Below are 60,295 nucleotides of genomic sequence, written 5' to 3'. Positions count from 1 at the left end.
TGGTTTCAATCGCACTATTGTTTGCAAAACAAGCAAATGGAGCATTTCTTGTTTTGCATCGGTTTGTTAAATATAAATTAAACATTTGTTTGTAGTACCTCAAAGGGCTTACGCATGTGTATAGCCCTTCTGTCACGGCACTGCTTGATAAGAGCCTCCCTGTGCTTCGCTAGCCATGAGGGTTGTTTAACCATACTTCACTATGCCAGTGAGTGCGGGTTTGTGAAAGCGAGGAGCATAGACATGGGCAGGGGTGGAGCCACGGGGGGGGGGGGGGGGGGGCTGGGGGGGAGGCTCAGCCCCCCCTGAAATTTTGGGAATATCGGTAATCGGGATAACCGGATATCCGGCTACTTCAAAATGCTGCAGGCTGCCACCTTGTGCTGCCCTGCAGGCTGCCACCTCGTGCTGCCCTGCAGGCTGCCACCTTGTGCTGCCCTGCAGGCTGCCACCTTGTGCTGCCCTGCATGCTGCCACCTTGTGCTGCCCTGCAGGCTGCCACCTTGTGCTGCCCTGCATGCTGCCACCTTGTGCTGCCCTGCAGGCTGCCACCTTGTGCTGCCCTGCAGGCTGCCACCTTGTGCTGCCACCTTGTGCTGCCCTGCAGGCTGCCACCTTGTGCTGCCCTGCAGGCTGCCACCTTGTGCTGCCACCTTGTGCTGCCCTGCAGGCTGCCACCTTGTGCTGCCCTGCAGGCTGCCACCTCGTGCTGCCCTGCAGGCTGCCACCTTGTGCTGCCCTACAGGCTGCCACCTTGTGTGCTGCCCTGCAGGCTGCCACCTTGTGCTGCCCTACAGGCTGCCACCTTGTGTGCTGCCCTGCAGGCTGCCACCTTGTGCTGCCCTGCAGGCTGCCACCTTGTGCTGCCCTGCAGGCTGCCACCTCGTGCTGCCCTGCAGGCTGCCACCTCGTGCTGCCCTGCAGGCTGCCACCTTGTGTGCTGCCCTGCAGGCTGCTTGAGCGGCAGCCTTTCGAACTTATCGAACTTATTAGTCACATCAGCGGCTCCGACCTATTAATAAACTCCGCGTTAAAATCCAATAAAATTTGTTTTATACATTTGTGGCGCCCATTGGAAAACATAAACTGGATATCTCAGAATATTGAAGTCATCCCCCCCCCAAAGTCAAAATCCTGGCTCCGCCCCTGGACATGGGAGCATGGAATAATGCGTTTTGATGCTCTGTCCTCTGTTGGATTTCTGTTTGTACCTCAGTCGCGGTTGGTTTCAATGTTTCCATGCATTTGCACCAGAGGATTTGGTTTTCCAGGCAAACACGTTAAAAGTAAAGATCACTCCCCCCAACCAGGCTTGGTGGATATATCTACAAACACTCCCTATCCTCCATGTCCATGGTGTGGGCACAGGGTTTGAGTTTTCAATCGTTTTAAACAATATTTCATTGTTTAAAACGTTTTTAAACAATTTTTGGATGCACGACGGACGGACACAATAATCCCCTGTGGGCTGGTGTAACCAGGAGGTTCCTACCAGTATAATCTATTTTTATAAGTAGGCACTTAGAAAGCAATACGTGGGGCTGTGAGTTGATTTCATGCATCTCAGGCTGAAAATGGAAAGTAAAAGAGGAATTTAATTTCCAAAGTACGGGGGTGTGTGGAGCCATAGTTCAAGTGTGCAAAGCCACCGTGTAAGTTAGCTCTACTCTCTGTCCATGGTGTATGTTGCTGCATTACTACGCGTGATTAATCCAAGTGATGTTTATAACACAATAATGACGATAGTGAGTCCATTGCATCACATTGACATCTGGAAAGACAGTGAAATGATTCTGCACATAGAAGTCAATGACTTCGTTTTTTTTTCTGAAGACTTCATTACCCATTGAAATTATAATTCTGATTCTTTCGAACACTGATAATGTGTATGAGAATAGTGAAACTTCTTCACTTCTATTTTGCCTACAATCATAATATTAATTTCTCTCCTCAAAATCCTCGTTTATTTTTATTCTGAAATCTTCTTCTGCTTAATTCTTTCTTCATAACTAAAACTTTAAACCCTTCTTCCGTATTTGCCAGCAATGACTTGTCATCAAATCTGTAAATGATGAGAAAACCCATCGTGACAGAAAAATTGTGCAGGCCGGAAAACTATGGTTCACATCACACACAGGAACGTTAACAAAAAGCTAAGAATGGTTTGTAAAAATGTATGTTGGTATGGAAGGGGTTAATGCGAGTTTAAGCATGTGGGAGGGAGACCACAGACTTTGGAAATATCTTCTTTCCTATTGTGGGGAGTCGATCAGCAACGTGTTCATGTCGAATTTGGGAGCCAGTAAATGGCTTTAGGAGTAGCCTGATGATGACCTGAAATGCTGCCAGTGAATTAATGAAGTGGGCAGTGGTATTCTGTTTGGTCTAATGGTTTAAGATTAGTGAGCTACATTGCGAGCTATTCTTAATTGTCAATTGGTGTAAGAGCTGCATCTGTCGTGCGATGTTTTGACCGTTCAATACACACCAGTGTTCGCTATCGCAGTTACATTAAAATTACCATTCTCGCCATAAGCCAACTTACATCATTCAAATTGCCAGTTTTGCTGGGCGATTCCTGCAGGAATCCTATCAAAATATTACGATTCCACCAAGAACAAATTTGTGCAGGAATTAAAATTCCTTTATGGGTAATTCCCATGGAGTCTGGAACAGGCTGCCCAACCATGTTGTGGAAGCAGATTCACTGGGACTCTTTTAAAAAAACGCCTTGATGAAATTCTAGAGTCGATCTGCGACTCACAACCGAACGAGCTAGATGGACCGAATGACCCCCTCTCGTTTGTAATCTTTCGAATGTTCTTTTGTTAAAATCTCGATTAAGTAGAAAAGCATTTTTTCAGGGATTCTGCTGCAGAAAGAAATGTGCATAATACCATTCATTTGAATGGCGATGCAGGCATTGTTTTTCAAATTAATGGGGATTATTTGAGCTTAGGAATGATCTACTAGAATCCACCTTAATTTAAAATGAGATTCCTGAACCCCAATTCAAATAAATGGGAGGGGCGGGGGGATTCTTTGAGAGCCTTGGAATTGTCCAGTAGCACCCCCGTACTTTTTTAATGGAGATTCCACTTGGTCGGTCAGGCCCCATGAGCCCTTCCTTGTTGCCTGAAAGTCATGCTGGAATCAGCGATGGAAGTGGGCCATTTTCATTCACTAGGCATCGGCCATACGTTGAAATGGAAATTCCACACAGCTGGCCAAGGGGCCGTCCATAAATGACGTCACGCGATTTTAGACGATTTTTGACCCCCCTCGCCACACGGCGTCACAAAAAGTCAGACCTCCCCCTAAAATATGACGTCACAAAGCTCTGCCGCCCCCTCCCCCCCAAAATAAAACATGCTTCAAATCGCTTTAAACTATTGTCATTGTAGTGCGTATTTAATGTGGCGCTACACTCTGATGTTGTAGGAGAAAAACTTTATTTAAAAAAAGTATATTTAATTAAGTAGAACGTGTTGTCTATTTTTATTTAAAGTTGCGCATTTTGATGTGACGTAACATTTCTCAACTTCCCCCCCCCTCGTCCCACACCGTCACAAATGTCTGACCCCCCCCCCCCCCAGGTGCGTGACGTCATTTATGGACGGCCTCCAAGTCACATCGTCCCTTACTACTCACCTGAAAACCACACGGGGCTCAAAACAGGTCGCCCACACAATTTAATGATTCCTTGTTCCCGTTAAGAATTATATTGAATCTTAATAATGGAATTTCAGTTCACAGCTATAAATTATGAAATCGCTCAGCTCTAAATGAAAATAAAAAAAATAATTGCCAGTGCAAATAATTGTATTTCTCACGTAAAATTTACATTTTAAGCTGTACTTTATGCTTCAACACAATAATACGTTTGGTTTTATGGTGTCATCCGTCTAGTTGGGTCTAAAGAGACTTTATCAGATATTAGATATCATAAAGAATATAACATGCAGCGTCACCAGGTCACTCAGAGAAACGGTTATCCGTATCCCTAGCTAAAATAAAACCTATATGCAATGACTTACGCGCCGCAATGAGTTTACTTTGAGTATAGCTCCACCTAAGGGTTAATTAAAGGAGATTCAAAACTTGCTTACCCCGAGCTCTCAATACTCTGATAGTGCGCTGTTTTTGAATTGTACGCCTTTTGGCGTCATCTGGTCCAACACCAGTGGAGACTAGGCTCTAAGAAAAGCCGTCTCGGGTGTGAACCAATCAATTTCAAGGACAGTGCATATCATTATCAGAGTTGTCTCTTTTTTGTTTGCATTTTGACTGCCTGTGTTGTGGTTATTGCAAACATGATCCCTTGTATAAAGGTGTCAGTTTTGGTGCCAGATAAAGGGTAAAAACCTATTACTATATCTTGCTACTGGCAAAGGAGGTCTTATAATGAAAATTCAAAACTTTGTTTCGGTTTACCGAAATGATTATTCTCTTACTTCAGGTGTGGATGATGGGTGGCTTAATGGTTTGTGGTTAGCATTCGTGCTTCCAGAGAAACGCCTTGTGTTGGGGGATAGAAATACATATTTTGACAGCCAAACATTTCTATTGATTAGTGTTTCTCAAACCTTTTTTAGAAGCAAACATTTTTGCAGCCACCTATTCAGATACTTTTTTTCTGTAAGATGGATAAATAGATAAATGCATCCACGTATAACCATATACCCAGGCACACGTATAGATGTGCACATAAATGCAGATAAGCACACACACAATGGAGAACTTACACACGCAACGAGAAGAGAATTGAGGAGGGGGAAGACGTGCAGAGAGAGAGAGAGAGTAAGAGGAAAATGGACGTGAGAGATATGGGGAGAAAGATAAGGAGAGAGATACAGAGAGAGAGAGAGAGACGCATGGAAAGATATGGGCCATGACATCGTCAGTTGACTTCATAAACCCATGGGTTTCACCCTGTTTAAATATTACTGCTGTACACTATTAAACACTGAACCTTCAATCTACACTGAAAGATACAGATTTACTTTTCCCCTGGATCAAGAGCCGTCTCATTTCCTTACTCAATAAAATGGATGTAATTAAAATGGTATGAGATAATCTATAGAAACACTTGAAGAATTGTCATCAATCGGAAATTTTTACTTATGAATATTAAATTTTCGGATTCTTAGATATGTTTCTTGACTGTCCCTTTGACAATTGGATACAGTACTATAAATCCAGAATTAGGCCTGCTGATTAAACCAATATATGCAAATAATATAATCTAAAGCCAAAAGTTGGAGTTAATGAGACCGTGCAGAAGTGTGTGCTCTTACTGGTGGGGGAATTTTGCATTTGAAAACAATTGCCAACTCAAAGTATTTTTGTGTGAAAAAAGTGTAATACTTGGCCATGCCTGGTGAGTAGAGATGTTAAAGTAAGATTGCCTTTGCGTGTGGGAAGCAACATTCAGCCTGGGACATTAGGTCTCAACTCTCATTAGGACATGGAAACAAAGACAAAGATGTTCGCTTAAATTTTGATTTAAAGCTTTCGTGACTGCAGTAATTCATATTCTTAGCTCTTTCAGTAAAGTCACGTTGAAGGGAAACAATAAAATAATATAAAGTCACGTTGAAGGGAAACAATAAAATAATAAAATATATATAAAACAATAAAAATTCTCACGACCGTTTGTGTTATGGTCGAAACGTCGTGAGAATTTTTATTGTTTTATATATTTTATTATTTTATTGTTTCCCTTCAACGTGACTTTACCGAAAGAGCTAAGAATATGTTCGCTTAAATTGAGTAGACCTTGAACTTGCAAGCAAGCAGGTCATCGTGACCCATCTTGGCTGGGTCGGTATAGGTGAGCAATAATGTTTCCTGTACCACTAACATTTTCCAGAATTGTTCAATAACCATCTGTACACGAAAGGCTGTTATGAATTTACGACAAAAATATTTTGCCAACAAATAGGGAAAATAATGCAGATCAGATGATAACTAGATAATAAAAAGCTCGTGTTTTTTTTAAATCGAGTTTATTAACAGGTCCCTGCAGGGTGGGCTGGTAGGAACATTGGAATTTTGCGCAATTTTATTTTTACACCCCAACAGCACGAGATTTCACTTCGTTAAAGTATTGAAAGGGGACGGACGGACGGACACATTAATCTATTGCAGGCTGGTACACTCAGTTTACAACTTCGTTTCTACCAGTAACAGGTCCCTGCAGGGTGGGCTGGTAGGAACATTGGAATTTTTCAAGTCTCTGCGCTGTCTATTGCTGATTTTACACCCAACAGCACGAGATTTCACTTCGTTAAAGTATTGCAAGGGGACGGACGAACGGACACATTAATCTATTGCAGGCTGGTACACTCAGTTTACAACTTCGTTCCTACCAGTAAAACATATTCCTATGGCCTCGTATACTCTGGTGCTCGATATCATCACTTAACACGCCTAACTCTTGATCACTAATAATACATATTATGCGAAAATTGTATTTTTATCAGGGTGTGTAAATACTTTTTTTCCAACTTGAGCTCAAACACTTTGTTTATTGGGGGGTCTAAACATCACTATCTATTACAATTACTCTGATCATTTGGCAGAAGTAAAGTTATTTAGTGCCAAATTTACGATAACTCGAGCGTTATTGTTGTCACAGGCAGCACGTGGTGTATTATACCAGTAAAACATGCTGGGTCCAGCCTGCTTGATGGATGTATGCTCGTGGGAATAAAAATGTACTTTGTAAACAAGAAATCGTCATATCCTTTCAGAATGAGAATGCTATTTAAATCTAAAATGCAATCTTGTACAGGATCAACAATGATTAAAGACATATCCCTTTTCAACAGTTGATAAGCTGATGTTCAATATTGTACATAAAAAAAAAACATTTAATAGCACTGCATGAAAATTTGTATTTATTATTAATAGGTTTTTACCAGTGCCAAAATAAAACCTAACTTTAAAGGCAATGTTATATTCGGTGACGTTTTGGGAAATGGCCCTTCATATCGCACAGAGAAGTCAGTGAGATAGAGTGAATACTTGTTGGAGACTTTACATATTGGGTAGCATTTATAATCAGGCAAGTCTCTTGTAAGGACAACCAAATGCTCGAATGCAAAACAAATCATCTCTAAAGAAGACTTTTCATGTAAGAGAAAAATGTCAATCTATTGCTAGTCGAAAGCTTAATCACGACGTGTGAGTCATGGGGCTGGGCTACAGTTCATCCCACTGATCAGTACGTGATGGTGAAGCGAGGGAGGGTCAATAATTCGGTCAGATATCATTCGTGATGTGAGCCATGGTCGGGAATCAAACTCGGGTCACGAGCTTCACATTGTAGTGCACCAACAGTGCCACCGCTGATTATTAATGAGGGAGGGGGTGCTCCATGTGGAGTTACGTCACCCGCTGATGATTATTAATTAAGGAGGGGTGCTCCATGTGGAGTGACGTCACCAGCTCATGATTATTATTGAGGGAGGGGGTGCTCCATGTAGAGTGACGTCACCAGCTCATGATTGTTAACGAGGGAGGGGGTGCTCCATGTGGAATTACGTCACCAGCTCATGATTGTTAATGAGGGAGAGGGTGCTCCATGTGGAGTGACGTCACCAGCTAATGATTGTTAATGAGGGAGGGGGTGCTCCATGTGGAGTGACGTCACCAGCTCATGATTGTTAACGAGGGAGGGGGTGCTCCATGTGGAGTTACGTCACCAGCTCATGATTGTTAATGAGGGAGAGGGTGCTCCATGTGGAGTGACGTCACCAGCTCATGATTGTTAACGAGGGAGGGGGTGCTCCATGTGGAGTGACGTCACCAGCTCATGATTGTTAACGAGGGAGGGGGTGCTCCATGTGGAGTTACGTCACCCGCTGATGATTATTAATGAGGGAGGGGGTGCCCCATGTGGAGTGACGTCACCAGCTCATGATTGTTAACGAGAGAGGGGGTGCTCCATGTGGAGTGACGTCACCAGCTCATTATTGTTAATGAGGGAGAGGGTGCTCCATGTGGAGTGACGTCACCAGCTCATGATTATTAATGAGGGAGGGGGTGCTCCATGTGGAGTGACGTCACCAGCTCATGATTGTTACCGAGGGAGGGGGTGCTCCATATGGAGTGACGTCACCAGCTCATGATTATTAATGACAGGGGTTCCAGAGTTAGCGTGACATTAGGGTTCTGGCTTCTGTGCGGTCGTTGAGTAACAGGGATGAAACATTGGAACACAAGGGAGTTGAAACGCACCCCCTAGTGACGAAACATTAATGTTCCGTTATATTATCCAAAGATGATCATCTTCATAGTTCTGCCTTAACACAGCAAAGTGGCCGCAAAACGCCGCGGATATTGCATCTCGTTCAACAAAATATTTTCAATGGGATTTTCTCTTCGTTTTGTCATTTTCAAGGGCGTTAAAATGTATTTAAAACGTCACTTAAGATGTTGTTCATGTGATCGCCCAATAGTATATCATTCTGTATATAAAACCATAATATGTGTGTGCCCATCCAAGCTCTGTGTATGTGTGTGTGAATTAGGCACACGTTGGCAATTGTTCGTATGAATTCCAGTACTGGATTCCAGTAGTGTTACCATTCACGATCAGACACGAGACGTGAAGTTTCGTGAATGGGGAAAAAAAACCCCACAGCTTCGCAGCGACGGTCCCCATACAACTTTTAAGGACGGCAATAATAATATAATTGACGCGGGTTGACCCTAACTTTAGTTTAAACTTTGAAGAGCTTTCGGTTAGAGGTGTCTGTGTGTGTGCGGGGGGGGGGGGGTGATAGTTGCGGGGAGCGGTGGTGCAGCGGTTAGCGCTCTGCGCTACGAACCCGGCGACCCGAGTTCGATTCCCGCTCACGGCCAGCATCAGTGACGATTATCTGAACCGGTGCTGGGCCTCCCCTAGGTCGACTCAGCCTCAAATGAGTGCCTGGTGCGGTGTGTAGTAAACATCGCCACTGGGGAGACAAAGGCGGCCGGGCGTGGTGCTGGCCACCCACCCCCTCGTGTGCCGTGCCGGCCTTAATAGGTGCTCGCTAACAGCACTTGCCCCCAACAGTCTGTTAAGGCTACACGGGGGGTCTTTGGTGGGGGGAGGGTGTAGTATTGCGTAATTACATGTGGATTTGCTCTCCAACACACCGGTGTTGCTGTACTAGTAACGAATTGGCCACGTTTAGCTTACGTGACAACCCTTACTAACGACACATTCGCATTTACGCGCGCTTCTAACCCAAGACTAAACCTACGTTACGGATGAAAATTGCGTGTTAAAAACTCAGGCAGCTTTGTTGTGACGTCGTCTCGCGGTGTGACTCATCGGCAGGGGCGCGGACCCTCCTCGTGGCGGTGTTGCGGGCGGACTTGGTTTTATTTTGTGCGGAGGAACACGGAAACGGAACCTCGTTAGGCGTGACGCGGTCGATTCCGCCAAGTCCGCGATGGTGGGGGGGTGGGAGTTGACGGGGCGCGGAGGGAGTTGCGTTCCCGCGTGGGTGAAACGACCCAGGGTCATGCGCGATGGCGTCACTCAAAAACGTGGTGACGTCACTCGACGGCTGGAAGTGAGGCGTGGTTTGCGGGCCAGGGGGCAAGGCTGAAAGGCCCGTGATTGGTTGTAAGGGTGTTTAAGAGGCGTGACCGTAGTAGAAGTGGTGGAGGGGGGGGGGTTAATGGGGGCTGCTTGGGCGCTAATGGGGGCGGGTTGACGATGAGTGTCTTTGGCATTGTGGGGGGCAGGGGTTGTTGAGTTGTAGGCGGGGTTTGTCGGTTTGTGGGCGGGGTTGTGGGGCGGGGGGCTGTTGGTTTGTGGGGCGGGGGGGCTGTTGGGTTGTGGGGCGGGGGGGCTGTTTGGTTGTGGGGCGGGGGGGCTGTTGGGTTGTGGGGCGGGGGGGCTGTTGGGTTGTGGGGCGGGGGGGCTGTTGGGTTGTGGGGCGGGGGGCTGTTGAGTTGTAGGCGGGGGGGGGCTGTTGAGTTGTAGGCGGGGTTTGTCGCTTTGTGGGCGGGGTTGTGGGGCGGGGGGCTGTTGAGTTGTAGGCGGGGGGGGGCTGTTGAGTTGTAGGCGGGGTTTGTCGCTTTGTGGGCGGGGTTGTGGGGCGGGGGGCTGTTGGGTTGTGGGGCGGGGGCTGTTGGGCTGTAGCCGAGGCCTTTCTTGTTTGTGGGCTGTGGCTGTTGGAGTTGTGGGCGGGGTTTGTCGTTTTGTGGGCGGTAGCTGTGGGTGGGGGCTGTTGGGTATGTGGGCGGCGGGGGGGGGGCTGTTGGTTTTCGGGGCCGGAAACACGAGCGAGCGAGAGAGTGCGAGAAGAGGGGGAGAGTGCGCGCAGAGCGGTCTCGCGTGCGGGGGGTTGGGCGGGGTCAGCTCGGGTTCGGGTCAGCTCGGGTCAGGTCAGGCCAAGTCGGGGTCGGGTCAGGTCGAGGTGGGCTCCGGCGAGCCCGGCATGGAGAAGCGGCGGAGCGACTGCCCGGCTCTGCCTCCCGGCTGGAAACGAGAGGAGGTTATCCGGAAGTCGGGGCTGTCGGCCGGCAAGACCGACGTGTACTACTACAGGTGAGTGACGGCGGTGAGCGAGAGGCGGAGTAAAGGGTTGGAGTGCGGGGTTAGTCAGTGCGAGTTGGCGTGAGTGAGGGGTAGAGTCGGTGGAGGGTTGCCGTGAGTCCGGCGAGTGAGTGAGGGTCAGAGTTAAGTGTGCGTGATTGGCAGAGTGCGTGTGAGTCAACGTGTGTGAAGTGGGGAGCGGTGGTGCAGCAAACGGCCAACACCGCTAATGATTATCTAAACCGCTCCTGGGCCTCCCCTAGGTTGACTCAGCCTCGACTGAGTAGCCGGTGTGGTGTGTGAACATCGCCACTGGCGAGGCGAAGGCGGCCTGGCGTGGTGCTGGCCACCCACACTCTCGTGTGCCGTTACCGGCCTTCATAGGTGCTCGCAAACAACAGTTGCTCCCAACATTATGTTCGGGATGTGCTCGTGATATTTGTATAATGCCAGACACCGAGTTTCAGAATTGAAAGTGAGTGAGGGTCAGAGGGAGTTTGTCTCAGAATGTGTGTGTGTGAATGTCAACCTCAATGTTAGTCTATGACTCCTATCGGTGTAAGTTTCAGAGGCAGTACATGTGTTCCGTGTGAATGTGTAGAGTGAGTGTGTCACCGCGTTTTCCTCCGCGTTTTCAGTATGTGACACTTTGTGCGAGTCTTGAGAGTGTGTTTAGTGTGTGTGTGTCAATGTCAATAGCGGAGTGAGTTTGTGTTCTGAGAGTGTTTCTTGAGTGCTATTGCAAGTCCCAAAGTATGTCTGTGTGCCATTGTGAGTGTGTATGTGAAAATGTGTCGGCTTGAGAATTGCCCTGAGTGAGAGTGTGTCGGTGTGTGTTGAGTGTGAGTGATTGTGTGTGAGGTGTGAGAGAATAGTTAGAGTGTGTGGTCTCGGTTTCTGAGTGTGTTTGAGAGTGTCTGTTAATCACAAGTGTGTGTGTTCTGTTGAGTGTGAGAATTGATGTGTGGTAAAGTGTGAGTGTGGTGTTCCCGTGTGCCAGTGTGTGAGGGGAGTGTGTATGAGAGTATGAATTAGTGTCAGTGGGTCAATCGGATAGTGTGTTTTGTCAGTGTGTTAAAGTGTAAACGTGTGTAGCAGTGTGTGTGACAGCTTATGAGAGTATGTTCGTGTGTGGATTTGAGTGAGTGGCAGTGCCTCTGTTTTGTGGAGTGTTAACAGTTTCAGTGTGAGTCCCTGGAGGGGTTGAATATCGTTATCGATATTCACGTGCAAAAACCGATACAAACACGTTTTGTTTGATCATTTTGCTGCACATGACAAAATATCCAACAATAAAGAGGGATGCAAAGTCCGCTCTGGATAGAATATCAGCAACAAAGGTCACGTGCAACAAATTTGCTAAACAATTGGTGATATTTGTCTGAGGGACACAACTGGAACACACAGCACAATAGACCCTGGACAGATATTGTAGACGAACCGGGGTCAATGATAAAATGGATTAGTAGTAGACTAGGGCGGCTTTGAGGGCCTTTGGAAAATTGAACTTGGTAATGAGAAGCACCATAACAGTGGGCATGAATAAGAAAGTGTTTTAATCGTTGTCTACGAATTGGTGTTACATATATGGATCGGAAGCGGATGCAGTGCTTGAACGAAGAAAATGGACCAAACTGGAAAATACGCAAAGAAGCATTACAGTAACATTGAAACAGCTCTAAAGAGGATCACGTGGATTAGAGAACATGCACAGGTTAACGATTATCCTACTTATTCGTGATTGGGCGTGGGGGTGATGATGGCCAGTGGTCGAGCATGAATGGCAGGGGCAGCCCAAGGGAGGAGAAGGCGTGAGAGATGAGCAGTTACGCTCGGATGGAGCAATGAAATCCTTGCGTGTGCAAGTGCTCGCTGGATTGTTACATCGCAAGACCATGGGAATTGGCGTTGGCTTTGGGAAGTCTTCATCCAGCACTGGATTGATCTTGGCTAATCACGATGATCATAATGTCCGCATGTGTTCAAGCAGACCACAAGATATGGACGTTCGCATGTGCCGATCGATGCATTCATTGTGAACATTTCACTGGGTTCGATTATTGATTACCATGATTTTGGAGTCGATAATGGAGCCCAAAGATTATTTTTGATGATTCCTTAACGACGCTAGTCCGAGAGTGGTAGTGGGTGTGAATTTGCATGTCAGTGTGCGAGTCAAAATTTTAGTTTTAGAGTGTGTCAGTGGCCAGTCATCTTTGTATGTTAACCCTTAACACCTGGGTCTGTCCCGTCACCTGCCAAAGATGTTTAACGTGGCCTCAAAGTGCACCTAGCCTGGCACAAGCGCTGTGGTTATGTGACCATCAGTGCGATTAGCAGCTGTTGTGGTTGTGCCAGTGATCAACAGTTTATTAGGCGATACGGGTGATGTTTTTTCAGTGTGAGATTCAATGATGATGAGAGTGTGAGATACGCTCTTTTTTAGTATATCGGTATGTGTGTGCATCCATAAGTCCAGTCTGTCTTAAGTCTGCATATCATTAAGACAGAATGTTGATGTATGTAAGAGTACATGAGTGTGAGAGGCTGCCTTTTGTAGTGAATTATTTAGTATAGGGAATGTGTGAGTCTTTATCAGTGAGCACATGTGATAATCTAATAGTTTTGAGAGTCTATGTTGAGTTTGTGGAGTTAATACCGCATGTAAAGTAGTGCGAGTGTGGATGTGAGATGATGTTTGAGCGAGTCTATTCGTATATGTGAATTGGTGAGGATTGGATGAGTGTTTTTTATAGATGACAGTGTGTGTAAAAAAATTGTGTGGTGAGTTAGAATGTGAGTGTAAGTTGGTGTGTGAATGGCCCAGTGTTGGTAAGTGTACGAGTTGGTGGTGGTGTTGTTGTTATTGCATTTCTCAGACATCGCCATGGTTCCGGTGACCCAGGCTTGATTCCTGCCAATAATCGCCAGTTGCAACTTGTGTCACAAGCTAGCCTTGGCTTTCCGAATATTGACTCACCATAAAACTTGTGCTCAATATTACTGCGGAGGAGACCGATATGGCCGGGCATTCAACTGGCCACCTCATCACTTGGCGTGTCGTGTTGGACTTAATAGCTGCTCACTTCTAATGCTTGTTCTGACAGTATCTAATGCGATTGAGTGGGAATGTTAATCGTGGTGTGTTAATTGCATATCCAAAAACTGACACTTGATTTTATTTATACGAAAAAGAAATAGGCCAAGGAAGAATCCCATTTTATTAAGTCATTTAATAATGAGGGAAATGTCAGATCAAGCACTTGATATATTACGTATTAGCAGTGTTGGTAGCAACCAATCACTGTGTACCAAGTTTCCAGAAATAGTGCCCACCTATCGTAAACGTCACAAAGTATGGTACGCGAGAGGCACACAAAGTGCCAGCACAGGGAAGGAAGTAGCTTCTTTAAAAGTGTGCAGTGTCACCGGTGGTTGTGGATACAGTGTAAATGCAGTGGCATAACAGCATGGAAAGACACTTTCTTTTTTGCCAGTTTCTGCCCCCTTATATTCACCCACAGTCTTTGTCAATCTTTGTTCATGCCACCATTTCAGTATTTCAAGTCTTTTTATTTGTATTTTTCTTGACAAATTATTTCCCAAAGAGTGTTTGCATAATAGCATAAATTAGAGACACAGTTCTTAGAGAAAAAATGCCAGTTTTTGCACCAGCATTAATGACGCATGTACATGATGAGTGGGCGCTGTTTGCCTTCCGGTCCGTGTTTTCTTTTTTGTTGTATGGCTTGTCTGGCTTTTATTCCTTTGTCGTCACGATTTAGCGTCACAAGTGACTCTGCTCTTGTTGCTATTAAGTGGGGTTTTTTTGTTGTCAAACTTTGTCATCCAGGAGCTCCCTTTTCACATTCATGTCAAGTCTTTCAGCAATTCTTTGTCAGGGTCCATGGAAGGACATTTTAAGTGTCAGCGGGCAAGGAGGTGGTGGGAGAAGTGCCTTCTCTTGGCCTCTTCATTCGAACTTCACAGCATAAATAACCTACTCCCCCACCCAACATGCCCCCCACCTCCCACCCACTGCACCCCACCACACACTACACTCACCACATGGCACATTGAAGTAAATATCTCGCTAGGCCTTTGTACAACTATATTGTTATACCCTTTGTGCATCTCCAGAGTTCTCACATAGCTTGTGAGGTTTCACAAAGGGTTCATAGTGTTCCTTAGGATCACGTATATATTCGTTATAAAAAGGAGGAAAATCCTGTGTGGATATGGATTTCTTTCCCACGTTCCTGTATTATATTGTCCTTGGAGGTATTCATTTGGCGATGATCATGTTATGTTCCAAATTGCAATGTTGAGATGATGTCACATGTACAGACGTCATCGTGCGGGACAGTTAGGCGTGTGTGCATGACTTGTGATGTTGCACGTATATTGACATCATCGCGCTATGTCACGCACATTTATTTAGCGTGTGCGTTTTGGGACCGGAATTCATAGAGTTGGAGGTCGTAGAATTCGCCCTGCCGGTTGGTTCCTTAGCTTCCTCGGCCGGAGTACAGTATTGACGAGGGACACAACGTTAACGCTGAATTGCCTGTCCTTCCTCTCCTCACATTTGATCATCGTACTCTGCTGGCTAAAGCGATGGTGCCATTAAGTGTGATCGATCGGTGGCTATCACAATGACGTCAATGAAAAAAACCCAACAAAAACACTTTTAATTTTAGCAGGTAAGGCCCACTTAGCTATATGTGTCTTTTTTCAGAAGCTACCTGGCCAAAAATGATAGCCCAACGAAGTGGGTTATCGTGTGGAAATGTATAGCAGCCAAATGCTCTAAGCGCATGTTTTTTAAATGTGAAGGGACCTGGAGAAAAATCCACACGACCACGGGGAGAACATGCAAACTCCAAATATACAGGCCTCATGGCTGGGATAGAACTCACGACCTATTGTATACCAAGCGAGGTAATTAACATGTAGCTGGCAAGGTGAATACTCGCACTTTCCCCCCCCCCCTAAGTTTTAAACAACCCTTTGATCAATTAGGCCAGTTTTCCATTGGGTAAGTGCCTAACAGCAACAACATGTAATTTCTGATATGTTGACTCATCCTCATGAGAGTTATCATGGGTCCTCCGTTCCAGACAGAGGTACAGCGTTAATGCAATAGCGCTTTCAACAGAAGTTTGAAAGCATGCAAAATATGAAAACCTTTCACAAATATTTCACATCTGGTTAGTGCGCTGTTTATGAGAAGCAATATGACGTTGCTCTGCTTTTAATCTCAGTTGCCACAAAAATTTCGCATTTTCAATTTCATCCGGAAGGATGAAATTGACCATACAATACAAACTTGGCCCGATTGAAATAGTAAACACATGAAATAATGCAGCAAGACATCCCTCATTTGCTTGGTGCGGAATCACACACCTTGATTCCATAATTTCGACCGCGGTTGCTCACCGTCTCAGTGTCTTGATAACAAAGCTGACCTTTTATATACTCCAGTTCAGCGTGCTCATCTAATGCCCGGTAAAAGTCACTTTGTGGACGAGCTATTCTTTTTATACGCCATTATCTTGCGTGCTTCTTTCAACTCTCTTGCTCCTTTGTTGAATATTAAGATTATTTAGTCATTAAAAAACAAATGCTTAAAATATTTGAATGTAACGGCGAATGCACTGAATTGTGGGAAAATATACTAAACTTCTGTCGTAAAAAAAGAGACAGAGGCAATTACAGTGTTCGTTAGATTAGAGTGCAATGACCCATTTCACAACGTAGAACCGCTTTTGCAAGCCCTTTACTGCTGCATAGGGGCACTTTTGTCCATTTCACACCTATTGCCTATTTTGGCCTTTTGTGGTTTTAAATTGCCCTTTATAATTTCATTTATTTCCAATTAAATGTGTGTATTTTGAGGATATTTATTGGCTTGTCCTCTTCACGCAATGCAAATTTGGCTTGCTTCGCAGCCACTTTACAAGTAGCGCCTGATTGTTTAGGGCACTTACGAGTTGGAAGTTAATTGGACCGTTACAATGAAAGAGGATGACTCATGTTTGTTTAAACAGTTGGATCTTTAACTCACGAAAAGGATGTTTAAGTCCACTTAATGTTCTGATGAATGACAAACTGGGCTCTGAGCATGAGTGAATAAGGTTAAGCAAGCCACGGTCATAGGGAGTTATTGTGCCCCTTACAGCACATTTTAAAGATTTTTGTTGGTGTCATATTCTAGATTTGAAGCTTTCGTGACTGCAATGATCCATACTCTTTGGTTCTATTCGGTAAAGTCACGTAGGTAAAAAATAAAATAACAAAAATCACGACGTTTCAGCCAGAACACAACTGGCCTTCATCAGGTGAAGGGACCGTGCTGTCATGAGGACAGCACGCTCCCTTCACCTGATGAAGGCTACTTGTGTTGTGGCCGAAACGTCGTGATTTACCTACGTGACTTTAGCGAATAGAACCAAAGAGTATGGTGTCATATTGTCAGTAGAGTATCAGACTGGGTCTTGTCGCTTACAAAGCCGCATACGGTTCCTTCACATACGGTTGTTTATTATGGGCGGTCTCTTGTGTCAATAATCAACTTTAAAACGTTTTCAAATAATATTTGGTTGTAAGCAAAGGGAATGAGGGGCACTCGCATCAATGCAGTACGTAGAAAACAACTTTACGGTTTTAAATAGAGTGCAGATAATATTTGCAAAAAGGTTTGTTGTACTGCTAATTATAATTTGATCAACTCCAGCCAGCACTGTAAAAAAAATCATCTTGGCATTGATAATATTGCATGAGAACATGGTGTTCCTTTACACAACAGGATATTTATTAAAGCTTGTTTGGAGCATTCAATGGCACAATGGATGGATGGTTTGATTTAGTTTAATATGCCGCATGAATGTAAGTTTGGGGATTTTCATTTTTGTAAACATTGAAATACTTTCTTGATTTGAAGCTTTCGTGACTGCAAGAATTCCATACTCTTTGGTTCTTTCGGTAATGTCACACTTTATCAAAAGAACCAAAGAGTACTGAAATACTTCTTCAATGTCGGTTAATTTTTATTTATTTTATAATTGTTTCTCTCCCCGTTGAGCTCATTCAGAATCGTATTCCCAGAACTCAAGCATCGTTTGCAGTAACAGGGCATGCGATTGATCTGTGCGTGCGGACGACAATGTTCAACCGCACCCTTCATTGCCCAAATTGGACCCATTGGTGTTTAACCATTGCACTTGCTGCGATGTGCGATGTCAAATGTATTCACAGATTTTGAATGAACCCATTCCACGTGTTCATGTTGCGAGTACATATTTGGAAATAGGATAGTCATATAATTTTGTTAAGGGGGTATCGCTTTTGACAGTACATTATGACTTTATGAATTATTGCTCCTAAGTATGTACCATTGGGTAGGGCAATGAGCATTACGTAGTTAACTATTTTTATTCGGTGATAAATTAAGCAGTGGCCTGTATGGATGTGCTATGGTTAGGCTTCTATTCCTCAGGGCCACTGTTTACCCAGGCATATTTTATGGAATACCAGTCTCCTAGCACTGCAATAACATTTGGAAATAAATCTTGTTGTCTTATATTCACAAGCTTAGGTGATGCGTAAAAGCCAAAATATGGCTTTTTAAAAATGTTGAAATTCTGAGTTGTAGGTATTTGTTGGAATTTTATTGTACCGTTTCCTAACAATGTTGCGTGTGTGTCATGTTTACAGCGAAACGCCTCTTATCTGCCAACACCCTGTTACCGCCTTTTCCTATTATGCACACCTACGAACGATCTGCGACCTTTCTATTATCCATTTATTTGCACAGTTAAGAGTAGTGGCCCAGAAGTGGCGGAGTAACATGGAAGTCGCAGCAAATCCATCCAGTGACCCATGCTAATCCATAGGTTTGACCTGACCTCAATTAACCCAGTAGTTGGTCTGTGAGACGTGCATCGTTCATTCCACTTGCCACACTCAAACACAGTAAAGAGGAGTAACCGATTAGCACGGTTGGCTACGTGCGGTGCGAAAGAAGTTCAGCACGCATACATACAAATGGTGGCAAATTAATTCACTTATATACAATTGTCTGTGCTTAGTCTTGCAGTTAAGAGGGATATATAATGCAGTATCAGCACAAACGAGAGGAGTTTAACTGTAACTACCACATCTTGCCTTCACCAAGACGTGCAATCTGTATTTCTCTGTACTGTGCCATTTCACATTGCAGCTTAAAAATACACCTTTGCTATTTTAACTCAAGTGTGTCATTGAAAATTAGAGCAGGTTTCCCCCTCTTTTACAAAATGTTCTCAGGCGTTGTTTTGTCTGAACATGCGAATGTGGAGTATAGCTCGCTCTTCACGTGATTTTTCTTGTTATTTCTGTTTCTCGTAGTCAAGTCGCAATACAGGCTATTTGGACTGTCGGGTGAACATCATTTTTTTTTTCCATTGATGGACACATTTTAAATAATGACTTCACGGTGACAGCTCTAACCATTTCAAGCAAGCATCATCTTTGGAGATTTCACACAATACTGGCAGACTGGTTTATACCATTGTGTGCCTGTCCTCGACATCTTACTCCGGTCAGTCCTGGTCTAACATTTTATCTTGTAGCTAGATACCACACTCCTATAAGTTGCAATACTACATTTACTAATGATTCAATGTAAATAGCGCCTTTCATCGAGCATCTCAAAGCGATGTACAAAACACAGCACCAGACACTCAGCATAAAATAACTTGTGCAACTAAAATATGCAATACATTTCATGGTAAAAGCCATTTTCTCAATCAACTTAGTAGTTGAATAAACGGAAGTGTATAAATAAGTTATAAGACGTGTTTTTTTAAAAGTCGACAGACTCGAGAGATCCTGATATCCCGTGGAAGAGAGCTCCAGAGCTTGGAGGCTACACGGGAAAAATCTCGGTCTTCCATCGACCGGAGAAGCCTCTATGACCTGGGAACGCAGAGAAGACCTGAGTTCCCAGATCTTAGAGACCTTGACCTTCAGGATACACGGACGCAGCGTGTCTCTGATGCAGGCTGGGGCAAGGTGGTTCAGAGCTATTGTAATACTGCCTCCGAGTCATGCTCGAACTGTAGTCCATCTGCCAAGTTGCGTGCGTTACAAGTTGTCATTATTATTGAATTCAACGTTGATCGCAATGTAGAAAATTTTAATTCATGTTTCAGGGGTTTGTTTTAGTAGGGTGCGAAGTATCATTGGTAGTGTGGACTAATTCACAAGATCTGTCACACACTGGGAGTAGTTTAAATTTCATCTCAGTGGAGAAATCACTCCTCATACAATGATGATGAATATGAGGGGAGAAAAGAGCGATACTCAGGAAATATAACACTGAGCAAATTGAAGCTAATGTGCAGAATCATTGGAAATGGCTGACCTCTGCCATGAATGCCCGGCAGCAATACCAAGGCGTGCACTCATTGGCGCTACCCTTGTGAATCGAGCTGAACAACCGTCGGTGAGAAACGCATGGCTTAACTGAGATGGAAAACACTGCACAGGACCAACATCCTCGGTGCACTGAGTGTGACGCAACATGGCTAGTGCGGTGGTGACATTGTCGAGCGGAGCGCATTTGTTGCTTTTTGCAGAGGTCCACAGTTCGAACCCAACAGCCACTCTGGTTAATACCGCGAGTGTATTAATAATTATAAATACGTGAAAGGACCTTTGACATAATTCGTGTACGAGTAGGTTATGTGCGCCGACGTCACGGTATAAATTTGATAAATTACTTGTAAAGTCACTTAATTGCGTAAAGCTTAAATAGCAACATCGCTCCCTCACTCATCTGTGAAAACAGTGCCTTGACTATAGCCTTGCGCCACAAGAACAGCGTGAATACAAATTTAGGGGATAATTAATTATTTCCTTGCCCGCTCTCGCATCACACTTATTTGCTTGCTTACCACTGCAATTCAGATCTTGCAATTCAGGATGTGTTATTTAATTCCTAAGATTCTACCCTGGACAATTTCTGCAGAAATCACACTTCTGGTTTTGGTGATTCACATGTTCACATCTCTCTACATTTACATCAGTGTGTATGCATACATGACTGAGTAAGCATCCAATCGTTTGGTAATCCAGGTGGTTTGCGTTGTAGTCCCAGTGGTCCTGATGGTAGTTCTGGTGGTCTCAATGTTCCCAGTGGTAGTGCCTGTGGTACCAGGAGTCACAATGTTAATTCTGCATTTTCCCAGTTGACACAGTGTTGTGTCAACCAGTGGTCCACGTGATAACCCTGGCGGTCTTGGTAAGCCGAGTCATAGTCCCGTTGATCGCAGTTGTTGAAATAGTGGTCCCAGCGGGGCAGCGGGGCAGCAGAGCCTTGTAAAGCCGCTGTTGCGCTCAGTAGCCAGGTTGGTCAGAGCAGTTACGTGAATAGCCAGGGCTATTCACGTAGATGCCCCATGTGTATGCTGGGCTATACACTTCGTTGCTTGCATATAGCCAAGGTCTCTGTGATGCCATCCAGGCTCCGCTGAGCTCATTTTGTCTGAATGTTACGTTGGAATCGGGGTGAAATTAGGCCAATTCCACACACTTGGCATTGACTATATATTTAAATGGCAATATCGGAAATTTTGGCCGGCAGATATTTTGGTTGATACCGAACCAACCAGTATTTACTAGAATCGTCACTGAAGTGGCCGATGCCTCGCTAACATGTTTTGACCGGTGATACTAATTATTCCAGGTGACTCGTATTGATTTAAATACCAGCCAGCCAGTATCAACCTGAAATAATTTTAAAAATATATAAAATAGGCATCGGCCATATGTTCAAATGGCGATTCCACTAGGCCAGCTAGGCCCCACGGGACCCTGCCTTCTTGCCTGAATGCCACGCCAGATTCCTTGTAGCCTCCCCCATAATTCCATGAATCCAAGTGGGAATTACAAGAATCTCTCAGCTCTACTGCAATCTATATATTTATTTTAACGCTGCTCTTAAGGTTATTTTACGTGCATGGTGAAAAGTACTTGCATGAGACTTATTTGTGCTGTCTGTGGGGGATGCACATCTATATCCCAGCATATTAGAGACAAATACAGATCATGTTCGACTCCACGAGGTGCGAGTGAAGAGAATGCATCCGTAAACCCATCAGTTCAGAACTTTTGAGTGTTACGTCCCATGTTTCTTTTCAGCTGAAGCTTTTTCTTCTCACGCGCAAACACTTTGTAAAATGGAATTGACCAAACATCCTTCCTCATGAAAGATGCTCTCTGAAAGTGTTTTGAAATTCAGTGAGGCTTTTTTTAGGTAAATGCGTTCGACAAGAGTGGTGACAGAATGGCAGCCAAATGAAAACGCATCCAAGAAGTAGGACGACCGCGGAGATGGAGCGATGATAGCGGTTAATGTGCAAGAGTGTAGTTGGTGATAGCAGCACTGGACCGTGAGGGGTGGCGAGGGCATGGGAGTCATTCATGCAGCAGTGGCTAGACTTATGGCTCATGATGATGGACTATGCTTAGCATCTTGTTGAAACTTGCTCAATTCTCCATGTTTGTAAATACGCAGTGTGCAGATTGACCAAGTGAATTGGCATATTTAGTGATATCATCACCATGCTGAATAACGCCACGACATTTTTTTGTGTTAATCACTGAAGTGGCAGTGCCGGCACAGGCCCCCATATTGTTAACATACGTAACGCTCCTGATGCCAATTTGCAGAGCGAAGACATTTTTCGTTTGTCGCTGTTTAAAGAGAAAACCGTGATCGCACTTTTATCGAGCCTGAAAGGAGCACGTTTGGCTTGGCCATGACAAGAGACGCGTGAATGTGAGCTTTTTGTTTGGTTGGCACGAGAGCACGGTTGGCCACACGAACGAAGCAAGGCGAAACAAAGCCTTCGCTGAGGCAATGTGTGCAGCAGGAGGTGGATAAAGCGTGCCGGGGGCTGGTGGAATGAGTGTTGGTCACATTTGTTGTTCCTGGGTTTGATCATCGTGGGCGAGTAAAGCTATTGTGAGTGTAACGGACATATCTGGCACTTGCATCGCGGGTCAACGCAGACAGTGCGTCGGAGCTAAATGGGCTGACCGGCTTGGCGAAGGCCAAATATGGAGGCTGAACTCACACAGTGGAAAATGCTAACTCCCTTTCTACAAACACTGACCGTGTTGGAGATGCCTTGACAGAATATTAATTTGATCTGGCTCAATTATGGTGCACAAGGTTGTCAGCACCACATACATTTGAGACAATGTAGGTTAATAGAGGTTTTTTTTTTTGGGTGAGATCGCGTAAATATATAAATGTGTCGTTAAAACCCTCCACCACCTGACATAGCTAACTAGTAAGGGTTGTCACGTAAACAGAACGTGACAATTTGTCACTAGTACAGCACACCGGTGTGTTCAAGTTTCATTTATTAGGTATAGCCCTGTGAGCCATGCGGCTCTTAAGTCGGGTGCAACCGCAACAAACAAAATTTGAACACAGAACATCTTAAAGCGACAACGCGTAACAGAAACATTCTGGAATAAACCAGCAAATATTCCACACACAAAAAACGTATTAAAACGCTGTGTGCAAAAATCAATGTGGTGCAAGCCAACAACAACAATCACAAGACAATTTATATTAACCATATGTTTTCGAATCACCAAAATAAAGCTGTAAGCCACAACATTTACAATCTGAGTACGACGTTTTGCCAGTAATTGCAACTAGCTTCATCAGGCGACAGCCAGATTTGTGAAAAAGTCCACCCGTTTCGTTCCTTATATAGAGGCGTAGATGTGGTGACCACACTTCTGCGCTCTTGCACAAATTTGGGGGGGGGGGGATTAATGAGGCAACGTAAATTATGCATGCGCATTATGCGAACCCTTTGATGTTGTCCTTCCTGTCTATTATGTGTATTAAAATAGCCGTACCAACGGTAATCCCTATTGAAGTATGGCGTCTTGTATAGGTATGCATTTAAACAATATATTGGCATGCTCTGTTTACGTCACAAACCTTACTAGTTGGCTGTGTCGGGTGGTGGCGGGTTTTAATGACACATTTATAAATTTACGCGATCTAATCCAGAAAAAAAACCTCTTATGTATGGTATTGGTCGCGAAAGCCTACGTGTTTCAAATGCAGGTTGCATAAGTTGTGCAGGCGTGGTTCGTGGCAATGCCACAGCCCCTTTCCTCCAATACAATATCAACAATCCTTGTGCCCAAAATATATAAAGGCAGTTATAGCTTTAATACCTGAATGCTAACCATAGGTATTATTACATTTTTATGATTGCAAACATAGTCTTTAAGTGTTACTATGCATGTTTAGATGACTATGAAAATGAATTTGACTCGGTGAGTGTTGATCAGTGCTTCACTATTGAGTGCTTAATTTAAACTGTACTGCATTTATTATATACAGAAAGTGATTTTATAGGAATTCATCTTTTTGGAAACTGACGATGATGCTCTCTTCCACTGGTGTATTCTGCTGATCTGTATTGACCAGGCTTGAGCTGGACTTGAGGGTTTGTTTCCCAGCAACTGAGGCGAGGTAAAACAATAAACATTGCAGCAGATCGATCGTAGGTTGCGCTTTTTTCCGTGTCCCTTTGACAAATACTCTGTGACATTGTCCATCTCGCTAGGGTCACGATTACCCAGCATGCGCGGTGCATGGAGGCTGATCGATCGCTGGCGATTAGGACGTGCTCAAAAAAGACACGCACACGGGCGAATCGGTAACGCCGAATACGGTTCTGCGTTTTTAGGTTTCCAAAAATGATGATCCTCTGCTCGAAGGCCTGCATGGAACTCTTGAGGTTGACCATTTGAGACGATGGACAATTCAGCACCGTTAGAGAGTACTGTATACCGAATTCGAGAGCAGCGTTGCTGAAGGCTATTTTGAGTCGTTGGCATACAGGAAATAAGATAGAAGGGTCAAAGCGCATCCGTTGGACAATACTGTGACGAGGCCGTTACACACACACAAATAAAACTAAGCTTAAATTAAACTATCGCGTTGAGGAAGTTTACTGAACAGCATTATTATTTTTTTCCAGGAAGAAATCCTTTGACATTATCAATGCAATCTTAAAACGACACGAACGGCATGTGACAATAAATAATGATTTTTAGAATCGTTTGATTGAAGATGCCTGAAGAGAGCCATGATGGTTGAATGAGATTGACGGGGTTGTGCTGGATGTGTGCTTCATCGACAGCATGCCCATGAGGGCACTCTGTTGGAACACATTCATTAGGCTTAATGTTAATGGTGACGGTTATGCACATCTATGAGCTACAAACATTTATGCCCAATGAGTATAAAACGCGTTCCACGGGGATAGGTTTCTGTACTTGGCTGTCCGTCTTTTTTACGTAAAAGCCACTCGAGATTTGTGTGTAGTTAGACTTATTTAAGCATGTGATTTTGTGATGTACATTAAGTGAATATTTGATTTCTCTGAGTGCCCTGAAAAAATATATCATTGTTTGATCACTGTTTTCGCTTATTACAACATAAACATGGTTTTAAGTTGCGCAGGGAATTGCTACATTTAATATCCACCACTATTTCATATCCACTCTTTCCTTTACACCCACCAGAGCGAAACGTGTGACAAGTCCTGGTGAAATTAACCTCCCGTATATATTAATGTTTTACTTAATAAGAACCTTGTGTTAATTATTATCTATTGCAGTCCTTGGTCAATCCACATCCAGATGAAGGTCTCACCACACCATGTTGGTCATGGGCAGGGGTCGGCTAAAGGCGGCTCCGGAGCCACATGCGGCTCTTTTAGCGCTGCTTTCGTGACGTTACCCAGTAAGGTCCCACTGTCTCGTATTCACATACATTGCGGCTCTTCAAATATTGGTCATGGGGGTCTGTTTGACCATACTTCACCACGCTGATTGGCACAGGTTAGGGAAGGAGGGATCCCAGGAGCTGGTCTGATATCCTTCGCTAACAATATTAGCCGTAGCCGGGAGTGAAACCCATGGCATTCCGTTCATAATGTAGTGCAGTGCGCCAACTACCACTCCACCCAGAGAGCTGAATCAAGGTAGCTGCCAGTGATTAAACCGGTGATTCAAGTTTAGTGAGTTGTCAATCTCAGCCTGGTTACCAATGACTGCACATTATATAAAATGTGGGTTTGCACTTAATTTAGTAAAATTCCAGCTCTGACAAGAATAAAATAATCAGTTTTGCTGTCATGTGACGAACATTATTCGCTGTAGCAGCAGGACTGGTGAGAAAGTGCTGCTGCCTCGTGTGGATAAGAGGTCACTTGGGAGGGATCTCTGAAGCAGTTCTGTGATATCTGCTTTAGTGGACCATTCGCGTACACTGGGCGGTCGCGCTGCTCTGCGAGAGTTTCAGATTGATTATTTCGTCTTGTGACATGACACCGATAGTATAATTGGGATACAATTTGGGGAGAAAGATGCGCATTTAAAAAAAAGTTCAGCGTCGTGCAGAATGAAATCGATATCGAGCAATGCACGCTGTGCCACCTGCTACAAGACTCCCGTGTGGTCTTCGTATGCACGTGTAGGCGGCAGCTGTACGGTTTAAAATACATCTGACTTGCGTGCCTTTCACTTCCTGCCTACTGTACATGCTGTACAGTTCATGGTGGAACCAGTTTTAAACATTTGTGTTTGGTTATTTTCAGAAAATTCTGCCCATCTCCTTGTTGACGTGGGGGGGGGGGGGTCTGCGACTGAAATGTGCACGTTGAGATGTCTACTGGTGATAATGCCCTGCCTTGTTCACAAGGTGAAGTTAAAGCTGCTACCTGTTCCTGTCATTTCTTGAAGACTCAAGGTTGTGTGTGCTCTTACAAGTACGGAATGATGATATTACTGTGCAGTTAGGCGACTCAAAATGGTTTTAATTTCTATTTTAATTGTTCACACGTTTTCATTTTAGTGCAGGCTGTCCAAATTCAGTGACCTCACAATGCTTTGTGAGTGTTGTGCTCAAACTGATAATAAGGATCTGATATTTAAGATAAAAACAATTATTACAATTACTTTTTGGTTCTTTTGGTAAAGTCACGTAGGTAGATAACTCACTGTTCAAACATGTGTACATCGTTTTGGCTTCATTCCATCTTCACTAGGTTTTTTTATAATTATGACGTGATATCTAGAATATAACGATAATTTTAAATAAATAAATGAAGCATTGCAAAGTCTGGCCAGGTGGTTTCAGTGGTAGAGCAAGTTCTTCGCAATCAGAAGGTTTTGAATTCAAATCTTGGTTGGGAGGTTGACTCAGTCCCTCATCCCTCCAAGGTCCATACCATAAGTAATCACCGGGGAAGTGAACAGTGGTTAGAATCCAGCCCCGTCATGGGAAGATGGAATTTCCACCAACTTGCTCAGGGCTGTAAAAATTAGATGATCAATGTCCCGAGGCTAATTTGAGCAGGAAATCACTTTGACTAATGCACGAAATTAAAAGAGTACAGTACTTCTCCCATCAGTTTGGCACTGCTTTATAGAATTGGCCTTTATTAAGAACTAGCTTTACTACCTGGCTTCGCCCGAGACATGGATTATTGTCTTGGATTAATACACGGCCTACGCGGAGGGTGGGGGGGATGCGTGACGTCAGCAGGCACACTGCGTGACGCTGCCGCATGCGGGTGACATCACAGATGAGACGTCACCGCTCACTTGCCGTACAAAATATATCCATTATTGCAACCCCCCCCCCAAAAAAAAAATTCAAAAGTCTATTTTTATACTTTTTGCATTGTGTACAGTCTGGAAGCTACCCACATGCCACATTTCAAGTTTGTTGCATGTTGGGAAGTATGCTAAACATTTCGAACAGACACACATATTCACAAATTTCCCTTTTAGATATATAGATATGCCTCGTTGCTCTTTGGTTCTATTCGGTAAAGTCACGTAGGTAAAAAAATAAAACAACAAAAATCACGACGTTTCGGCTACAACACAAGCGGCCTTCATCAGGTGAAAGGACCAGACTGTCTCGAAGACTGCGCTGGAGTGAAACAGAGCCAAGCTCAGACTACGACCTTTAAGCTGTGTGAGAGGGATTAAGGTGCCTCGACAAAGGAATTCGCATAAAAAAATAGCATTTGATTGGCGGACTTAGCATGATGAAAGGTGTAGCACGCGGCAGTGCACCTTTAGGCTGTGTGAGAGGGATTAAGGTGCCTTGACAAAAGAATTAGTGTAAAAAATTGCATTTGATTGGCGGACTTATCATGATGAAAGGTGTAGCACAGTGATCGGCACCGGCAGTGCACCTGCCTGTGCTGCGAAAGTTTGGGGTACCACTACTTGAAGAAATATACTGTACCAATGAAAATTAGTTTAATGTTTGGTTCGATTTAGAACATCTTTCCAATGGTTGCTTAATTTGAAACCATCTTCTCGGTTGAAATTGTGTCTGTGTTTGTTCAAGAGGCAATTCAGATCTACAAACACAGACACAATTTCAACCGAGAAGATGGTTTCAAATTAAGCAACCATTGGAAAGATGTTCTAAATCGAACCAAACATTAAACTAATTTTCATTGGTACAGTATATTTTTTCAAGTAGTGGTACCCCAAACTTTCGCAGCACAGGCGGGTGCACTGCCTGTGCCGATCACTGTGCTGCACCTTTCATCATGCTAAGTCCGCCAATCAAATGCTAATTTTTTACGCTAATTCCTTTGTCAAGGCACCTTAATCCCTCTCACACAGCCTAAAGGTGCACTGCCGCGTGCTACACCTTTCATCATGCTAAGTCCGCCAATCAAATGCTAGTTTTTTATGCTAATTCCTTTGTCGAGGCACCTTAATCCCTCTCACACAGCTTAAAGGTCGTAGTCTGAGCTTGGCTCTGTTTCACTCCAGCGCAGTCTTCGAGACAGTCTGGTCCCTTCACCTGATGAAGGCCGCTTGTGTTGTGGCCGAAACGTCGTGATTTTTATTGTTTTATTTTTTTACCTACGTGACTTTACCGAATAGAACCAAAGAGTATGGATCCTTGCAGTCACGAAAGCTTCAAATCTAGAATGCCTCGTTGCCTTTGTGGAAAGGCAAGGGTTCAACAGGTCGCTGCAAATGTGTCGTAATAAACAATATGAGTTTGCAGCGTGAATCAGTATAACACACCTTTTTAACGATTCACAAGGCACCACGTACACTATGTTCCCAATACAGTGCAGTAGTTTCCACAGGGAGATGTGGTCTGATTGGAACCTAATGCGGTGAAAGGTTGACCTGTAACACCAAAGCCACCATTATACTGTACTGTATCCATTCCAGCTGATAGTCTGACCTTATTCGCCGTAAGTACATCATATAAATATTGTACGCATTCCACTTGTTCCGACACAAAATACTGTGCTCAGAATTCCATTTGTAATCATCTGCTGCTTATTGACGTGGTATTAGTGTCAAAAAATGGTTCATGAACTCTAATTCTTAACACTGCGTACGAGTGAATATTATTGCACAAATTGCTAAGAAGCAGCAGCAGATGGCAAACCACTGGTGACGGAATGTACCGCATGAGAGGAGGGCATACCAGAGATAACCTAAAGGTGGAATGAGCAAAGGCATCAGGGCACCTCAAGCTGTAAGATAGATTGCAGCGGCAAAGGAACAGATGAATGCAAAATGAAATGGTGCCCACAATGCGAGCGAGCCCTTTACCCAGCTTGTAATTATTGTCCCACAGAGAACGTAAAAAATATTGTGGTCCCCATCTGGATGGACATGTTTGAATGGCTATTGCGCAAAGGATCATTCGCACGAAAGTTTAGACAGTTCTGCTATAACGCCACGTGTTTTCAAAACGCGAATGGGATAGAACTTGATGAATGTATTAGGGAGCACTTTTTTATAACGCGGATGCGAATTGGATATAAAGCGATTGAGTCATCGAAACTCGTCGCGCGAGTAGGAGTAAGCGGTCGTGCGGCTGCCTCGGTGTTGCATTGCACAAGGCTTTGGGATGCTGCTGGATGCTTCTCGATGCTACCCACGCGCCTCAGTCTTTACCCAGCCTGTATATGCATCTCACGTGTTATCGCGGACTGTGCTTTACCCTACATTTTGTATTATTTAATACTAGCTGTACTACCCGGCTTCGCCCAGGACTTGGATTCACCACGCCTGGCCGCCTTTGTCCCCCAAGTGGCGATGTTCACACACCACACCAGTTACTCGTTTGAGGCTGAGTCGACCTAGGGGAGACCCGGGACCGGTTCAAATAATGGTCACCGGTGGTGGTGGTGGTGGCCGTGAGCGGGAATCGAACTCGGGTCGCCGGGTTCGTAGCGCAGCGTGCGAATCGCTACGCAATCCCCCCCCCCCCCCCACACACACAGGATAAAGACAAAGATCCCCCGTGTAGCCTGTAGGGGGCAAGTGCTGTTAGCGAGCACCTATGAATGCCGGCACGGCACACGAGGGGGTGGGTGGCCAGCACCACGGCCGGCCGCATTTGTCTCCCCAGTGCCGATGTTCACACACCACAGCAATTACTCGTTTGAGGCTGAGTCGACCTAGGGGAGGCCCAGGACCGTTTAAAATGATCGTCACTGGTGGTGGCCGTGAGCGGGAATCGAACTCGGGTGGTCGGGTTCGTAGCGCGGCGCGCTAACCACTACACTACAATGCGTTACGCTTCCACATGCGAGGGTCACGTGACAGATTTGACGTCACAGCCCACTTGCCGTGCAAAAAATTAGATTCATTATTGAGCTCCCCCCCCCCCCCCCCAAAAAAAAGTGTATTTTCATAATGTTTGCATGGTGTACAGTCTGGAAAGTGCCCACATGGCAAATTTCCAGTTTGTTGCATGTCGGGGCGTACGCTAAACATTTTGAACAGACACACATAATCACAACTTTGCCTTGTATATGTATGGAGATGATGTGATTTTTCCGTAACGCGGTCTTCTTCAGGAACAACTACCACGCTATAGGAGAGCAGACTACTTGCAAACGATCACCTTCCAAGATTTGACCACGAACTAAGAATGAGATGTGTTCGAGCATATCTAAATAATGGGCTTGCTTTCACGTTGTTGAGACAAATTCGATGTGGCATTGTACCCTTAGACCCTTTTTTCTATCCCAATTGGACTTGTGTAAGGAACAAGATGTGCAATGTTAACGAAATAATTCACAAGGATATTGAGTATTCAAATATGGGCATACATATATTTAAAAAGTACAATTTGAAGTGTTTTTGTATTTTTCCAGTTTTATTTCAATTGTGTTATCGGCGCCACATAATTTGATAACATATATTCAGGAAACCTTTGCAGAGTAGTGCAACCCGGTGTGAGAGAATAGCCCATAAAAGTACATTAATCACAGACCTACCTCTTCTTATGACCTGTTTTTATTCACATACTAGGGGGCCTACTTTCCCACATTCCCCGCTGCAAGAGAAATGTTTATCGCATTTTCATCCCCGCACCTTCGAGTTCAACATACATATAGCATCTTCAGGATATGCATTCACAGATTATGTGCTATTGCTTTATTTGATCTCATACTTCGCCTTTTTTTCATCACTTCCTAATGAGTCTTGTAATTATATGTCAACGTATGTATAAGTATGTGCCGATTGCGTTGACATGAATAATGCTTAGAGCTCTTTTCTGTACACAGCCTCTTGGGGAGGCATGTGGTATGGGGTGGTGCACACTTTGCTTTGGGGGATGTCAGACGATTGCATTTGCGTGCTGGGAGTGGCAAATGGATAGTGTGGCCAAGAGACATTTTAAAGTGTGCATCTGTGCGTTCATCTCCGTAGGAGGCACGAGCGGTATTGCTTGATGGACTGAGGCCTGTTGGGTAGTTTTATTTGTTGTTGATGAACAGTGCTTACCAGGGTCTTGTACCCCAAACACATTGTTCACTTGGTATGAGCCCAGGCGGGCTAACGTCCAAAGGGAATTTCATCCTTCCAGAGCATCCAGGAAAGAACATTCTGGTCCCATTGCATAGGATGTTTGCAGCTGTTGCGTAACCTTCATTCCAGTCCATGGCGAACCTCTTTTTACCTCGCTAAAAGCAACGTGCGAGCGGTAGCGAAAAAGACCCGCGCTTGACACAGTTCCACAACGCTCATCGATAAACCCACAGTGGAATTTAAGTTTAAATACTCTAAAATAAGACTTCGTCTTCGACAGCTGTGTATGTTACGAAAAAAGAGCTGTGTTTTTTTTGTGGTGAGGATTCAGCAGTGGTACATTGTCTGGTATTAATGCTGAACAAAACTGCTTACGCAAGTGCTTTACTTTCGTCTTTTGCTGGTGTAAACAGCTAAATTCTTATCAGTCAGCATAAAACCATAAATACGTTGTTATTGAGTTTCTTATTTCAATGTGTATATTTTTTTCTTGCGAAATAAGGAATCTCTAACGGTTTTTGACAAACAACATTTGAGAAAAAATGCACTGCAAATGCATGTTTTGTATTGCATCGGGTCATGGTGCTGATCAGCTTGTTGACATCCTGTTGAATTTTACGTTTCATAAATAAAAGATAACTATAAATTGCCTCCAACCATGCACAGCTGCTTTTCATTTGTACATATAATTGTTTTTTTTTAAGGTTAACCTCCAAAAATAATACAGTGGTACAATGTACTGCCCTGCTATTTCGGATAAACAAATGTAACCCAGGAGCTAGAACTGGAGGTTCTGTCTGTTTCTGTCATTTGTGTTAACAGGGTAAAACCAAGGCCATGTGGGATAGCCCTTGGGGACAGCCCTCAGGGGATTGACTTTTAATCATATTCTCTTTTTGCATCTTGACATTCCTGGTTTTTCTTGGTCAAAAAGGTTCCCCCTGCATTGGCATAGAGGGAAATACCAAATATGGTATAGTAAGCACAGTTGATGACTAATGCTTAAAAACACGCCCTCTGAGGTCAGGTCATGACTTGCAGCAGGCCTGATGTCATATGAATAATTTATACTGCCTGAACTTGTTTCACAAATACTTTTGGCCCTTATTCACATTGGGATGGGCTGTGTTCAGTCTTGGCTGCTGCTGGCATGAATTTACATCAGTGCTGTGCTCCACGCACTTCTCTGGGTGGCAGATTGTGTAGAACCCATCTGTGCGTGACACGAGTGATTTCCCTTAGTGCATGGTAATAAACCTGCTTGGAAACATAATTTCTGTTTTGCGTTGCATATCTAACTTTACATGATTTTACAAACGTTACAGTGTAATGTAGGTATGAATCAAAATACAAAAACTGTGGAGGCGACCGGATTGCTCAGGGAGACAATACACAGTCTGAACACTTGAGTCAGAATTGCTGGAAACCCTAGGTTCGAGTCTAAACCAGGTTCTGCAGTGGCCTGCGTTGATATTTTCTTCCCAGGCACTAATGTATGCACACGAAAAATTGTACTGTAACGCTAAATTTATATTTACACTTAATTTTGTTTGAGTCATTCAACACGAAGGACTCAACATTGTTGGGAATTAATTGCCTTTCTAAAGCCGGGCACGTGGAAAAGATGCACCACCTAGTGTGGATAAGAGGAAATTTTAGTGACCTGAAGAATTGTTGTGATGTCAGCTCTTCCACGAGCCATCCTCTAACATGGGGGTAATGCCCTGCTTTCTGTGATAATTCTGAATGGAATATTCTTCATCTTGTGATCAAAGATCAAAATAGGAATATTATTTGTAGCAAAAAAAATGAATTACATGGATTTATAGTAAGTTTGTTTTTACTATTCAAAACTTGATGCTGAGCAAACTCTTAATAATTTTTTTTAATTAAATTTCTCGTTAATGGAACAGTGAATTTCGTTTTAGACTATCAGCCCATATATTTGTATTTGAGGGGAGCAGTGGTACAATAATTTGCACGCTTATCTATGAACCCAGAAACCTGAGTTGGAATCCCGCCCATGCCTAGCATCGGCGGCAAGTAATATCTAAACAGGGTTTAGCCACCCTTTTACCAGCCTGCACTGACCAATGTGCAGTGAAGTATGATAAAACATTTCCCATGACTGGCACAGCGTGGGGAGACTTCCATCCAGCAGTGGATTAACACGGGACTGTAAATTATTGTAATTAATCATTCGATTTGGCATCTGTATAGTTTTGCGGTGCCCACAGCCGCCAAGGGTCTTAAGGAGGATGCTACTCTGGTGAGATTATTTGAGAATTACTGACACATTTAGGTTTAAGCACCCAAATGACCGCTTGTGGTTCTCATGCAAGTTTGTTCATCACCATGTCACCATGGTACAACAACCATGGATTGCCAAACAATGTGCATTTCTACTTCCTCTTCTTTTAGCCGTCTAATCAGCTGGAGTTAATTTCATTTGCCTTTGAGTGAAACACAATAAATAAGACTGTTAGTGACATGCATAGTCAGAGGGGTTCCTCTTCACATATATGGGTTTTTTTGTTGTTGCAAGCTTCAAAGAAAATTTACCAGACATCCTGAAGTGCAGACAATTCATTGAGGCTTTCTGGGTACATAAAACATTGCTAACATTACTTTAACAAACCTAGCTCATTAATTTGAAGCAAATGGCAAGGGTTTCAAAGATATCCACAGGATATATACCTGAAAAAGAATACAACACGGTTCTGACATGGCTTTTGGGGTCTCGCCCCACAGTCAGTTTGATTTCTAGATAAGTCAAATTCCAGACGATCAGTAGCTGTACCATTTTTTACATGTAGATAACACCAAGCGTTCTAGTAAACAAGGATGGAGAGTCATTCGCAAACACGGGGAAGCTACTTTTGGGCTTGCTGGCCATCATTATTTATTCAGCCTTGCAGAGTTTGAAACTCACCTGCCTTCATACCGTATTAACCTTTCGTTTTCACTTTGCGTTTTTCAAAAATGCTTTAGTGCGTGTCTTGGGCCAAAGCGACACTTGTTTTACGTGTGTATTGTGACACGGGGTACTGTTCAGTTTCTTGTTTGTGTAAGGTGATGGATGCTTTATTTATAATTTGTACAGCAATATTGTAGAGCACTTTGTTAAGATACTGCTATGATTTAACGTTTTTTATTCATGTAAGGCTGTACATTTTTGTACATGGGACACAATTGCTCAATTTGCGCCCAGATTGGAGGAATTGAGGCCTGTAACTTTTATTTCTCCGTAATTCGATTCAAGAACCTTTTTTGTTACACGATGAATGACAGCACCTCTAGTGGCTGCACTCGATGAATGTGCTTTGTTGCACGCCTATTAAATATCAATATCTCTGTAATACTTGTTTGCAACCACATCTGCCAGGACTACATTCCCTAACTCATCTAAGCTTTTGTGGTAGCCTTCAAATGTAACTGCCTATACAGGAGGCTGAACATAGCATTGGTTCATTTATTTTTGAAAAATTCATTTTTTTGGGTCTTTTCTGTGCACTCGGCTTTCCCTTTTGATTCCTTGAAATGAATGTTCATGTGCTTGAGTGGTTTTGAGTAGTGTGCCTGCTGTTTTAGTCTGTTTAATCCTGGGTTGTACCAAAAGATAAAACCGATTGGATGCGTAATGATAAATTACAGCGCTTTGTAAATTCTCCTGTGTCAGTTGTGTGAGGGTTGTTTGACCATAAATCACCACGCTGGTCAGTGCCAGTTGGTGAGAGGAGGCCCATGACCAGCTCAGATATCACTCATCATTGATGTTAGCTGTGTCTGGGTATTAAACTCGGGTTTCTTGGTTCATAGCAAGGTTGTTAGTACCGTTATTCTTTGATATCCGATAATCACATCGTAAAGAACAATACAAAATGGATGTTGAAATGCCCTGTGTCATTGTGTTTGTCATCTTTTGTGTGTTTAAAGCTTTCGTGACTGCAAGGATTCATCTTCTTTGGTTCTTTCGGTAAGGTCACGTAGAATGAGAATAAAATAATAAAAATAACACAATAAAATTCTCACGACGTTTCGGCCACAGAGCTTCAATGAAGCTCTGTCGTCCCGACAGGTCTGTACCTTTCACCTGAAGACGGCCGCTTGCGTTGTGGCCGAAACGTCGTGAGAATTTTATTGTGTTATTTTATTATTTTATTCTCATTCAACGTGACCTTACCGAAAGAACCAAAGAAGACGAACCTTTTGTGTGATTGTAATGGCTAGAAAACTTGACTTGCAATCCAGAGGCATTGGCTCGATCCAGTCTCCCCAGTGCAGGCGGTCGAAACAATGGGCCGAGTTTCTTAAATTCCCTTGCCTCTGTCCGCCAAGCAGTATGATGGGGACTCAAGTTAGTCGGCAGGTTTCGTGTGGTGGGGTAAAACGTGGGTACGCCCACCTCTTGTAACACATTTGATACCCCCTCCTAGAGCTCCTTTTAGCAGAGGTCCCCTCCGCCTGACAGTGAGCAATTGCAGGGCTGCACCTTAATTTTTTTTTAATTTTCAATGAAAAAAGGAACGCACCACATGGAGACTTAATGAGGCCTGTCTTCGTAGTGTTAGGTCCTATAAGATGGCTGCCACTAGGACAATCGCAGTCACACGTTGCCGTGCCAGCTGTAAGTTCACGCGTGACAATCGGTGCATCCATTCCACTGGAAACGGTTGCCGGTTCTTGACTTTTGGAACCGGTAATGCGGATGGTTGCCGCTGTAATGGTTGTCGTTTAACTCTCCGGGTTCAGAGAGCAGTGCGCTCCTCACTGCACCGTGGATCCTGTCCCAGTATGATATAACTAGGCGTTTTAACAGTGCAGGCACTTTTCAAATACACTAAAAAAAAATGCATGCCCGTTTTTCTATAATGTTTTCCAATTTTTTGGGAGTGGTTGTGTGCGCATTCGTGTGATATGTGTGTTCCCATGTGCAGAGGTCAGAAACTAAAATAACAAGAAGAAATTTTTTTTCGAATTCAGTAAAAAAAACATTTATGTCAAGAGTTGCAATGCATTTGAATACGACATGGTGGTCCTTAATAAATAACGAGTCACGAAGCGGGTCCTTAAAGAGCCGCGCGTAGCTCCGGAGACACGGCTTGCCATCCCCTGCCCCAGTATTAGAAAAATATTTGCATCTAAAAAGTCAGCGTGATGTTTTTTTGAACAATAGTCTTTACATTCTTGATCATCTGTGTCCAATTCCTCCCGTGGATACAAATGGCATCTAGTGTCAACAAACCTTCCGAACCTGACACGAATCTTCTGCACAATGATGCAAAGTGAAATGTGTGCCGAGTACAGTGTCTGTGAAAGCCAGAGTTGGAGAGACTGCCCTATTACTAAACCCTGTTATCAATTCGCGCGATATGTCTGAGCAGGCTATACGCATATCTTAGTGTTTTATTATTGTAGTCCAACAGGAAAGAAGTTTCGTAGCAAACCCCAGCTGTCACGGGCAGTTGGACATGTGGTGGACTTGGGATGTTTTGACTTTCGGACGGGACGCATGATGCCCAGCAAGGTGCAGAAGAACAAACAGAAGTTGCGAAATGAGATGCTCAATTCTTCTAAAGTAAGTTAACCCACGCACACGTGCACACGGTAAATACACGGACCGTTTTTTCTTCTCAATATATGCGACTTTCTCCGCACATAAACTATTTCTTATAACCCATCGGCTGCACAGACTGCTGAAAGTGCATAATTTCAGCAGGATTGATTCAAGACCAGCAGCCTGTGGACTGATTTTGACATCGTGTATCATGATGTCAGGCTTGCTTGAATAAATGCTGGTGAACGGCTGATAGTGCATGCAAGGACCTTCTCTTTACGATATGGGTCTACGCCACGTGAGGTTGTCATCCACTTTGTTGTTTTGAGCAGCAACTTGAAGTGGTCCGGGCTCTTTGGTTGCCACTGCTGATCTTGTTCATCACTTTTTTTAAACGTAAAACGTTTTGTTAAAGCATTTATTCAAGGTGAAGTGTTACTTTTTAAACATGATTAACATAACCTATGCACCTAAACCCAACAACGAACAAATAGCGACAGGGTGCTTAACAAATAGTAGACGTCAGTAATTTGCAGAGTTGTGTGCACATCTTATGATGAGTCATAGGTTTTTACATTAAACATTGTCTAAAATGGCATTATCATCTCTTTAACAGGAGTGTGCTACATCGGTGAAAGTAAGTAAGCAAAAGTTCTTCTAGACCTTCAGCCGGCTGTAAAGTCTGGCAGCCTCATATCCAAAGGACTAATCTTTTTATTCCCATGCAGGTGACTTTCCCTCTGTGATTTCCACTCTTTCAACGCTGTGCACCTACCAGATGGGCTTTTTGTTTCAGAATATAAATTTAAATGTTTCATTAGCCATGGGCTCTTTGTCAGAGAAAACATATTTACAGATCAATCATTACTTGAGCATTTTTTATGTAGTTTTTTGGAAAGGCAACTTTTTTCACGGTGATTGTCTGCTCCATTAAATTTATGACAACCTACACTATTTGTGTTTTTGGTGCTTTGATGTGGGGGGTGGGGGGAATCGGACTGATTATTGGTTTGTTTTGTTTACGTGGTTTATGTTTTTATGTACTCTTGATTTTTTAGGGGAAGATGGATCTGAATACCTCTCTGCCAATCAGACAGACGGCATCCATATTCAAGCAGCCTATCACGAAGGTGACAAACCATCCCACCAACAAGGTGAAGCATGACCCCCAGCGAATTATGGATGTTCCCAAACAGGTGGGTGGTACAAAACTGCTTATAGCATGAATGCTTTGGCAGTACACAAAGCAAATTTGTACTTTACAAATCATCTTATTATGAATGGATGTCAAGATTTATATGTATGTATGCATGCATGTTCAAATTCTTTCGCACCGTACGTCGCCAACTCTGTTAATTGGAGGTGCGGGATAAAAGTGCAATGAACTTTTCTCTTGTAGTAAGGCATGTGGGACAAAAAAAGTATATATTCCTGAAAAGACACCCTTCTGTTTGGAGTTTGTATGTTCTCCCCCAGTTCTGCATGAGTTTCCTCTGGTTTCTTTGGTTTACTCAAATAGCTAAAAAAAATGTTCCTGATATTGGCCAAACATCCCAATGCTAAAATTATAGACCTGTAAATGTACTCAATTGGGTTTACACATGGCAACATCGCCACCTGCAGGGAATATGTGGCATGACACTTCTGAAAAAAAGTCTTGGGACTCGCTGAGGCTTTTCTGGGTAAACAGGCATATTCGTAATACGGTGGAAGATTCTAGATTTTAAGTTTTCGTGACTGCAAGGATTCATACTCTTTGGTTTTATCGGTAAAGTCACGTAGGTAAAAAAAAACAATAACAGGATGGAAGATTTCGATTTAAAGCTTTCGTGACTGCAGGGGTTCATATTCTTGGTTCTTTTGGTGAAGTCACGTAGAAGGGAAACAATAAAATAATTCCGGACTCTGTATCATAGAGCCCAATGCATATCCGACCAGGAACACATAGGCAGTGAACTCAAGCACGTACACCAAGCTCTTAAGGCTAATGGTTACTCCGACTATACAATCCGCAAAGCTATCACTCAAACCATGAAGAAGGACCCTCTTGAGGAGCCTTTCAAAACCATCACTTTACCCTACATTGCGGGGATCACAAAAAAGATCTCCAAAATCTTGAATAAACACAAGATCCAGGTCCGTTTCAACACATTACATAAAATCCGTGATCTGGTTTCGTCTGTAAAAGATGTGATTCCGGACATACAGTACCCTGGTGTCTACAAACGTAAGTTGCCTCTGTGGTAGTAGTTACATTGGAGAAACCAAACGACATGTCTCGGACCGCATTCGTGAACACAAAGCAGACCTAAAACACGGTAGGACCAACACCTCGGCCGTGGCAGATCACTGTTATAATTCAGTAGGCTCGTATGACATTGACTTCTCCAAGACAGAGGTTCTTTGCAAGCCATCTGGCTACCATTAGAGATTCGTTCATGAGGCTATCCACATATACAAACACAGACAATTTCAACTGAGAAGATGGATTCTGGCTTGGCAATTATTGGAAGGATTTGATAAACCATTTCGGGTCTTAATTGATTGATCACGCTTACGGTGGCTTTCAGACCGCATCCATTATTTTCGTCTCCCCCCTCCTCTTTTCCGAACATAGATGGACTCGTCCATCTGAACAAACTGTCAAATCGTTCTCCGTGGTGCTAACATTAAAAATAACCGCCACTTTTTTCAAATTTTCTTGCTGTGGTTTTCACACCTGATGATGATTGTTTGTGTTGGAGTCGAAACGTCGTGAGAATTTTATTGTTTTATATTTTTATTATTTTATTGTTTCCCTTCTACGTGACTTTACCGAAAGAACCAAGAATAGGATGGAAGATAACTGTTTCAGAGGGGGAGTATATGAAGGTAGTCTAGAAGTGGACATCTGTGAAAAAGAGCTTCATAGCTCAACGGATTCCTCCAGTATAAATATTCTGATTCTAAAGTGACTTTACTTTTGTATTTTCAAGAAGAGATTGCAGAAGGTGAAGGTGGTGTGGAACATATGCGGGGTGCAGGAGAACAAAACAAATCTATAATGCAGTAAAAATAGGATGTGATTTAAAACAAATGGCATTGATGTGGATAGTTTTAAGCCGGGATTAAAGATTTGACGACTGGAAATCAGCAAGGCCACTGCCTTCGATGAAACGAAGTTTCTCTGAGCATCTTGAAATGGCAGCCTTTAAATTGCCTGATTTAATGTTTTTTTAGGAAATAAAAATTTTGTTTCACAAAAGTATTTCTCGAGGCCAAATGTGAGTAGCTTGATATGCACTTAAATTCCCACTCGAGAGAGCCAGCAAGAGAGTCGTGTTTAGAATTTGAGTAAATCTGCATGTAAATTAAACGTACCTGAATATTGATTATTCTCTCATATTTAAATTTGCACCAAAAAAACTGCTGTAAAATATAGTAGTTTTTAATATTATTAAGCTTTTCAAGGTATTTTTCTAAGTTTTTTTCCATCCTGTTATTATGTTGATTTGGCTGAATTACCATATCAGCAAAAATTGTGGAGTTGTTAAAACCACATTCCTTATCCATTTGTCCAAAAGTGCATTGCAAATGTTGTTTCTCCTGCTGTACAGTGATTTTTGTAGAAATTTTGGTGGTTTCCTGATATTAGTCACACAATACTGTAAATACTCTCGTGCATAATTGCACCAAAAGACACTTAAATATTTTGTTTATTACGTGCTGATTGGTCCCGTCGGTATTAGACACTTACATTTTTTGCATCGCCAAGCCAAATCCCCTGAAATATGTTTATAAATAGATAATTGGAATGCTATCCTTGCTGTTACAGATGGGTTTGTCCATATTAAATTGCTCAAAAAGTCACTTGCAAAATATGCACAATGGTAAATCACTACAAAGCTCTTATGTTTCCATATGCTACACCAGATAAGCAATGTTTGTTGCAGAGGTCCGCGGTTCTAGCACAGCAGCTGGGCCCTGGTTTTTATGGTGACTGTATTAGCCATGGAGGACGTTATGTGATGTTATTCGAAAATTAACCTAACACCAGTGACTTATTCAATATCATGTAGACTAATAATTATGCATGAAAGTAGTGTTCTGTTCAGTTTTTTCCCCCTTTATGATAAAGCATTGTCTTAGCGGCAGAGAAATGTAATATTTATGCAATAAATAAAAGTTACAAATATGGATTCCAAAACAAATAAAACCAGTCTGCAGATTCGACAGTAAATTCTAATTTTCTTTTACTATTACTTTTGAACAATACAGTAGTTTTGATTTAAAGCTTTCGTGACTGCAGTAATTCATATTCTTGGTTCTTTCGGTAAAGTCAACGTGACTTTACCGAAAGAACCAAGAATATGAATACAGTAGTTGTAAGCATGAAAATGGTCATCTTTGTGCTCACTATTTGGGTTTAATTCTAAGAATGGTTCAGATAATTTTAGAACTGCTGAGATGTCTGTACCCAATATAAACAGCAAGGGTATTACTCTTTGGTTTTTCGGTAAAGTCACGTGGAAATAAGAAATAATAAAATTACATAATAGCATACGACGTTTCGATTGCAACGCAAGCAATCATCATCAGGCACAGAAGAGCTAAATTTAAGAGAGAGAGGAAACACAGAACCGTAGATATATGCAGACACCTAAGTAGAGGTTGTTAACACAGAGACACAAAGAGAGACACACGTATGGGACGCAGAGAGACAGGGTCTCTGTGCCGAGGCCTTAGCATGTAGGGGAGACGAAGAGAGATGGAGAAGCACACTAAATCGAACAAGATTTAGTAAAATTTGGAAACAATATAATGCAACACAGAGGGTCGGTCAAAACACAACGCATGGTCTGGTTGATTACGTTATTTCAAAGATTGCTAAATTATAAGTTAAGTGTGAAATTTGAGAGAGAGATAAGACATATACGGAGACACAAAGACAGACATACAAGTAGAGAGAGAAGAAGCAGAGACACAGAGAGGAATATAAAACAATACAGCGTAGATAGCCGGCCAACATAACAGTCAACACTCTACCTGGCTGAATACGTTCCTCCAAGGATTGCTAAATTTAAGGGAGTGATAGAATACAGATCGTAGACACATAAATAGACATCTAAGCAGAGAGAGTTAGCACAGAGACATACAGAGAGAGACACACATATGGGACACAGTGAAACAGTGTCTCTGTGCTGAAGCCTTAAATAGAGGGAGAGGGGGGGGGGGGCAGGGACTGAGAGATAAAGGGATACAAATTAGCATGCACAAAGGGACTGACTCGGAGTAGCGCGGAGGAAGGTACACATACACAGGTACTGCGGAGAAAGGGACCGCAGGGTAGCGTGGGGAGAGACACAAATTAGCATGCACCACGGGAACGTGGGGTAGCGCGGGGGGGGAGACACAGATTAGCACGTACACAGGGACTGCGGAGAGAGACAAGACACATGCACGGAGACACAAAGGCAGGCACACAAGCAGAGACAACACTAAGACACAAACTTGATACCTCCCCGTAGAGGTGGTTCAAACTTGATTTGGCGCTTTCGCGACTGCAGGAATTACTCTTTGGTTTTTCGGTAAAGTCACGTAGAAATAAGAAATAATAAAATTACATAATAGCATACGACGTTTCGATTGCAACGCAAGCAATCATCATCAGGCACAGAAGAGCTCAATTTAAGAGAGAGAGAGAGGAAACACAGAACCGTAGACATATATACAGCCACCTAAGTAGAGGGAGTTAACACAGAGACAGAGACACAGAGAGAGACACACGTGTGCCCCTTCCCACGCTACCCTGCGGTCCCTTTCTCCGCAACACTTTTCTACGTGTGCCTTCCCCCGCGCTACTCCGAGTCAGTCTCTTTGTACATGCTAATTTGTATCCCTTTATCTCTCAGTCCCCCCCCCCCCCTCTCCCTCTATTTAAGGCTTCAGCAAAGAGACACTGTTTCACTGTGTCCCATATGTGTGTCTCTCTCTGTATGTCTCTGTGCTAACTCTCTCTGCTTAGATGTCTATATATGTGTCTGCGATCTGTATTCTATCACTCCCTTGAATTTAGCAATCCTTGGAGGAACGTATTCAGCCAGGTAGAGTGTTGACTGTTATGTTGGCCGGCTATCTACGCTGTATTGTTTTATATTCCTCTCTGTGTCTCTGCTTCTTCTCTCTCTACTTGTATGTCTGTCTTTGTGTCTCCGTATATGTGTCTTATCTCTCTCAAATTTCACACTTAACTTATAATTTAGCAATCTTTGAAATAACGTAATCAACCAGACCATGCGTTAATTGTGTTTTGACCGACCCTCTGTGTTGCATTATATTGTTTCCAAATTTTACTAAATCTTGTTCGATTTAGTGTGCTTCTCCATCTCTCTTTGTCTCCCCTACATGCTAAGGCCTCGGCACAGAGACCCTGTCTCTCTGTGTCCCATACGTGTGTCTCTCTTTGTGTCTCTGTGTTAACTCCCTCTACTTAGCTGTCTGTATATATGTCTACGGTTCTGTGTTTCTTGTTTCTCTTAAATTTAGCTCTTCTGTGCCTGATGATGATTGCTTGCGTTGCAATCGAAACGTCGTATGCTATTATGTAGTATGCTATTATGTAATTTTATTATTTCTTATTTCTACGTGACTTTACCGAAAAACCAAAGAGTAATTCCTGCAGTCACAAAATCGCCAAATCAAGTTTCAGCAAGGGTGTGTTTGGCTGTTTAAGTTAATGTACGAGAGTATTCAAGATGCCATTTTGGTTTGCTAACATCGTACATTGACTACAGTATGTAATGGGATCAGTAGATGTATATTAAAACTACATAGCTATATTTACCTGTGGCAATAGAAGATGCTCTTGTATATGCAATTCCCTAGTTCCTGAAGGCAACGCAACTGGTTCAGAACTCTCCAAAATGTCAAGTTTCCATTTAAATACAGGTTTCAATTATGGTCATTTTAACATAAACCGATATATTTTTTTTTAAAGCAACAAACTTTCCTTTTTTAGCATTTTTTTTTTACAACTTCCATCGTAGTTGTGACGATGCTTGGATTAATCAAGAATTAACAACTGTATTTTCTTTTCAATGTGTCCAGGCTGAGGCTGGCACCGTGATTCAGTCCGCATAAAAAAAAAAACCTCAAACCAGATCAACCAAAGTCTTGAAGGTGTCTAACACCTCGTAGGTTTTCGCGACCAATATTATCCATAAATAGAGGTTTTGTTTGGGTTAAACCCACCAACACACCAGTGTGCTGTACTAGTAACAAATTGCCATGTTTTGTTTATGCGACAAACCTTACTGATTGGCTGTGTCGGGTGGTGGCGGGTTTAACGACACATTTATATTTACGCGATCTAACCCAAAACACCTCTATTATGGCTCTTAAGGTGCCTCTGCTCATGGCAGCCAAGTATTCCAAGACTTCCAGTTTTAACATATCGTGACAAAGTTTGGATAAAATGTTACTTCTTCATTTTCTCTATGCTTATTAGTGGTCTTTGCTAAAAAAATTAATATCATTTGTAGTTACGTGGTATTGGGTACGGCTTGTTTTGTTTATTTCAACGCAGTTTAAACACCCGCCATGTGTACAATTCCAATGTGTCGCCATCCATGGGTAGACTGTGATGTCATATTACACCTGCAGACCAGTGTGATAAGTGTTTGTTTTTGATTTGAGGCTTTCGTGACTGCAGGGATCCATACTCTTTGGTTCTTTCGGTGAAGTCACGTCGTAGGTATAAAATAAATCACGACGTTTCGGGCGCAACACAAGCGTCCATCATCAGGTGGGAAAGCACCTGATGATGGATGCTTGTGTCGCGCCCAAAACGTCGTGATTTATTTTATTTCATACCTACGTGACGTTACCAAAATAACTAAAAGAGTAAGTGTTTCTTTTTCAGAGCAAGCCATGAAGTGCATTGCTTGTGGCGTGTGCCGTGCACTACCGTTTGATTTGCATGCGTATATCGGAGGCATGATGGCAAACAGATAGACAATTTTAAAAGGAAGAAGCCGAGTAGGAACGAATATTGTGTTCCACGTTTCAAATCCCCCATTGCGTGTGGCTACCACTGAGAGAGCTATTGACAATTCAACGATTCATATGAATTTCCCAAGTGATTTCTGGTCCCAGAGATGAAATTGAACATGCTTAAGATTCCAATGAGATGTGGTTATGTCTTCTCTTGTGTTTCATAGTCAGAATTGATTTTTAAAAATCTATAATAGAGACGGCAGCTTGTTGCTATTATCATTTGGGATTCGGCACATTAGAAATTGTTGGTACCTTTTGTAGACCAATGAATTGGGGTTTCTATGATTCCATATGATTGAGTGCTTTGTGTATCGGGAGCCTTTTTTGTTCATAGTCTTGACTTGCAGCTTGCATTTTGGGAAATTAAAAGCGGATGTGTTTTAAGATTATACGTGAATCTTCAGTTGAGGCCGGTAGGCTCTGTGTACGTGCATCAGTATTGTGCAATATACACGCAACACCTGCAGTTTTCAAACCGCTGGTACAAAATGATTTAAAAACAGCCAAATAGATGATTTCAGAGATAATATATAGGTAAACACTTCCATAATATGAAGGTGGTTTTAAACAGTTGAAAGAGGATTGAATTGTGCTGTATTTGTGTGAGAATCCATCGCCCTACTGGTTTGTACATTGAGTGGTTTATTTATTTCCTGCACCAAGGGAGGCAGTGGTGGGTTTTTGGAGTGAAGTGGGGCGTAGTCGCGTGTGGGTGGTACACGGAATGGTGCCAGAGCCGTTGAAGCGTTGTCACGGTTTTACTGCAGAAAAAAAAGGACTTGACAAACGGTTATAAAGGTCCATTGTTTGCAGCGACGATTATACCGAATGTATACTGTATATAAAATTGGTACTTACATTTTTTTAAAGCAATAATTGTTGTTAGAATAGTTGAGCTGGTGATCATGTCTGGTAGTGTAGCGTTGGCGACATTACTTTATTTTCCTAAGAAAACCTCACTGAGTACGCATTGAAATATTGGCCAATTCCATTCATGAAGTTTTGGCATGTGGGCGAAAACCTTGGTGTACTTGGAGAATATCTACAAATACGTGGGAGTAATTTTGAAAGCTCCATACAGATTCAAGAATCTATGCTGTACTGCCATTTCATGGCTATCTTGCAGCACAAGCCTATAACAACTAGTATAGGGATGTAGTCTCCCAACCATGTACTAACTAGGGGTAACCCTACTTTTTTTCCTATATCTGATGAGATTGGGCACATCCAGGGTAATGAGGTCATACGTAAAATGTTATTTTGGTGATGAAACATGCCCTCTACTGTTTATCCTTTACAGCCCTTTGTCAATCCACTGATGGGTAAAGCCCTTCCCACGCCATATCAGTCATTGGATATGTTTGATCATAATTCACTTTGCTGGTCTGTGCGAGGTGGGTGACAGGTCTTTTTGGGGGGAGGGGTCAGGACTTGGTTAGATTTTACTTGCCACTGATAACCGTGGGTAGGAATCAAACTCGGGTGGTATCCTAACCCACTGCGCGCTCCCCCTTTTACCACTCACACACGCACGCACGTACGCGGCTGTAGTTAAATGTTTTGTACAGTTGGCTCTCTTTGTGCTGTGCTTGACTGCAGGTGTTTTGGGAGAAGCGGCTTCAGGGCTTGAGTGCGTCTGACATTGCGGAGGAGGTGATGAGGGCCATCGAGCTGCCCAGGTTATTACAAGGTGAATGCCCCCCTACGCTTGTGCTACACTGGCGTTTAATTGAAATGTCGCTACAGCCACATTACGTGTAATTCTTACGAATAACGAGAAGCTTTTGCCGTAAAATAATGCTGGCCTTTTAAAACGGTATTCATATTTCCGAAGGCTATATTCCAGAATTTTTTTTATGTAACTGATTTTTAAAAAAATGTGTTTTTGTCAGTTGGTTTAAACACTAGAGTAATAAATAATATCTCACAATGTGTATGCTTAAAATGTCCATCATACTTCTTATGGGCACCGCGTTAGTGAGATGTTAACTCCCTTGCCTAGTATGTAGGACATTGTTGAGTTTGCATGTTCTCCTCATGGTCACGTGGATTTTTCTCCGGGTCCTCCGGTTTTTCCTTTCATTTAGAAACGTGTTTAAAGTATATGACTGCTATACATTTCCACATGATAAGCCACTTCGTTGAGCTATCATTTGTGGCCAGGTCACTTCTTAAAAAGAGCTATACAGCTCAGCAGGCCTTACCTGGTAAAATAAACAATCGTTTAACCGTAATGTCATAGTCGCGATGCATAGTTAGAGGCTTGTGCTCAGAATTTGGCTTTTGCGAGTGTATCTGTGTTTCTTTGTGCACTGTGAGCACAGTGGGGAGCACGTCGGTACATTGTCAGTCATCCCAGTCACTTAAGCTGTAGCACCTGGGTCCGTCCCGTGACCGGTGGTGAACTGCCAGTGAGCCTTCCAACGCGTCGTGTGACCTCGGAGTGCACCTACCATGGCCCCAAAAAGCACCGTTGGTGACGTTGCCGTCACTTGGCGGCGATCGGCAGGTGTCGTCGTGCCCTCTGACACTCTTGACTGGGCTGTGCAGGCGTAGGTCCCAACATCACGGGCGATGCGCTGCTGTCGACCATCACCAGCGCGCTGCACCACAGCAGCGGCCCCATCACGGGCCAGCTGTCAACCGCCGTCGAGCGCAACCCCGCGGTGTGGCTCAACACCGGGCAGCCCCTCTGTAAGCCCTTCGTCGTCACGGAAGACGACGTCAGGTGAGTTTCCAGACTCATCCGGAGCGTGTCGTCACCCATGTCGTCATCCGGAGCGTGTCCAGGGGTCGGCAACGAAAATAGCAAGAAGAGTCAGTTTTTTTCGAAGTCGGTAAAAAACAAACAAAAAATCAATTTCAAGAGCCGCAATGCACGTGAATACGAGACGGTGGTCCTTGATAAGCAACATCACGAAGCGGTCCTGAAAGGGCCGCATGCGGCTCCGGAGCAGAAGGTTGTCGACCCATTATAATAATATACAAACATCGCAGTTGTTGTCAATCAAGGCTTATGATTAGTGCAGTGCGTTGGTACTGTGAATCTGTGATATATCCTGGTTCAACTCAAGGGGCTGGGTGACTCATCGCAGCAATCATTCTCAATCAATTATTTGTGGGTAATCCTGTAAATTTGCTTTCATCACTGCCGGTTACTACATTGTCCAGACTCACAAACAAGTGGCTTACTTGGGCGCAAAGCACTGGAATGAGATTTGAAACTTTCCCTCCAATACATTGAGTGTGCTTATTGTACGTTATTTATGAAAACAATTTGCTCTTGCCTTTATTGATATATGCTAACCTGGAGCAGTGGTACAGCGGTTAGTGTGCAGTGCAATGAACCCCGTGTCTTGAGTTAACTTCCTGACCACTCCCAACATTGGTGTTGATATCCACACCAGTCCTGGGTCCACATCTCCATCGCCTTCAGAAAATCGCTCGGCTAGCATGCTGAAGTATGGTTAAACAACACCCATGACCGACAGAGCCATGAGAAGGCCTTGATTAAGCAGCGGATTGTCAAAGGGCTGTAAACTAACGCAGCGTCAGTAACTTTTATGAAACGGCGCACCCCATTTGATTGTCTGTCTATTGTGAAGTTATTTTGTGCTGTGACAATTACAATTGTTGCACTTATCATATGTTCGTCCATTTTAATCTCTTAAGTAAAGCAGTCAAACAGTCTGCTTCAATAGGAAGCTACAGTGTTCATATAACACTGTTGTTTGGAATCTACTTAATATCTATGTTATTCATATTCTTAGTTTTTTCGGTAAAGTCACGTTGAAGAGAAACAACAAAATAACAAAATATATATAAAACAATAAAAAAAATTCTCACGACGTTTCGACCATAACTCAAACGGTCATCATCAGGTGTGTTTTATATATATTTTGTTATTTTGTTGTTTCTCTTCAACGTGACTTTACCGAAAAAACTAAGAATATGAATTACTGCAGTCACGAAAGCTTTAAATCAAAATCTATGTTATTGTGTACAAATGAAACAAATGTGTTATTTTGAGTTTTATTCGGATCTTTTATGGAATTGTAATTTACGTGACAACTCGTATCGATGGCGGACCTTGTTTAAGTAATTAAGCACTACACCAATTTGATCAGACTGTTGTACAATTCGTTTTCGATATCATGATTCATTAATTATAATGTGAACAGTGTCAGTAACAGCAAGTTCATTAAGCCCTCTGTTGGAGACATCTAATTTGTATCGTTTGCTTATATTAAAACAAGTTCGATGGAAAATAGTTTATGTAATTACTTTGTTTTTCCAGGAGGTGGCACCAATACATTATTATTAATGTAGAAGTTCATACTTGATCTTCAAGCTCTCCTTTAAAGTAGCTCCAACCTTTAGAGCACTCCAAACAAACATGGTTTATATTTGCCTGCCAAATGGAAATTAAAGCATTGAATATGTCATCACACGGACGTATTTTTATTGTAAATAATCAAGTCAGGTGCGACCTCCTTTTGAGTGTTTTTTTAATTGCTTTATTCATTTGAGATTTTTTGTTTAAAGGGTAATTTAGCTTTTTTAATCTATTAGGAATTTTAATAAATGAAACTCCTTAATGTAAATACTTAATATAATTCGACCTTTTAAAGCTAAACATTAATTCTTTTAGCAGTTTGAATTTCACTCCACACAGATTGAACGCTTTGTATCCAAATGGTCTCGGCTCCCACTGTTATGCTTGTATGCAGGCGTCCTTCGCTTTACATGAGACACGTGTTCCTGAATAACAGCGCAATCGAATCGTGCTGTACGAAGCCTATTTTCACATTGACATGTGTTATAAAGGGGGGGGGGGGTGCGTTACCAAAGAAAAATCATTTATAATTTCGTTATTATTCATAATGGAGGGTTTTTTTTGTTAGATCACGTAAAAATGTGTCGTTAAAACCCACCCCCACCTTACATGGCCAACTAGTAAGGGTTGTCACGTAAACAGAACGTGCCAATTCGTCACTAGTACAGCACACTGGTGTGTTAGAGAGCCAAGCCACAACATTTACAATCTGACGTTTCGCCAGTAATTACAACCAGCTTCATCAGGCGCCAGCCAGATTTGTGGAGAAGTCCACCCGTTTCGTTCCTTTTTTTATTAGAATTACACAATGCGTGTCAATGTAATACTTAATACCTTTAGTAACATTTCAAGCAATACTTTATTAGGAGTTTAATAACACTTAATAATGAAGGTTAAGAAGATTACTACTTACAGGGATTACTTAATAAGGAGTAACTTCAGGGCTTCTTGAACACTTCCGTGGGCTGGTAGCAGCAGCAACAGCGGCAGCTGCACACGTGATGCAGACAAAGGCGGCACATCTAGGATGGCTACGCCCCGCCCATGACACTGGGCACTGCCATGATGTGGTGGCACCATCAGAAATGTATTATTTTTACTGTTAATTTTTATAGTTGAATTTTTTTTGGAACATTTTTATTTTCACAATTTTAGTATGTTTTTTTTTTTTCCGGAGCGCATAACTGTGAAACGCATCGCACAAGTGTGAAGTATGTCCCTAAAAGATTAATTGCGTAACTGCCAATTCACACTACGGGGTGGGGGGTTACGCAAGGGATGCCTGAAAATATCGCATGGCAAATAGTAAATAGGTAAAGCTGTTCATAATCTAAAATGCTGATTTCAATAAACCAATTATGTTATCAGTTAAATATCTTCAGAATTGAAATAATATTGTCTATAACAATTACAAGCCAAAATTGCAGTTACAGTTACAATTGCATTATGAATTATATACGTCAATTTCATAGCTGTGATTTAATTTCACATTTAGAATGTTTAACTGTCTTGCAACTCACTGCCTACTTCTGATGTATCCTCTGCGCGCATATGATTTCCATAGCAACCTAAAATTTATTCCAGAATGTTGCACTATGTATAATAATCTCTTTGATAAATTTAGAAATGCTTGATGCTGATAAAACAGGCATGATGAATATATACTGCAGGTTGACAGACTTCTGAGAAACTGACAGATGACGTGGATAGATGTCCAGGATAGATTGCACATGGCTTTTAATTGAATGACTCCTCTTGGCCAGCTGAATTTAAAGTGATAGCTGCAGATATAAATAAGCTCTGGCCAGTTAATGGAAATGGTGGCAATGTTCTTGGTTTTAGCTCTGTCTCAGGAGCCCCTTATGGGAGACGTATTGGTAAATGTAGAGGGTAATGGTTTTGATTTGTTGTTCCAAGCAGAGAAGAAAGAATGTACAGATCCTAATAAGTTGCTCTGATGTCTGATATTTTAATGGTTGGTGATGAATGTAGGTGCTGAAACAGCAGAGGCTGACTTGTTGGGTGTAAATCATAGTAACACTTTGCTCTATCCATTCCACTTGAGGGCTTGTTTTTTTCACGCAATGTTTTCAGACAAAGAAATCGAATGTTGCATTACAATTGTTGGTGTGTATTTTCCTTCTGCGGGTAATGGCTAGCGGTAATGATTTTAGTGGTTGTGAGAAGGGGCCACCTACACTGCATAATAATGAGCCGTAATAATGAAAGACTCGAATGGCTCACAGTTCAGCAGATCTCTTGACAGATGATGGATGGCAAACGCTTTTTTAATTTTCCTTCAGGTAGCGCGGCCTCACGTGGGTGACGAGCGCTTTTGTGTGTTTGTGTCTGCAGGCAGCAGGAGGAGCGGGTAAGGAGTGTGAGGAGGAGACTCGAGGAGGCACTAACAGCCGACGTGGTGGCACGGGCAGAAGAGGCGACGCGAGGCGAGCAGACACAAAAAGCTGTTGTGGCATAGGTGACTTTTCCGAACCTGACCCTGCGGTTCACACGGGCATGGGGGATATATATATATGGTACATATCGTCGGGAGTTGGGTCTACAGTACGCATACGGCCCATCAGCAAATGCACGAGGCGGAACAGAAGGGTGCCAGTGGGAGTCCGTTACCAATTCGCAAACGATGCGCTCGCTAATTTGGTGTCATTGTTCTTGCGACTCTTTCAGACGCAGCATTCTAGGACTTCATCGCCGGTATCGGCGATTAAATTGTCTGCCTTCTCGCGAGCGTGCCGACACCCCTATTGTGCGGCACATATTGCACAGCTCCTAGCCAGCCATCTCATTAATGCACCGCAATGAGCAGAAATCACATTGTAAGCAGTTAAGCCTGCACAGGTTAATGTGAAACATTTTCTGCTGGAAATAACAAGTAGGTGACATACAATCCGAGAGTGATTATTAAGTGTGTGGCTCTGCTGTGTATCTTTATAAGGGTGTAACAGCATGTAAGGGTGTAACAGCATGTAAGGGTGTTACAGCATGTGCACACAGGGTTTGTTGCGCCTTGCAGGACAAGCGCAATAAATCATCATACACGAGAGCCATTGCTAAATTTAATTCAATAAGTAGCCATTCTTCTACAGTTCACTTAAAATAGTGGAATTGATATGGTACAGCACTGTTCTGTGGTGAAATCCTTTGCATTTGCTGTCTGACAGTAAACATGTATGAATAATAAATGGCACCACTTAGGTTCTGAGGCTTAAGTATGCTGTCCGTCTTAATGGAACATTAATGCCCACATTGTAAGCTAATTGTACTGACAAATAGTGGGCATAAAACATGGAATGCTTGCATAACTACAGTGTGTGCAGTTAGTTTATTTGTTATTCATACGTTGGTCACCGACACGCTCCAACTGTACACATTACCAGGGCCAGAACTTGAGCGATTAATTAAAAATTTAACTATTAAAGTGGAGGGGTGATGGTGGTTTGGTCCGCTCTTCCAGCTCACGTGACCTCCAGCCACCATTTCCTCATTATAGACTGCCAGTACACTCACTCCGATTAAGAACCAGGCTACAGTCTATATTCATGGTGTTTTGTTTTTTATATTTTTTTATCATTTTTATTTTTGTTCACTTTATTATTTTTATTATTATTTTTCTATCTATGTGACTTTACTGAAAGAACCAAAGAATATACATTTCCTTTGTGTTTTTAAGTTCTGCGCCTGGGCCAGATGCAGAGTGTTTAGTCGTCTGCGAGCGGTAAGAGTTTAAATTCTTACGTAGGCGGAACGTACAAATCATCTCGCGGGTAATACCTGCGGTTTTACTGCGATTGAGCAGCGTAGCACAGCCTTTTTTTGTTCTTGTAACGACTTAGCGCGAGAGTTTTCGTATTTTACATGGAGGTCCTTGCTCAGTAGGACACGGCCACGTGCCCCGGAGCGCCGTGACAGCGGATCGGAATTACATTTTGAGGATGGCAAGGCGATCCGCAATCACGTGCGCTTGCAGCACCTCGGACGTGAAACAGGTGTTGCGTTGACGGCAGTGCGCTACCCTCACGGGACAGGGAAGCGCGGAGGCGGTGCATTTGGTGCCAAAGAGCCACGGTTAATGGCAGCGCCGGTGGGGTAAGAGGCCATCCAACTCTTTCCGAGCATGAAACGCCGCTACGATCGGCTCCAAAGGGTGTGGTTGTCCCGCTGGGACATCCCAGACCTTGCGCTAGGTCCATGCTCTCCAGGTAGAGAGCGGGCAGCCGAGCCGGATGCCTCTGGAAAACGTGGGTTTGCGAACAATCGCACCGAGGCGAGGAGGAGCTGGGGGCACCAACGCCCCCTGCAAACATGCCCCCCGAGCCATCAAGAAAGAGATGGTGGTGTGGGGGCAATGTACCGCCGCAGGCAAGCGCGGCCTCCCCCGAGGCTGACAAGCAACGTCCACTAGTTCCGACAGGGTGATACATTTATAGGGTGGGGGGGGGGGGGGGGCACAGCGCCGATTAGCACAGTTATGTACGGTGCAAAGGAAGTTTAACACATGCATACTTACAAAAGAGTGACGGAGCCCAGGACGTGCCCGTCGGGCGACGACGCTTTAGAGATCGGTTGCAACTGGTTGCAAAATGCGCTGAATTGGAGCGATACTGTACTCGCAGCTCCCCTTCATATGTCGAGCGTCTCTGAGCAGGCTTCTGACTTCGACGACGAGTTTCAGGGAGGAAAATGACACGATGTTCTTGGCGGTGGCAGAGCGTTTGAGAGCTCATACTGAGGGCAACCTCGGACACGCCTGAGAGAGGGGCCCAATTAGGAAGCCCAGAAGGAGCCATGGGGTGTCTGGGTGTTGCTACTGCTGGCCCACGTGTAAGCGGGACCGAACTCGCGAGCACCTCCGGGGTCTTGGCCACCTCTACTGTAACAATAAAACAATTTGAGAATCCCAAGGGGATTTTGGACTCGAATAACAGAAAAGTGAAATGAAAAACATAGAGGCAAAGTGCTCATCGTCTGGGCAATTTCGCTTGGCCCTTCCTCCTGGGAGATGTAACAAAAGGCTTCAAAGATGCCCGTCGAATGGTCTTGGGGCAACAGCCCAGACTAATTCAAGATTGCAAGTGATGACAAGGTCAAGTGAAAGAAGCCCCATTGCTTGGACCACCCTGGACTGGTTGCATGGTGAAGTGGGGAGTGCAAGGTGCATCCTGGTAACCCTGGGCTATATACAGTGAGGGAAAAAAAGTATTTGATCCCCTGCTGATTTTGTACGTTTGCCCACCAACGAAGAAATGATCAGTCTATAATTTTAATGGTAGGTTTATTTGAACAGTGAGAGGCAGAATAACAACAAACAAATCCAGAAAAACGCATGTCAAAAATGTTATGAATTTATTTGCATTTTAATGAGGGAAATAAGTATTTGACCCCCTCTCAATCAGAAAGATTTCTGGCTCCCAGGTGTCTTTTATACAGGTAACGAGCTGAGATTAGGAGCACACTCTTAATGGGAGTGCTCCTAATCTCAGCTTGTTACCTGTATAAAAGACACCTGTCCACAGAAGAAATCAATCAATCAGATTCCAAACTCTCCACCATGGCCAAGACCAAAGGGCTCTCCAAAGATGTCAGGGACAAGATTGTAGACCTACACAAGGCTGGAATGGGCTACAAGACCATTGCCAAGCAGCTTAGTGAGAAGGTGACACCAGTTGGTGTGATTATTCGCAAATGGAAGAAACACAAAAGAACTGTCAATCTCCCTCGGCCTGGGGCTCCATGCAAGATCTCACCTCGTGGAGTTGCAATGATCATGAGAACGGTGAGGAATCAGCCCAGAACTACACGGGAGGATCTTGTCAATGATCTCAAGGCGGCTGGGACCATAGTCACCAAGAAAACAATTGGTAACACACTACGCCGTGAAGGACTGAAATCCTGCAGTGCCCGCAAGGTCCCCCTGCTCAAGAAAGCACATATACATGCCCGTCTGAAGTTTGCCAATGAACATCTGAATGATTCAGAGGACAACTGGGTGAAAGTGTTGTGGTCAGATGAGACCAAAATGGAGCTCTTTGGCATCAACTCAACTCGCCGTGTTTGGAGGAGGAGGAATGCTGCCTATGACCCCAAGAACACCATCCCCACCGTCAAACATGGAGGTGGAAACATTATGCTTGGGGGTCTTTTTCTGCCAAGGGGACAGGACAACTTCACCGCATGAAAGGGACGATGGACGGGGCCATGTACCGTCAAATCTTGGGTGAGAACCTCCTTCTCTCAGCCAGGGCATTGAAAATTGGTCGTGGATGGGTATTCCAGCATGACAATGACCCAAAACACACGGCCAAGGCAACAAAGGAGTGGCTCAAGTAGAAGCACATTAAGGTCCTGGAGTGGCCTAGCCAGTCTCCAGACCTTAATCCCATAGAAAATCTGTGGAAGGAGCTGAAGGTTCGAGTTGCCAAACGTCATCCTCGAAACATTAATGACTTGGAGAAGATCTGCAAAGAGGAGTGGGACAAAATCCCTCCTGAGATGTGTGCAAACCTGGTGGCCAACTACAAGACACGTCTGATCTCTGTGATTGCCAACAAGGGTTTTGCCACCAAGTACTAAGTCATGTTTTACAGAGGGGTCAACTACTTATTTTCCCTCATTAAAATGCAAATCAATTTATAACATTTTTGACATGCGTTTTTCTGGATTTTTTGTTGTTATTCTGTCTCTCACTGTTTTAAATAAACCCACCATTAAAATTATAGACTGATCATTTCTTTGTCAGTGGGCAAACGTACAAAATCAGCAGGGGATCAAATACTTTTCTCCCTCACTGTAGGTGGGCCAGGTGACATGTGAGGACCATGCAGTGCTGCTTGTTAACAGCACGCAGACCCCCGTGGAGGGCAACATAAGGCACTCAGTGAAGCTCCTCCCCCAGCTGCCGAGGCGGGACCTCTTATGATGGCTGGAGTCTCCGTGCTTGCAGGAGGGAGTTCCCCTGGGCTTCTTGAAGCCAAAGCAAATGCCTTGCAGGGCAGATGGTCACCAGAGGAAAGGGAGGAGCTCAGGGCTTTTAAGGCTATTGCTAGAATGGCGAGTAGGAGCAGTAGCGATGGGGAAGGATGTCTTGTTGAGGCGCGACAAACAATGGCGGTTGCCATGGTGAACCAGCAGGGCTCCGCTCGGTTCGTCAAACTGACGCATGAGTTGGCTCGCCTCTTGTCTTGGGCAGAGAGCGAGGGAGTGTGCAAAACTGAGGTACTTCGCCTCAAGGTACTGCCATCGGGGAGCTGTGATTACGAATGGGATGTCCACAGTGCTGAACAGGGAAGGGGGGGGGGTTCGGTTACTTCTTGCCCCCCTTCCCATTCCAAAGGTGCTGTAAAACTGGTCCAGGAGGTCATGGTTCTTGGAGCTGAAGTCCATGCTGGTGGGCGAGGCATTGTAGCCCCCATCGATGCTGGATCTGCTGTCGCAGAGGGAGGGTCCAGTGTCGGGGTCGACTGCCTTGAACCTAACAACGTGGAATTTAAGAGGGCCTGGTTCTCCAGACTTATGTTTGGACAGAGGGGTTCAGGATTTACTCCTTTAAGTCCAGGAGACAGGCCGCTTGGTGAGTGTGATTCCCACTGGAAACAAGTGTTGAGGATTGTATCATGTGAAGGGTTTGAAGCTGTGTCTTGCGGGGACGTGAAGATTGCAAAATTATTGGAGGCGTTCGATGAACAGCTTTAGTTGGCAGCCCTGAGGGTCATTGGCGGCTATCTCGGCCTTCCACAGGGAAGTTGAGGGGCACTCGGTAAGGTAATCTAACATGCTGTCAAGACTCTTTAGGGCCATTAAGCGGGAGAGGCCACCAATAAGGTCGGGTGTCGCTCCGGATGGTTGCTCCCCGGAAATTACACCTGGTATGGAACACTCTTTGATTCTCGTTTTGAACCCTTGGGGGAACGTGTTCTGAAAGACTGTTGACTCGCAAAACGGTGTTCCTGTTGGCGATCACCTCGGCACAAAGGGTGAGTGAACTAGAGGCCCTGATGGCAGTGTCCTGGGCTAGCAACGCTGGCGTGCCTTCGGCGAAGTTCCCCTCACGCATTCACAAAACCTCACGTTCCAGCACCTCCGATTTAAGCACAGTTGGCTATGTACGGTGCGAAATAAGTTAAACGGACATACAACCTTACAGGCTTGCTTTGCTGGGGTCTCAAGATGGCCAAATTGGGAATGTGGGGCTCTCGGCCATGTTCACTCAGTTAGGACATTAGTGAAGGTTGCAGAGCCTTCTTTCGCCTCCGGTTAAGCGCTGTCATTGGTTCATTTGTATCGTCAGAGTGTCTGTGGCCAATGTATGAATCAACAGGGTTTTAGCACTTGCATTAAACCTGGTTTTCATAGTTGGCCACCGACACAAGCCGCACCCACTCACTTTTCTTCATCGCAAAAATTTTCCCACCTTCACAAATTGACCGGTGGTGTATCAGCAAGATAGTCAAGTGCACAGTGATCCTTGAATGGCTTGTGGTGGTTAGTTGTTATTGTCAAATTTTTATTTAAAGCTTTCGTGACTGCAGAGATTCATATTCTTGGTTCTTTCGGTAAAGTCACCACGTAGAGGGGAAACAATAAAATAATAAAAATATAAAACAATAAAATTCTCACGACAGTTTCTACTGCAACACAAGCAATCATCATCAGGTGTGAAAACCACAACATTAATTTTTTTTTAAAAAAGTGGCGGTTATTTTTAACGTTAGCACCACGGAGAGAGTTGGCCTTTGAACCGAGCCCATGCTTCTCTTAGACTCGATTGTTTCGGTGTAACCGCTTTGAATTGTTTGGTTATACAGTTCTCTGAGGAAACGGTGGCTGGAGGTCATATGAATAAATTGTTGAAGTTCTGGTCCTGAAACAGGAACGGTATTGATTTGTGTAGCTGCTGTGGCGAAACGTTAAATCGCTCGCCTGCTTTCCAGGAGCACGTGGGTTCAATCCCGACCGGGACGCCTGTATATTTGGAGTTTTGCATGTTCTTCCCGTGGTTGCTTGGACTTTTCTCCAGGTCCCCCGGTTTTTCCATCCACATTTAGAATAATACATTTCCACATGATAAGGCCACTTCGTCAATCGTTTGTGACCAGGTCGCTTCTGAAAAAGAGCTATAGAAGCTCAGTGTGCCTTACCTGGTAAAATAAAAAAAAAATGTTTTAGTGAAACTATTAAAACCGGGTTGGATGCAAGTATTAAAACCCTGGTTTTTTTTTCTCTATGTCTTGCAGGCAAAAGACAATTACTGGAGGTTGGAGCACTTTTGACTGGGTGCCAAAAATTGTGAAAGCAATGCTCGCCAAATCACCCACAGTTGTCTGTCACACGTTCGTGCGCACATTCAGCCAGCACTTTGCATTCACCTTCATGTATGTTGCTCTAAAAAGATCCATAGCAAGCCATGACTTTTTATAATGTTTTTTTGAATGAATTCTTAATGAAAAACGTCTATTATTTCTTGAATCCAATGCGGGTTTTCCCCAAAACTCACTTCCCCCTCTCTCTCCCTTCTTCAGCTCCCAGCCACTGGGGTATTGGCATTTTATTGTTATCATTCAATGATGAGACATTCTTAAATAAAAATGTCGTATGTGTATTTAATGCTATTTATAAGCACAAAAGCCTTTCTTACAAATCGAATTGTCATTATCCTAAAAGCTGTTGATTTTAAAATATACAGCTTTTTACGTTTTTCATTTTTATTAACGAATAGAACGGATTTATTTCTTTAAAAATATTTTTGCAGACAGTTGCTACTGGGCTTTGTACTATATACAGTGAGTTTTGTACAGTATATATTAAGCAAAATAAATCTTTACAATTTGTGTATTTTCAGAGTTTAAAGAGCACATATACTGTATATGGAGTGGACTGCAAATAATGTTAGAATAAATTAGTGTTTTGAAATGATGTTTTAAAAAGTTCTTAATCCTATAGAGAAAGCAATGTTTAGAGAACATTCCATTACTCAAAATAAAGGATCAAGCCAATAATTTAAACACAAATTGGAAGAAAAAAACCCAATGTCTTTTAAAATCCTTATTTACTTTTGCATTGTGTATGGGAACTATACAATTGCTCTGTAAATACAATAATGAATGTTTTTTTTTTATAACAGATTGCTTAAGGTTATTAAATTAAACAGATTTATCGTATATTGTAACATACTGATATTGCTTCTAATAAACAATGCCTTATATTCAAGTTACGTTTTTTTTTTAGTAAACAGTTTTAACCGTCCCATTTTGGGCCTGGCGCTAACGTGTTGGCAGCAGTGATGCCAAATGTGGCAAGCAGTCGCTGCAAGGGAAAGCAATACATTGTTGGGAGTGCCTCCCCTCCTCGACTTCCCTCTCCTTTCATACCCACTCTTGAGTCGAGCACCGCCTCATTTGCTTCTGTTCCAAATCCATCTTCGTTTTTTAGGGGTACAGAAGCCCCTTCATCAAACCAGTAGAGTGTAGCCTTTGCTGTTGGTTCAGTCTGGTTGGATGAATGGTTGTCGGCGTCCGTCTTTCTGCTTACGTAAGTAAGTATGATGTGGCGATGGCTGAAAGGCTTCAGAATATTTAAATCGATTTTGGTGCATTGGTGCAAAGGCCTTTGTTAAGCCTCAGCGTTATGGTTAATGTATGAATGTCAAGCCGAGGTCACTCTTGTTTTGATTGCTGTTTTCATGGCCATTATGCTATTAACATGATGGAAAAATATTATTCTAAACATAATATTGTTGTCGTGCGGCGCACAAAAAACAGTTTGCACAACACAGCCATTGGCATTGAAAAATGTGTACCGCAAGTGATGGATATTTCCTAAGTTCGAGAGTGTATTGTGATGGCTATGAGATGGTTTTCTCCAAATGGAGCCCAATGTAAGGTAAGTTTACGTGGATTTT

The 60,295-nt window shown here is 43.3% G+C and overlaps 1 protein-coding gene across 1 annotated transcript; it reads left to right on the top strand.

Moving 5' to 3' along the window:
- Nucleotides 1-10,336: 10,336 nt before the first annotated feature.
- On the top strand, nucleotides 10,337-58,821 carry MBD3 (methyl-CpG binding domain protein 3). The gene is made up of 7 exons (XM_032953218.2): nucleotides 10,337-10,555; nucleotides 36,872-37,031; nucleotides 38,069-38,206; nucleotides 46,644-46,734; nucleotides 47,595-47,772; nucleotides 51,736-51,827; nucleotides 58,632-58,821. The coding sequence occupies exons 1-7, from the start codon at nucleotides 10,446-10,448 to the stop codon at nucleotides 58,685-58,687; spliced, it is 825 nt and encodes a 274-aa protein (XP_032809109.1). The 5' UTR covers nucleotides 10,337-10,445; the 3' UTR covers nucleotides 58,688-58,821.
- Nucleotides 58,822-60,295: the final 1,474 nt, after the last annotated feature.

The sequence above is a fragment of the Petromyzon marinus genome, chromosome 13, assembly GCF_048934315.1.
Source record: "Petromyzon marinus isolate PM22_M1 ecotype Great Lakes invasive population chromosome 13, UKy_Petmar_22M1.pri1.0, whole genome shotgun sequence".
NCBI lineage: Eukaryota > Metazoa > Chordata > Hyperoartia > Petromyzontiformes > Petromyzontidae > Petromyzon > Petromyzon marinus.
This window is presented reverse-complemented; position numbering and strand designations above follow the sequence as displayed.

Excerpts from the sequence above, each read along its gene's own strand:
- MBD3 (XM_032953218.2), top strand. The coding sequence starts at position 10,446 with ATGGAGAAGCGGCGGAGCGACTGCCCGGCTCTGCCTCCCGGCTGGAAA. Across the intron at positions 10,556-36,871 it reads ACCGACGTGTACTACTACAG|TCCAACAGGAAAGAAGTTTC; the intron begins GTGAGTGACGGC and ends TTATTATTGTAG. Across the intron at positions 37,032-38,068 it reads AGATGCTCAATTCTTCTAAA|GGGAAGATGGATCTGAATAC; the intron begins GTAAGTTAACCC and ends TTGATTTTTTAG.